Here is a 70,006-nt window from a genome sequence, read left to right as displayed (position 1 = left end):
ATCTAGAAACCTTTTAGGGCTCTCTTCACACGAGGAAACAGGAAATCGCATAGGGAGAGGTCAGGCGAGTATGGCGGATGAGGAAGTACAGTAATGTGCTTGGCGAGGAATTTTGTCACGCTGAGAACAGTGTGCGGCATTGCGTTATCGTGGAGAAGGCTCCATTGTCCAGATGCCCATAAGTCAGGGCGGCGGCGTTGCAGTGCATCACGCATGTGTTGGAGCACGTGGATATAAATCTCCCGATTCACTGTCTGCCCTTGTGGGACGAACTCGTGGTGTATGACACCTTTGGCATCGAAAAAACTATCAGCATCGTCTTTGTTTTGATCTTCTGTCACCGCACCTTTCTCAACGCCGGAGAGCTTGTGGATCGCCATTCGGCGCTCTGCCTCTTTGTTTGAGGATCGTATTGAAAACACCATGTTTCGTCTTCAGCAACGATGCTGTCGAAGAATGCAGCATCCTTCTCTGCCTCGGAGAGCAAATCAGCGCTTACTGATGCCTGCGTGTCCTTCTGGTCCTGTGTGAGTGAGTGCGGCACAAGCCTGGCATTCAGCTTTCGTTTCCCCAAGTTCTCATGCAAAATTTGGTGCCATGTTGTCTTACAAATGTCGACAGCATCTGATAGCATGCGGACTGTAATGGTGCGGTCTTGCTGTACGATTTCTCTGATCCGAGACACGTTGTTTTCATTCCATGAGGTTGAAGGGCGCCCCTGCCTTGTGTAGTCTTCCACCGATGTTCTCCCCAAAAACGGACCTCTTGTGCCACTGGAAAACTCGCTCCCACTACAATGTCTTGTTGCCGTAAGCGTCACGATACATCTATGTGGCTGTCTTAGCTTCACACAGAATTTTTTGTTTACACGCTGTTCGAGGTGGTCGTCCATCTCTTCACATTCACTCACAGCACAGACAAGTTTTGCAGCATGAATAAAACGCACTCAGAAAACAGGACTGCGCTGCACTTCCAACTGATTTTATTTGAAAAAGCTTCATGTTTAAATACATTCAGTTATGAGGTGAAACCTAATCACAATCATCCAAAACAGCCACTTCATCCTTCAGCAATGACAGTGAAGGCGTGCTCATGCAACTGTCACCAGCTTTAATAATAAAGAAAGGCTTCAAAAATAAAGAAAGAGAAGTAAAGGAGCAGATGATAAAGAAAAGAAACAGAAAAACACTCAGGTAATACCGTACCTACATAAGATATCTCACAATCTGAAGAAAATCGCCAGCTGATACAACGTTAACGTTGTATTTTCAGCACCATGCGAGATGTCAAAAATTTGCCCAATGATAACGAGAAAGAAGGCGCCGTGTAATATTAAGCACATCACAAAGTTCACTAAATATGTAACGAAAATCGTCTATAGCATTCTCCTTACGTGTAAAAAAGTGTACATTGGCCAAACAGGGCGTTGTTTTAATGAAAGAGCGCTAGAACACTTCAATCTAGTAAAGGATGGTATCAGCGGCCATCTTGCTGTACACTGCCGGTCTTGCAAATGCAAACCTATGTTTAAGAAGGCGCAGTTTCAGGGTCACGCCAAGGATAAGCTTCAGCATGAAATTATCGAAGCCCTTTTTTTAGGAACGCTGGTGACAATTGCATTAGCACGCCTTCACTGTCATTGCTGGAGAATGAAATGGCTTTTTTGGATGATTGTGATTAGGTTTCACCTCATAACTGAATGTATTTAAATGTCGAGCTTTTTCAAATAAAATCAGTTGGAGGTGCGGCAGAGTCCTGTCTTGTTTGTTCCTTGTCTTCTGTGCGCGTTTTATTCATGCTGCGAAACTTGTCTGCATTATGAATAGCAACCAACTAGCCCAATCCACTGTGCTACTCATAGTAGAATGCGCAGACTAGTGACAACGTATTTTTCTACATAAAGTGCCATCTAGCGGCCGCTACAGAAATGAACATAAATAGGTCATGTTAGCCCGAAAAGATGGCGCTACACATAAGCACCAACATTTCTTTTGGGGAATCATTTCTAGAGAAGAAAATACATCAGTCTCGAAACTTTACGGACAAAGGTTGTATATATCATCGGCGCTTCCTGCTAACAGCATGCGTGTACTGCGATGTAGAATTTCGTCGATTATAGGTCACCGCTGACAAAACTACACCAGTGGAGGATTACTTGGTCGCTTTCAAATAAAACATAAGGGTTCGGAAAATGTTTATTGCTAGCGATTAACGAAGTATGAAGACAAAGCGCAGATGCTTCTCGCGCGACACTCCTCAGCCCTGGTTTGGCATCGGTGGCCTGACCTGCCGTCACAGTGCAATGACATTTAGTCGTCGGTCGTGGCATCGTTGTTGGGAAGTCTGCCGACATTCCTGCCGATCGAAGATGCTGGTGTAGCGTCGGTGCATCGGGTTCTGGGTCGTGCTTTGCGTTAAAAATGTGACTGTGTTTCCAACAGAGATAAAAACCTTTATTTAGCCGACCAAAAGGATTGGTTGCATTTGGGTGAGGGAGTGCCTAGCCCCATCAGGTGGCCTTGAGCCCTTGGCGCTCGGTGACCTCCATGGCTTGGGTAAAGTGGAAGTTGGGCTAGTTGGTAACAATGGTTTGGGGTAGCGCTCGTCCTGTGTCGTGTCTCTCTCATGTCCTTGCTTCGCTGTGCTAAGCCTCCCTCCAGATCTCCCTGGCTCTTGTCACCGCCTGGAGATGGTCCTCAGGACGGAGCTGAGCAACGCGGCCTCCCACTGTTCAGGATTCGACAGCTGCAAGTCCTCAGGAGGTTCGTCCTTTAGACATTCACGCAGTATGTGTGCTAATGTGGCTTTAGGGTTCCCACATTTTTTACACTCGGGAGTATACTCTCCCTAGCAGACCAGGGAGTAGATGCACAGCCATAGGAAGTGTTAGTTTGGAGCTGTCGCCATGCGACTGGCTAGGGTCTGTGAGCACGTTGTCCAGTGTAGGGCAAATCGTTACGACAATGCATAGTAATGTCATGGAAAGAAACCATACGCTCCCAAGCCGACCGCAGGTACGGAAAGATCACAGCCCGGTCGACGAATCCTCGGGCGAATTGTGAGCTGCCCCGTTACCACAACTGGACGAATGCGCGGGAACCCAGATAATTTGAATCTGGTGGTTTGCAAGATATATACGTTGTAGAATAGAGAGGGTGGTGGTGTAGACCCTACCCTTCGCAAAATTCCAAACTGCTGTTTCAGAATCACTATAAGAATATACTGAGCCTTGGTTGAGGCTATTGCGAGGGCGACGGTGGCTTCCTCTAGCTCCCCAGAGGATCAGACTTTTGTGGTTGCATGCTTCAGACACAAGGGGTTCGCCTCAGTTGTTTACTACTGCCAGTGCATAAGCTACCAGGCTTAGGCGCTCGGCGACATCGATGTGAACTGTCCATGGACGTGTGGAATAGTCTTTATGTAAGGCTTGAGCTCGAGCTTTGCGCCTAATGGCGTGACACTCGGGACTCTGTTTTTCGGGACTGGAGTTATGGTGAGTTGTTTATTGATGTGGGGTGGGTGGTAGAGCCTCGTCGAGGCGGGATGAGATGCTGTAGATGGCGTATCCTGTCCAGGTGTGCGTGAGGTGCTCGTAGTGAGCAATACGGTGAGTTTCCGCCAGGTTGCGACCGCCTTGTAATGGGTTCCAAACTGCAGAAGTTTCGCTGTGGGGTGCATCAAGGAAGGTGCAAGGCCAATTTATAGGCCTGCCTTATGAGGCAGTCTACACTGTCTCTTTCCGACGAAAGTAAGTATACAAGTAAATGATACAGCTGAGGACAAACGCCTGAACCAGGCGTCTGAGGTCGGCCTCTTTCATACCATAGTGCTTGTTCGCTATATGTTGGATCATGCGAGTGGTTTGAGTGACATAACTCGTAGGCGAGCCGCGGCGACGCCACTGTTGCTGTTGTTTTGGATGCACATACCGAGGACTCGGAGAGTGGGTACCTCCGGTATTCGGATGCCATCTGCGTAGATGTTTATGGGCGCAGGGTCCTGAGTTTTGGGACGGCCTCTGATGATTAAGAGCCCTGATTTCTGGGGGGAACAGCTGAGGCAGAGTTCGTGAGCGTAATGCACCACCTCGCCTATTGCCTCCAGCAGTGTTCCCTCTATTTCAGCATCGCCGCCTGACGTGACCCAGAGGGCGATTACGTTGGTGTAGAGGGAGTGGGAGAGATTTGGTACGGCGGAGAAGGTCCAAAGAAGAGCACAGCGATTCGATCTGTCTTTCTGCAATACTATCACAGCTCAAGGAGGCACCCTCCCTCAACTCTCAGTTGGCGCACCAATTGTTTACAACACTACTCGATCACTTCATACCCACAATCTGTAGTTTTCTCTGATTATTTGTTCTTTCGGGCTATTCTAATCGTGTACTTGCACAAAACTTTTATTGTTAGCCTGTTCCCCTCTCGCCATCTTCCACTGCAGTTTGCGTCGAGCCTTTTCTTTCTACCGGTAACCCATAACGTGATGCACACCGAGTGTCGTCTGTGAGGCTGCTGTACGGTTTGCTCCCTTGCAGTTCCCGCGTGCCGGCGCCACATCCTTGCGCAATAGACGATCGGATCCTTTATTCTGCCCCCCTCGACGCGAGAGGCAGGGATCACAGTGGTAGTGGACAGCCAGGTAGAGCGCAAAACAGCAGCTACCAAGAAAACTACGCGCAATTCTCCCAAACTGGGAGATGGGGCCACAGCTCGCGCCATGAAGCTGGCAACAAAGGCGAGCAACGGCGACATGGCGCCGGAGGTGACGGCTTTCCTCACCGACCAATAGCATGCAGGAATTTCCTCCATAAAAGGCTAGAGCAGTACACGGCACACTTGAGACATCACTGCGACTCAACAGCCAACGCACTTTTTGCGTCATCTGGATACCTGGGCACGCTTCCTCCCTGGGTAACGAATGTGCTCATGCGCTGGCCTGAGAACTATTTCGCCGTGTCCCCAAGCCAGAGCGGTCCATCCCAGACGACACACACGAAAAAGAGAGGGCGGAGGAGGAGGGGGAAACTTTTCTCATTTCCGGCTACTTGCGTACAAGTAGGGAAACAAGAAACTAGGCGTCTCTACCTCCACCCCCCACCTCCTACACAGACACAACGGGACAGAAGCAGTTACCTCGCAACAATACAAACCAGCCTCCTTCCCTCTCCTCAAACACCATATGTATTCTGCACGATGCTTACGTAACATGACCATTATGTGGAGGCACGACACTCATCCCTTTTCCACGTCATGTGGCAATGCCAAAAAAGTCTGGGCAAAGACCCTATCTCAAACCCCACCATCGCGTGGTGGGCTTAACTGGAGGGTCAGCAGCGCCTGGCCCACCAGGCGTAGGCCGCCGCTGAATCCACTAGATCCTCGAATGAAGGCTACACCAGCACAGCGGCACACTATCACCTTTTCTAGAATAAAGTTTGATTATTCTCTCCCTCCCTCTTGTCAACCCCCGTTAGGGTGCCACCCTACCCTACTTTTACCTAGTGCTATGTGCGGGTACCAAGCCAATGAATGATGAAGTAAATACCAGTCCTCATGACAATGACGATGCTGATTGAGTGGGCGCGTGAGCTGCCTTCAAGCTTCATGTCGTTGGGTTTCGACCAGCTCAGTAAAATCCTATGTAGAGACCTCCCCGTAACAATAGCAGATGCTTTCTGGCAACCGGTGCCTAGGGCACGTCTCATGGCACCACTCCTCCAGGCTTCCCTAGCGCGAAGGCTGTCAGGCATCGCTTTGTATGGCTTGGTTTTATGGCCCAAGCAATGTCCCTAAGAATGAAAGATTGAAGGAGACACTTAAGCTCTGCCTTAAGGGTATGACACGATAGCATAATGGGTTAGTTCCAATATCCGCAGGTCATTCTCTACTGTATCTCTACTGTACATTCATAGATCCCTGGGAGTCCTCATATCCCTCCTGGCGCAGTGGTGCAGCAGTTAAGCGATGCGATACTTTCCTGCGATAGCAGATGCTCCCAGCGGTGGGCCTTGTGCTGCCCAGGTTGCTCTTCCCGAGCGACCAGTCATTAATTTAACTGCCACCTGCCACGGTGGGCAGTTTGCTAACTATCCAATGGGCAGGACGGGATGATGCCGCAAGGTCACATGACCTAGGTGGCCCACCTGCCTCCTAGGTTGCTCTCTGGGCACCACCTGCCACAGTCATGCTCGTGATTTTTCGCTACACTGACAACGCCGCCACCGAATTTTCTGCATAACGGGGAAGCTACCAAGTTAAAAGCAGAAAACATATCAGCAACTTGCAAGCAAGTGTACAGTGCTGCACCGTGACTTCTGGGTTGTAGTACGAACATTGCTTGCAGTTAGGTGGGCAGCTGGAAGCCGTAATTACAAACCCAGAAGCTGCACCACTCTTCCTGCAATCCGTGGGACGGGCAAAACTAGGCGCACCCAAGGCAACGAGGGGTCACGTTGGAAGCGCTGGGTGATGCAGGCATTGATGCGTGTGATATTGATGTTTCCAGTGCTCAAAAGGTGCATTCAAGAACTTAACTCCCACTAAGCGATGCGCTGTTCTCACGGTTTCCATGGATTAGTTTCGACCCCACACTGACATTGCACACCACACTGGCTGTCTTTTGCACACAAAAAACTGCTCTTCAGAGAGCCATACAAACACGTGACACCGATTATGAAGGTTCCATATTTCTTATAAGTGGCAATGCAAAGTGTGCACTATGGCTAGAAGTACCTTGTCTCAGTAGTGTTGCACAGTCAAGTTGCAGACTGTGCTGCTGGGCGTGAACTGTTGTAGGCAATGGTGCCTAATGTTGTTAAATGCGGCTTTCAATGTTGACGTAGTCAACTACGCCGAGGAACACAGTAATTGTGCAGCTGGGCGCAAGTACGATGCTGACGAGAACTGCATGCGCTGTTGGCGTTTTCAGAAAGATGACCTCACTGCGACCAACCAAACCGATAAGCTTTCTGCAGTGAGCAATATAAGTTCCAACACTTGAAGAGGCACTTCCACAAATTTGCAAATAGATATTGAACACGTTGCATAACCCGATAAGCTTTCTGCAGTGAGCAATGCAAGTTTCCAACACTTGAAGAGGCACTTCCACAAGTTTGCAAATAGATATTGAACACGTTGCGTTCGTCATCGGCCGACATGGTCTCAAAGAGCTTTAATGTGACCGACATTTCTAATGCCATCAGGGCTTAAAGTCTGGCTCCATCAGAGGGGGGTCCCTAGTGATTCAAACACAGGTGAAGAGGGTAATAGAGGGAGAGAAAGTGGCTGGCAGCCTATTTTAAGCATAGTTTTAAACAAAGGGGAGAAATAAATTTAAGGATGGTTTCTTTGCTCAGTTTATAACAGTATTATACAAAGTGCATGGAGAAAGAAAGAAGCTCCGTTCTAAAACGGTGAAGCTAACTGAGCAGTATACAGTGCACCGTGATATGTGCGTGCACGAATTTGGAGGGTGTGGGTGTACGTATGCGCGCTTGCAAAAAAAAAAAACGCAGTGTGCAGATTCCGGTCTCAGACACCTCGTCAATACTGGAGGGGGGCCAGAGACCCACCCCGAGAACCCCCCCCCCCCCCGACTTTAAGCCCTGAATGCCACGGACAGCACAGAAGATGACCATCTCTGGGAGTACGCTGAGGTGAGGTCATTGGACAAAAATGAGGGCAAAAGCAGCGAGGAACTAATAATTTTTAAGCACTATTCTGAGCAGAAGTCGCAGCAACGCAACATCATTTCGACAGACATTCTAAGGCTTAACCTATGTAAGGCCAGCACAAGGGCAAAATTAGAAAAAAAAATAAAGGGAAGTGGGGGTCTTACATGAGTAAATACAGTCAGTTAATTGAACACAGCTGCGGCGACGGGGGCCCAGCTGCTTTCACCTTCATTGTGGGAAGTGTTCATACCAACCGAGCAAAAGTCCCCCCCCCCCCCCCCCCCCCCCCCCCCCCCCCCCCCGGGGACGTTGGCATCACCACACTGACGCCCCAAGGCATTCTACCTCGACAGCTGTTAAGCGCCCGTTTTTGTGGTGCAATAGCAGCATGTAACCGATGGGTGGTTGCCATCAGAGCCACCCAAAGGGTGTTACTGTAGAACGCAGAGGAGAAGGGTGATGGGGCAGGAGGCTACCGGGCAGGAGGGCTACCGTGGAAAGAGGAAGGTATGGCGAGAGTGAGGAAATGTGTAACCGGAGAGTGGTTATAGAGGAAAGAGGAGAGTATGGCGTGAGCAGAGAAATCTACAACCAGAAGGTTGCTGCCATGGAACTACCAGGTGGACAGTTCCAGGAGTACGTGGGTAAAACTAAATAGAGTGTGCTGTACTATGCATGCATACATACATATCTGCCGTCAAATTCTTTACTTCATTCAATATATCGCAAAGTGAAAACACCTCAGCAGCTGTAGCTGAATCTTGCGTTGCACAGTGGTAACCATCCTGTGCGTTTTAGTGTGAAAGCACTACTTTATGAGGTCTAGCTGGCTCACAGAGTTTGTGTGAAGCTTGACCTTGAAGGTGACCTTGATGAAACCTAGCATAGCAACGGGCCACGCAGAAATAAAATAAATATTTCTGCGAATGGGTTTAGAGCCCGCAGCGGTGTGAACAGATCGGGCACTGTGTTATCGCTGCAGCCGATCACACCTTGTGTTGAACAGTAGCACACTCTCGTGCTGTACGCAGCACATTGTCGTCTTCATCACCTTCCATCTGCGGCGCGAACAGATCAGATCAGCTCAACCTCGATCACAGCTTAACCCGAGTCTAACATCGTAGCCAGACAGGCAGACAACCCAGCAAAGCAAAACTATGAGCCAACCAGGCAAAACAGATGCTTTCGCATGTATAATCAGTTTAGCTATGTTAAAACCCTACCACTTTTTTTTGTGACATGTGCACACTTACTACTGGAGAGAGAGATGGAATCCTTTTCTGAAGAGGGATGGCCAAAACCATGAGGTGGACACCGCCGAACACTATTAGCGCGGGATAAAAATGTCTACCAAGCGCTGTGCGCGGCATGGCCTACACGGCTCCTTTCGTGTACTGCCGACTTTTAATTTATCTAATTATTAAGCAGGGGAGTTTAGGAGGTGGGTGGGCCCACATGTTGCAGCTGCAGCAGTTGCTTTCAGTGCAAGAGGTCATAATTTCACCCCCGTAGCCCTCCTACCATCCCTTCATCCGGTCCGAGTGTTCAGAATAACGGCAGCTTTCTAGAATATCTGAAAAGCTACTTATTTATGACTAATTCCAATCGGCGATCTGGAGCACTCTCCAAATTTGTGAAGTATCAAGATGTCGGGAATCTAGGAACTGTACTGTCACGGTCCAACCAAACTTATGATCTGAATACAAATTGGCCACTGAAACAGCTCTGGTTTTGCAGAACAATAAACTTGCTCTTGACTTCTGATTGAAATTTGTAATCAGAAACTGCGATATCCGAATTTTCTAAACGCTTTCCAGTGCTGAACAGCTTCTCAAAGAACAGTCCTGGGCAAGAAAATGAAACACTAGTTGAAATTTCCAAACACACAATTGAAACGAAGTGGAACCTGACAGTAAATCAATAGGTTCCAATACAGAATCCAAGATGTCCAAATTCTTTGCATTTGCTTGAGGGGAGCTTTTAACTACAGTGTTAAGTTTACTTATTCCTGCAATACATATTCTTTAAATTTTGCTATAAGTTGCTCCAGCAAAAGTGGAGAGGCAAATGGCAAAAGCCAAAGCAGCAAGTATATAGTGACTTTATTTTGGCTCAGAAAAACAACCTGTGCCTTCAAGTGCCATAAATGGGCAGCATTGTGACAGGTAGAGCATGAAGCAGACACAGTGAACAACACGTGTTAACAAGTCAGCACTACCTGATGTTTCATACACCAGAAATGAGCGCTTGCTGCCATTTTCGAATTCAGCGATGTTCACATATTGCTCGGGCCAGCTCGCAACAGCAACCGTAACGGTCACGACAACCACTTACCCAGTTGTACTTCGAGGGTTAGATTTTTCCTTTTAAAAACAACTGCTTAAGTACGAGCAAAACACATTATATTACAGCTCGGGCACTCCTACATGTACACTTCTCGCTCTCCTTGCCTGCTCAAAAAAAAACCTTAGCATTTTTTGATGCAGACCTAACCAAAACCACTTTTTAATCTCTTCCTAAAATACCACACATCTCTTCAATGTGCATATCAAGACGAGTGCTCATTCAAATGTGTAGCCTTGCAATCTTCCCCCAGTGTTAAATTTATACAATAAGAAAGGAACTCTATTAAGTTCATTTCACTCATGGCTGTGGCATATGTACACCTGCTAATGACTTCAGCCACGACAAGTGCGGCTGCATAGATGCACAGACTTTCACACTTTTAACACTTCCTTGCTAACAAAAGCTTACCACATTTCCAAATCAACACTATGTAAGCATACAGCACCGCTTTTCAAGCCTGCTCTGCGCAGCTAGAACAGTTTCGGGGCACATCATGCAAGAGCGAAAAATAGACTAAAATACTTCTTTCCTACACAATGTGAGAACAGTCTTTGGAATCCTAAATAACTGTGAACACGAAACAGAAGCAAAAGGCTACTAATTAAAATATGAGAGAGAGAAGTGAGAGAGACAGAGAGAGAGTGGCCGCACTTTGACACATGCACCCTGCCTGAAGAACAGTCCGCGGGAGGCACCGCGGCTGGAAAGCGGCCTTGGCAGAGGCAGCGCCCTTCGAAGGATGTGGCCTCCCCTGACATCACTTGTGAAATGGGCGGAAACACGGGGACTAGCATTCGGACACCACAGCTCTGTTGCTCGTCGTCTCAGCACCACAACTCGGCTTTTCTCGCCTGGAAAGCAGCACACGAGCTTCACTTCAGCACACTACCCGTAGCATTGCAAAAATATAAAAATAAATATCATCGCAAAAATATAAAAAACTCCAGAGAACAAATAGTACTTGCAAGAGTAAGAGTAGTTTGAGGTGTATGGACACCTTTAGAGGTTTTGTCTTTCTCTTCCGAAGTTCCGAAGAAAGTTCACTTTCGATCCTCGCCTCCCCCTTGAATAATTCCTTACAGCCATTTTTCTTCTGGAGTTCTAGTTCCATGTGCTGCGACCTCAAGCAGCAGTTCAGTTCAATAATCAAGCGCGCTGACATAGCAGGGACGCCTTCACACTGATCAGTCATTTGCTGCAAATGCACATGACCTATGGCTGCTCTGTTACTGCGTTTTCACGCTACATCCTGCAGAAATCGAAAATCCAAGAGAAAAAGCAGTGCTACAGTAAACTAATTAAGAGGCAAAACAGGCAGTAATTCCCTCAGGCCTTGCATGCCATTATACTAAAAAAGAAAAAACCAAACTTGGAAATTTAGTGTCTATACTGCTTTCAATGAACAACAGCAACTAAAAAAGATTGAAATCAAGACAAATTGCAGCAAATAATTTTCTTGTGGGAGTGCGTTTGAGTGCAATCAGCATGCAATTGCGATTTCGAAATGTACAAGGCGCTAGTAACAGCACAGCCCACCGACTTATTTGTTCTGCTGAAGTGCAGCTCTCGTGGTCTAAGACTTACACAGAAAAGCTTCCAAACACAATAGTGACCCAAACAATTTGATTATTGATGAAAAGACTTAGAAGTTGTTTAGGCTCTAAAAATTTCATTTGTGCGGCATTCATTCCATCGAGTGTAAATGGTTATGCAGAGCTGAAGCTACTTACGAGGCAAAAGAACCCTGCACAGCGTGCAGGCATTTTAATCAAAAACCTGGTTTTTGTCTCGCACAAACCGGCAGAATTCACATTTCTTTTTTGCAGAGTGTCACTTTCATCACTGACCCTTTACTTTGGTTCTGAATCTGTGGCACTTTACAGTACGAGAGCACGGGTGCCACCATATTTGATCATATGACCTTTCTGCCATTGCCGGCCTTCTGGCTTACTGGTCTTCTGGTCCCGACAGCTGCTAGCACGCTGTTGTCCTGCTGCAAGGCACTGTTCCGAATCTCGCTGTAAGACGAGCTGGCGGACGGCACAACAACTGGACATTAAAGCGCACAGTATGCACTGGTAGTGCAAAATGTTTGATTCAATCACTTGATTTATTCTTCTGACCACCGGCATCGGCTCGCATGTGTCGCCAAATTGCACAGGCTCATAAGAATTCTCATTTTTGATTCAATTCTGAATCTAATGATCTTCGCTAACTGCATAATTCGTTGTCAAACTGCATACATTACAAACTCAGTGTTATCTGAGAACTTCCTTTCCAGGAAACGGTACTTTTGCCTAAAGAAGGAATGATTAAGCAATTGAAATATTCACTGCTTAGCACTGTGCAGTTACAAAACCGAATGCACACGCTCTTGTGGCTGTCTGAAGAATCATCCAGGTATTTAATATTCCATCTCTGAGCAATGTGCATAGACGCCCAAAGGAAGACTGTGCACACCGCTCAAAGGACGGTTCAGACACTAAGCGGCATTCGGCTGCACCCTGGAGAAAGTACGAAAGAAAGCTGTGTCGATTTGAATCAGGTCTCGCAAATGCAGTCAGCTGTAATCAACTGAAATAGGCAAAATTCTAAAATTAGAAATTTCGCCGCTGTCCCGTGCACATGCATAGTCCTAAACGTGCCGATTATTCGATGTATTGAATCAGAGATGTCGGAAATGACCAAGGTTACAACCTACCTTTTCGGTACAATGATTTCATTATGAACCTGTTACAGTAATACCCGCAAAAAGATTGAAAATAACGAAAATGCGAAAATAATGTGGCAACAACGCAACAATGCAACACATCATTGCTGTGAAGGTCATCAGCTTGTTCTCGCATTCCCACATATACTGCCAGCGCTGAAATTTTCTGGCACTTGGAATTGTGTCAACTGCCTTTTTTTTTTTTTGCTGCAGCAGCTTATAGATGCTCTGCACACAGAGAAGCATGAACTTGCAAGATAAGCTATCAGAAAACGGTGGCCTGTGTCAAGAAATGCTCCATATGTAAAGATTGTCACGATATTTTCCCCCAATCGACCACAGGAACATTAGTTCTACTTTCCTGCACATTGCTTAAAAAATACACTTAACGTCCACATCAAAGCAGTGGTGTTAAGAACTCACTTCACAGACCAACAAAGCTGTGGAGCAGCGGTTCACGCTGCACATGTATGCTGTTAATGGTGACTCTGAAAATCCAGAAATGACTGCCTTCCTTGTGGCTCCACCTGTTGTGCACATTGTGAACTGCTCTCTGTAAACGGTCTTTTCCAGTTTATGTAGAAAGAGCATAGAAACACGACACGAAAATTATGGAGCACACACTGCAGCTAGGCTGCAGTTCTGCATGCGTGCATCCTTTTGCAAGTCCACCACGTATGAACGTCGGAGTGTTTCAAATCTTCAGCTGTTTCTAACAGGTTCCATGTGATCTACCTACTGGCTCTCGAGGGTGACATCTTAGAAAACTTCTGTCCCCTTTATCTGCACAGCCAGAGGCAGCATAATGAGGCAGGTTAAGAATTTCTAGTTTCTTATACGTCTGGCAGCAATATCACCTACAAACCGTCTCACAGCAACAAGCCTGCACGAGCATGTATAGCGGGTGAAACCGAGTGAAAACATACCATGGCCGTGCGATAGATTCACTGAGAGCCGATCGGCTTTCTGCCAACAGCCTCATAGGAGCACCAGGTCAACGAGGTTTCCCTTTGGTTGTGTCATGGACTCTGGAAAGAACTCCACTATGGTGTCAAAGAGACTGGTTCGTAGCTGGAACTTGTAGTCTGGGTCATCTGCAAGAAGAGGAACGAATCAAACCACCAACACCTACCAAATGCCGAACTATGCACTGTACTGCGTTCAGTTAAATGCATGAAAATGAATAAGAAACAGAAGGCCTTCCTGCATATTCAATTCACGACCTTCTTCTGCTTTTAAGAATAAGTAAGTGATGGAAAAAAAAAACACAAACACACGCAATTCCCCAACTTTCCGGTTTGCCTGGGAGAAATGAAATGACACCGACAGCTGTGCTGCACGGTGCCATTTAACAAAAGAAAATTCTACCAATGTTTTGCACAACGACCGCATGTAGTCTGCAGTCACCTCACATCGATGGTTCAATCTCGAAGAGGACCGAAAATCTGTTTGTGTTAAACAGGCAGGGGTTCAAATAAAATGGAGCCTTTTGAATACGCTTCATACTGACAGCACCTCAGTTCAAGTTTGAACAGACTGGCTGTTCGAATTAAGGGAGTTCACACTAACGAGCGTTCACTGTATACGACATTTCTTCAGGCATGAGGAAACAACAATTATCAGTCATGAGAAGAACCGCAACCAGTCAGCAGACTAACTCTGCTAACACAGCAAAAAGTGAGATAGAGCCAGAGAACTAAGCGGTGACTAAAGAAAAGTGAAACATACTTTACATTTGAAAATGACGACAAAGAAAAAGAAAGTGCAAATTTGGATGAAATCAAAGTGGTTTTCCTTTAGTCAAAGTTAAGAACTATAAGTGTTAAAAAAAAAACCTTTCCGAGCACCACAGGCAAATCCAACTCTTAAACAAAAGAAAGCAAGTCATACCTCCTAAGGGTGCCGCTGTGATGGCATCATCACGGTCAGTGTCTGGGTGCTTGAAGAGACTAGATGCTTGCAGCTGGAACTGGAGGATGCAACACACACGGAACACACAGCTCAATAGATGAAGTATACCTAACAATTCCCTAAAGCGGGGATTCTCAAAGTGGTTTGCACAAAAATCCTCACACTCCTCAGGGTGCTACTTTGGCTCCCCAAACACCCAAATCCATGCTTGCCTCAGCCCCCATATTTCCTTTACCCACTTTATTATGGGATTGGCCATACATCAATTGCTTATGGCAGATTCTTTTGCTATATAGCCAGTCATTAATACAAAATTTGGTAATTTATCAGCTGCTAAGATGTGTCGAGGAACCTCATGTGTCTTACCTTCCAAACATGCATGCCAAATGTTCATGCGAAACACATGCGAAAAAAAAAAAAAAAGAGCGTGCAGATGCATTATGGACTGTATGGTGCACTGGCATGCGCAAAGACTGTGGTGCTGCATCAACCTGCATACAAAATGCAGTCCTGCTTCGTTCCCACTAGGGGAAGTGAGTGCTTTCAAACATGCACACCTGTCTCTCCTCTTCGACATTGGAGTGGTCGACCGTGTCTGCCAGCTCTGTCTGGAGGTACCGCAGAGCTGCCAGGGGGTCTTCAAAGGTGATCTCACGAAAGCAATGTTGGCGCACCAGCTGCCTGCATCGCCTGAGCAGCTGCTCTTTGGAAGGCCGACAGAGCTGTAAAGAAGGCAAGACACGACCTCTAAAAAAAAACTGCTGGTGGTTTAGCTCCAGTTAAACCTAGCGTGCATGCGATAGCGATCCACGGGTTAGACGGGTTCACTTTAGTTTGGTCAACCCCTTGTTTGAGGAGAAAAGTCGGCCTGGCAAGGCCACACCGTCCTCGCTTCTTGGGCTCGCTGCTGACCCGCCTTGTACCATGCTATAGCTTTTAAATCCGTCAATGTGGCTTCGCGTAGCCTGTACTGCTGTCGTACTGAGTACGTGCACTGAAATTCCGCTCCTTCACTCATCGCGCATCTGACTAGGGAGCGCTTTGCACCCCTTGTTTATATGCAGCCGAGCAACGGCGCGCGGCACGTGCTCTACTGCACATGCGTGGTGGCTCCGGCGCAGCGGAGAGGCTGGAGGCCGCGCACCTATGATGTCACGAGCAGCGCTTGCGCAGTAGAGGGCTGTGCCAGGCATGGCGAAATCGGCTTTACAGGGCGCAGTGAACTGATTGCTGCAAAAAATTTAGCAAAGCCGGCCTCACTGAGAGATGCAGATGTGCAGGACAAACAATATGTCTGAACTGCAAAAGGGTGACCTGTGGGGCTGGTATGGCACATTTGATAAACATCAGTGTTTTGATACACACATGAGCACAGAACTGACTAACAACTAAAATATAAATAAACAGAGATTTTATTTTCTGCTTTGGCATCATTTCACGAAACGCGCATGCACAATGCCTGATGCAGGTACAAAGCTAATCTTTTTCTCCAACACAGATGACTATTTACTACAGTTGAATCTCAATGATATGAATCTTGTGCTAGCATGTCACCGTTTTTGGCAAATAAAATTGCAGTTCTTGTACAGAGAGGTGCACTAGAGGTGCACCTTTCTGTAGAAACATGACTAGGATTTCAAGTTGATTCATACTATACCAATCTATACATGACAAGCTTTCACAGCTTGTCATTTAAAGCATCAAAAACCACCTTTTCCTCAAAAATGCATTTCCAGTGAAATCACATATATGTTAAAAATACCATAGCATCATTCCAAATAAGAACTGATAAACAAGCCAGCCTCACCGAAAAAAATCACAATGTTTATTAACAACAACTGCCTTCAGTTTCCTTATGGGGAGGTTGCCAAGCAAAAAAATCTAACCAACAAACAAATTCAAAGAAACCGGTGTTGAATATTGGTAATTATATACTACGGATAATAAAATTCGAATATCCAATGCTGAAAGCTATATTTGGATTGAAAGGATCGAATACAGAGAAACAAACAACAGGAACCCACTTAAACTCCTAATGACACCCACCGATTTCTTTACCAGCGGAATAAACACTAGATCAGTCCCTGCAATCATAAAGGCTGAGCCAGAAGCACTGAATCATTAAATCAATACATTATGTCTCAGATCAGACACAAAGCTCAAGAACTGCATGACATTTCAGTAACTGTGCTTAGATAGACCTCACAATGCATATTTTCTGCCCTGTCTGCTGAACAAGAAAGATGTTGGAACTTCAAGTTGCCATCCAATATCACCTGGCAATTTTTCTTCCCTAGGGCGATTCCGTAACAGTGCAACTGGAATGACAATTTACCAAAAGAAAATGCAACTGCGAAACTTAATGAGAGAACTTCTAAAAGCACTGTGCATTTTCCAAATACTTACACTTAGAGCAGCGTTACCTGAACATTAATATTGCTCCTGCCAAAAGTGATTTCTCTTCAGTATAGTTTTAATGCAATCCGTACCCTTGATCTTGCAATTCTATTGACCCTCGGGGTACGACGAACACCATAAATAAAATGTTCCTTCTATGCCAACACTTGCAAATTATACTGGGTGTCCCAGCTAAATGTAACCAAGGTTTTAAAAAAACACGAAGAGTCTTAGCCCCAGTGAACACAAACGAGGGCTGTTCAGAGCTACGTGGCCTAGTCTTTAGTACTTTTTTCGTTCTTCGAAGGTGAAAAATGAGTTAAACTTAATTAGCTAACTTTTTAATTAATCACTTGAGAAACAAAGCGTAAATGGAAAAGTTGTAGATCATCTTGAAAAGACCACCAGCAGCGCTATTTCTAGCAAGGTACGATTTATGCAGCTTTATTTATTGGCCTTCAAAGAAAGCTATCACGTGACCATCTGCTGGTTCATCTCTGGCCCAGTGTGCACGCAAAGGCTCACCGCGGAGAGCACTCAAGTAAAAACCATATTTTGTTCGCCGAGATGCGTCTCAGGTCGTTGAAAAGGCACTGTTGCCATGTGGTAGTTCTTTTTATTCTGCGATTTATGGTTTAAGGCCGGTAAAAAACTACTATACGCAAATGGTAGCTTGGAGCAAACGCTTCAGTAAGCTGCTTTTCACAGTGATAAACAAACTCTGTATTGAAACTTTGTTCCTGAAGCCAACAGTTAAAATATGAAGAACGAAAAAAATGCTGCAGACTAGGTCACGCAACTCCAAACAACCATCAGTCGGTTTCACGGGGCTAGAACATTCCATGTTTTTTAAAAACTTGGTTGCATTCAGATGGGACACCTGGCAGATATCACGCTATCTATTGATATTGGCACACTGATGGAGGACTGTGCGCTTCTTGTACGTCACTCAGCAGTTGATCTAGTGCTTAGACAAGCCTTGACATTCACCTGGAGTGACCAGAAGTCGTCTAGCCTGACTTTTGGAGAGTTCGGCCGACCCGGATTTCCACCAAAGAGGTAGTGGACCTGCACCAGCAAGCAGAGAAGAGAACACAATGTTTTGAAAACTGCAATAAAAAAAGAAAAGACACATGAAACAGTCCCTTCCAAAACTCTTTTCTGCAAAATAAAAGAACAAGAATACATTGAACCTAGTTACATATGCGTCGCAAAACATTTACCTATGACTTCAAGATCAAGTGTAAAGTAGAATCTCGATAAACGGAAGTCGGTTAATCGGAACCAACGCTTAAATGGAACAAACGCCTCGCAGTTGGTCAGTTTTGTATTAAGGCAATGTAAAAAAATCTCGTTAATCGGAACAAAAATTTTCCGACCACCGTATAAATGAAACCGAAAATAGGCTCGAAACCGCAACTTGACGTGAACGCACAACCCCATCGCGGTACGCATCACTGCCCTCTCCCCACCCCTCTTTCCGATTTCCGTTTTTGGACGTTTCCGGTTTTCTCGCACACTGCAACCGCATCGCTTGCTTTCTGTCACGGAGTGCTTGCAGTTGTGCTCAGCTAGGCTTAAGCCTTACATCCGCTGTTGAGCGCCGCCTGGGACATTTCGTCGCGAAGTCAGCATCCAATGGCAGCGCAGAAGCAACCTCACAATGCCCTCAGGTTAGGAAGGAAGGTGGAGATAATCAACGACTTCGAGAGTGGTCGCTTCACATAAACAGTGCTTGCGACAAACTACGCTGTCCCCAAGAGCAGCCTCACGAGGATACTTCAGGACAAGGATAAGCTGCAGCAGGCTTTCGGGACGTCACGCTTTGGCCCTCAAATAAAACGACTGCGGGTGGCCAACCACGAAGATCTGGAGAATGCCTGGTGGTTTGGCTGTGGAGAGCCCGCAGTGAAAACATTCCGATCAGCGGGCCACTCATTGACGCGCAAGCAGAAGAATTTGTTCTGCAGCTTGGCATCGAAGGTTTCCCGTGCAGCGAAGGGTGGTTGACGAGATTTAAAGATTGGAATGGCATAGTGTGTTGTGCCGTTTCAGGGGAGGCTGCCACTGCAGACACGACAGCATGCGGGGACTGGCGAGCAAGACGGCTCCCCAAAATTCTGCAGAAGTGAGCAGCCTGTCTAGTATGGGTGGCGCCATCCAAAGAAAACGATTGCGAGAGCTAAAACAAGCAAACTTAGTGCTTTTTCACAAGCCAATAAATTGCACTGATTTCCACGGAATAAGTGGACTACTGACATTTTTTTTTTAATTTCAGTAGTGCTTTGAAAAAAAAGTTCACTGCTTACTGCTTTTGTGCAATAAAGTTTGTGCCCATAGTGTACCGTTCTCTTTATTATCTAGATTTTGCATTTGAGATCCGCTTCCGCGGAGACTGCCAACTGCGCGCTCACTTGCCTCGTCGGGACCAAGCAGCGCGGAACGGATTGCGAAATCCTGAACCTCCTCTCTCTAAACGAAACTCCTGATAAACGGAACATATTTTCCCGGTCCCTTGAAGTTCCGTTTAACGAGAGTCCACTGTATAACGGAAGAAAATATGTGACAGGAAAGGTTTGGTATGGCTTATCAAGTTCAACGTCCCAAAGCAACTCAGGCTATGAAGGACACCGCAGTGGAGGGCTCCGGTTAATTTCAACCACCTGAGATGCATAACAATGCATAAAGTTAAAAGTAGCAAGTCCGACAGTCAAAGAGTATTTCAGCACATTCCAGAAAAAAATAAAGTTGTACAACAATAAATGCAGGAAAAACATAAGCCAACCGTTTTTTCAAGCTTTTATAATCTAAATCTGTACAATATTTCAGACTTCATATTTGAGGAGCTGTCACGCACCTCATAGGAATGCGCACTAACTTACTACTATCCTAGACAATGTCAAGTCCAAAAATTACTATTAGTTTTTCTGGACTAAAATAGATGCCAGCAAGACTCTGCGAAGTCCAAAAGTGTCATTTCTTTACCAAACAGAGACACAAGTCAATATCGCTGCCACATCCAATGCTCTTCACTGCTGTGGCAAGGCACCATCTTGTGTTCAAATAGATTGAGATAGATTAGCTCAGTTAGGGTTGGAAATTTGTCCCCCATTATTGCCACTCAAGTTAATGGCATGCTCTCCGGTCCTATTAAATCGGCCTACAAAAAAAGACCTTGAGACTGCATTAATACTAATAGGACAGCGGCAGTACCTGCCGTGGCACTGGCGATGCCATTACCCGTGGGGTGGGAAAGATGGAAGGAGGTGTTCAGGAGCGTCAGTAGGAGGTGCAGCTTCTACTTGCTGCGAGTTCCCTCTCTGTCTTAGCGACTACCGCTGCCCTAGGAAGCAGACTCTATTTTCAACTTGCGCAGCATGCAACGGGCGGCGAGAGTGCGCACAACCAGAATGACGTCAGGTAGTGGAGTCACTAACTGTACACAAGTCTAGAGGGAAGCATGCCCCCTAGCATCTACAGTTCCGGTAATCCTTACCAATCTCCCCACGGAAAAAATAAAGGAGCAAGGGAAAAACAAGGTGGGCAGGTGGATACTGCTTTGTGCTTCCACCCCAAACAACACTCGACAACCGGCCAACACGATGCTAGTGTCCCAAAGCAATGCAATGAACATCCTGAACTCTAAGGACCACTGGTGTGGGAACACTAATTTTAGACGGCGAGTACCTGCCAGCAGCACAACAGGCCTTACACCGATTATTTGGACCATTTTTTGGGTTCCACAGTGTCCAAAAATTCAACCAGCAACTGTGATGTGTACCATGTTTTTGAGGAAAAAAGGAAGTGATGAGCGGGAGAACACATATATGAGCAGGCGAAATGGTAAATCAGGTTCAGTTCTAGTTTGCGTCTCTTTTCTGCTCATATGGGAGGAAAAGAGAAGGGACGTATGCGAAACGTAGCACTACATGCAATACCTTTCTGATGGTCAAGATGAAAGCGGTAAGAAATAAACATGCATGGAACAACAGCAAACACTTTGTTTCCAAAGAAAAAAATTTTATCCAGTGACAAGCACAGGAAAGTATGTTTACTAACAATAACAAAAAAGAAAGACAGAAAGAAAGAAAAAAAAAACGCGAACCTTTTTGACGTGATCGTAGACAAGCTGATGGGCAAATCTAGGACAGGGCTCCTGCACACTCTGTTTCGAGGTTGCCTGCTGCCCATAGTCACTGTGGTAGATACACGACCTGCAATGTCAAGGGTTCGTCATTACACACAAAATATGCTTGACCATTGGTGGTCCAGTTGTTGTACCATTTGTTCTGGTTGATGTCGTAGATCCAGAAGGAATTTTTGACATTGTCCTCCCGCTTCTCCTTATCCTTGTTTGAACCCGACAGAACGTGGATTTCATTCAGCTCTGGGTCGATGGTTGCCCGCTGCGTGAACCCAGCTGCTGGCACTGTGGAGCGGAAGAAGCAAGAAGCATGAGCACAACTCACAGCTGCTAAGTCGAAATTAGCCTAACTAGCCCTCCAGATGACTGTTCCTTGAACCAGCAACCTGTTTGGAGCACTACTGCCGATATAAAGAAATCTTCAGTACGTTCTTTCCTCAAAAGATCAAAAGCTTAATTTCTTTCCAAACACCCTTCATATTCAAGCCCCAGAAGTCAAAGCAACTGCACAAGAAATGGTTCACGACATCCAGTAATATTTTACTGAATCGCAGCTTCAAACCTCAAACTACATCCAACAGTACACTTTGCAGGCAGCCTTGCTTTTCCCCCCCTCCACAAATTGCAGCGTACTTCTGCAGCTATCCAGCACTATGCCTAACATTTGAAGAACCCCTTCACCACAACGGTTCACGTGCACACAAAACCGAATTTTATGCTTTGTATAGCAGCCATCCTGAAATTGCAGTGACAAGAGTGAAAACATTACCTTCGACCTTCTGGCCATCGCAAAGAATGTTCATCTGGTCCGTGTCCACATTGTACGTGAAGAAGTCTGTCAGGTATTCCTTGGAGCGCTGGCCGGCAAAGATGTACAGCAGGCGTGATTTCTGAACACATTGCAGATGAAGAAACTCATTCAAAGAAGAAAAAAAAAATGTTGCAAGACTCATCATGCTGCTAGGAAAGATATTAATGCCAACCTGCAACATCTTTTAAGGTCCCCTGACCAGGTATGGTGATTTGAAGTAAACCAAGCACATAGCAAAGCAGGAAAAATTCAAACCGAAGCCTTCCTACAGTCCCCTGACATTACCAGCCTGGTCACCTATTTCAAACCTAGCTTCAAGCTGCCCTAACTTCAAAGCCTGATAACTGACATTCTATGATAGGCAGGATAATTTATGCTTAGTGCATTCCTTGATATAAAAAAATCCAGTGGCATGTATATGGGCAAGTTCTCTGCAGCTGAATTTTTAAAAGTGCTTGACAAAAAAATTACTACATAAGTTACATAAAAAAAATTACATACGTGGAAAAAGATTAATTTTACATGAAATTATAGATGGCATAGCATCTGTAATCAGCACACAAAAATACATGCAACCTGAAGTTTTCATCACAGTGACTTTTAGGTACAGATGCAGGAAGTATGCCATTTGAAGTTATAGAAAAACCTTGGTACTGTTTTTTTTTTTAAATCTTTCACCACTCACTCTATATAGCTCCTCTACAACAAAACTGCAGATAATATTCACTGAAAGAAAGATTTTGCGCCTAACACACACCACACACAGAAAGAAGACGACACCACGGGCGCACATGCGCCCGTGGTGTTGTCTTCTTTCTGTGTGTGGTGTGTGTTAGGCGCAAAATCTTTCTTTCAGTATGCAACACCAACTAGCCCAGCAGTTAACTCTCCTAAAATATTCAATGTCTCAGAGAGACAGCCATCTAGTCCTGAATCCCTAAGACTGAAGTAGACTAATGGTGGTGTGGGGAGTTTTAGATTCCAAAGGTTTGTGCACTTATGTCCATGGAAAAAATGCACCTGGTAAATTTTTATGCTGCTTCAAACTCAATAACACAGCACCTCTATTAATTTTGTACACTTCCAACTCATCAAGGAGATGAGCCATGGGAGGCCAAGCAAACGCTGCACACATCAACCAGTACCCATCAACGAGAACAAACTTTTTGTGACCTCTAACATTTTCATCCAGTTTTATCATCAGTGAGATGCTTTAAAAAGCTTAAAGGGTCCCTGAAACGGGTGATTGAGGTTGGCTATAAAATGCTCGCATTATGCAGAGTACCGGCCAATGAGTGTTCATGCCACATACGAGACCTCAGAAGCAAGACGATTATTTACAATACAATTTTTAGAACTCCTGCTTCTGTGCCTAGCGGTGACCTGCGGTGTTGCGCTTTCGCCCGAATCCCAATCGTTACATCAGCATCGGCGCTCGTTACGTCAGCATCGGACTGCTAGCACTGGCTCGTACACGTCGGCAGGTGGTGGAGGGGGCTGCGCCGACATTTCAGCGTGCAAAAACTGATGAGAGGAGAGGAAAAGGCGCGAAGACGCGGAAATTCAAATTTTGACTACAGATAACGCGGCTTCTACGAAGCACATCTAAAAAAATCTTGCTGGAGGATATTTGTGAAGCGGCGTCCTTTAGCATCCTAGGCACATCGCATATTTTTTGAGACCCCCCTTTCACAGCCCCTTTAATGCCCATGTTGAACAGCAACTACCGTCTCCGAGAACTGTTGAAATCAGATTTGCTCAAATTGAGACTGGACACATCAGCACCTGTTATAATCACTGTGAAGAGTGCTCCAGGACATCAACCTCAGCTGAAACTGTTGATAACTTCAAAAGGTTATCAAGCTTTCACCTCAAATCTGCCTGAAATTCCTAGAAGGCACAAAATATTCAAAAGACGGAACTATGGCGAATCTCCACTCAACAATTAGGGAACATAAAGATATATATATACAGTCAAACCTGGATATAACGAAATTGAAAAAAGTTCGCAATTTTTCGTTATATCCAGGTTTTCGTTACATGCAGTTTTGGGTTAAGACTGGTAAGGATTATGCCAAAACGAAATAAAAATTCGACAGATATCAATTCAAGTGAACTCGCCATTCAAAGAATTTATTCAATAGAGAAAAACTGCGTAATTTTCGCTTGCTGTTTTTGCCCGATCGAAGCCACTACTCGGCGCTCCAAGGAAACTAAGGCATCCATGGCTGCTTCATCGTCCTGCGAGCCGACGAAATGGCGCAGAACGTCCACCGCGTCCATCAGTTCCCTCGCGGTGGGAACAGCACAAAACGTATCAGGCTCTGACGAACCGTCACCTTCAAGGCTATCTTTAACGGTTTCGACAAGTGCCGCATCAGTCATCTCTTCCGTAGCCACGGCGCCGTTGTCCACGAACAAAAAGTTGCACAGCTCGACACCGTCGGGCACCCCACCGTTCATGCGTAGTTCATCCCACGCTTCTGCGACCTCGGGTGGGCTTGAAGGTTCGTCTTCAGTGACTGTAGCTTGAATGGCCTTATTTACCTGAGCCTTGGCGAAGCAATTGGTGATCACTTGTGATCCGACCTCTTGCCACGACGCAGCAAGCATTTCGATTGCTTGGTAGATATCCACTTTTGTTGGCCATTCAAGGCGGATGTCCAGGAGCATCTTCTGTATCAATCGACGCCGGTAACAGCATTTAAAGCTGTTAATAACCCATTTGTCTAAGGGCTGTACCAGAGAAGTGCAGTTAGGTGGCAAATGCTGCAGCTCGACCTTAGAAAGCTGTAGGCCTTCCACATGGTGCGCGGAGGAGTTGTCAAGCAGCAAACAAATGCTGCGAACTTGACGCTTGACATCTTGGTTGAGCTCCTTCAGCCAGTCGTAAAAAATTGCCCGCGACATCCAAGCTTTGGAGTTTGCCACATATTTTACTGGCATCCGCCCTGTTCCTTTAAAACATCCGGATCGGGCATTGCGGAAAATAACAAACAGGATTCGCTTGTCGCTGGCATCAGTGTTGGCGCAAAGCAAAACCGTCACGCGGAGTTTAATTTGCTTTCCACCGCGGCAGTCTTCTCCTTTCAGTGAGAACGTGCGGCTCGGTAACATTTAAAAAAACAGGGCCGTCTCATCAGCATTATAAATGTCGGCAGCTTCATAGTGGCTGAAAATGCCGGGAAGCTTCTTGGCCACCCACGAGGCAGCAGCATCGCTGTCTGCGGAGGCAGACTCGCCAGATACCACTTTTCCGACGACACCGTGCCGGCTTTTAAATCCTTGTAGCCAGCTGTTACTCGCTTTGAAGTCGTCGTGGCCCAGGATACAAGCAAAATCTATGGCTTTCTGCTGCAAAATCGCGCCACTTATGGGCACGTTTTGTGCTCGTCTGTCCAAAAACCATGCAAACACGGCGTTGTCCACATCAGCATACGTCGACGTCTTCAGTCTTTTCTTCTGGGCGCTTGTGCCCGACTCCATCGCACTGCGGATGCTTTGTTCTGCAGCAAGAATGGTTGACAGGGAGCTGGCTGGTATATTGAAGCGGGCAGCGACATCCTTCTTTTTTTCGCCGGCGGTAACCGCATTCAAAATCGAGAGCTTATCTTCAAGCAACAAAACTTTGCGTTTCCTCACAGCAGAACTCATCGTAACGAACCGACACCGTAAACACACACCAACACACACACGTCAACACGCTGACGAAGGAGGCTTACCATAACTGCGCCGCAACACCACGAAAAATTTGTCATAGTAGTGCCACCTAGTGTCAAGCTACAAAATGAAAGCTTAAAAGTTGCTACGCTTGCCACGGAGCGGCGATAGCGGCGCTCAACATCATCATCATCACTGAGGTCTGCTTGTTTGCTGCGATTGCAAGCGTTCTGCTCGCGGTCTACTTTACCTTTTAATATAAAAACTTACTTAAACAATATTCATTAAAGTTGCGCACTGCCCGGTCAAATTTCGGGCAAAACATTACAAGATACAGCTCGATGATCAGAGCCACGGATTCGTTACATCAAGGTCAACTGCCGCAACGAGTTCGTTACATGGAGGTCGCCTATACATGGGCTTCAATGGGGGATGTGCTGGGGAATTGAAAAATTTCGTAAAATCCAGGAATTCGTTACATAGAGGTTCGTTACATAGAGGTTCAACTGTATATTGTCACGGAGTTCTCACGGAGAGACGCTTCAACAACTGGAGTCGGCAAGAGGAGACGGTAATGGCGGCCGATCCGCGATAGCACGATCGCAACCTCAGTACGGCTAGCATAGGCTATAACTCTCTCAATGCCCTCTTGGTGTTGGACAGCTCCAAGACCGATATTGCTGGCGTCGGTGTGGATCTCGGTGTCGGCCTCTTCGTCTTCGCGGACAGCTTGCGCCACCTGGCAACACTAGGTGGCATTATTCCCCCCTCCGAAAAAGAAGGGCATCGCAGTGGAGCCGCCAGCAGCGTAGGCGCGCTAAGGTTCAGAAGGGAAACAGAGAAGAACGCGAGGAAAACGGAGCACACACAGAGTCACAACGGAGGTCCGCTAAGCCGTTATCGGGCATAGTACGGCTTAAGCCGCACAACGTGCACAATGTCAGAGCTGTTGGGCTGTCGACGTCTCGGTTGCGCGGCACCGTCGGGAACCACTTCATAGGTAACATCACTGATACGCCGTAGCACTTTATAGGGGCCAAAGTACCGGCAGAGTAGTTTCTCGGACAAGCCCTGGCGGCGGACAGGTGTCCACACCCAAACTTGTTCACCGGGATTGTAGTCGACCTGTCGGTGTCGAAGGTTGTAACGGCGCGCATCAGTGCCCTGCTGCTGGCCGATGTGTACGCGGGCAAGCTGACGGGCTTCTTCAGCGCGTTGGGCAATTTCATGAACATCGGGTGCGAGTTGGTCGTCATCGAGGCATGGTAGCATCGCGTCAAGCATGCTCTGGACTTCACGTCCATATACAAGACGAAAGGGAGTAAAGCGTGTAGTCTCCTGGAGGGCCGTGTTGTACGCAAATGTGACGTACGGTAGCACCTCATCCCAAGTTTTGTGCTGAACGTCTACGTACATTGACAGCATGTCCGCAATGGTCTTGTTTAAGCGTTCGGTTAGCCCATTGCTCTGCGGATGATAAGCTGTGGTCTTGCGATGGCTAGTGCAGCTCAACGTAAATATATGGTCGATTAGCTGCGCTGTAAACGCTGTGCCTCTGTCGGTAATAACGCACGAAGGGGCTCCGTGCCGCAAGACGATGTTTTGCATGAAAAAGTTGGCGACCTCTGAAGCTGTGGCACAGGGTATCGCCTTGGTCTCGGCGTAGCGAGTCAAATAGTCAGTAGCGACTATGATCCACTTGTTTCCTGAGAGTGACAACGGAAAAGGACCGAGAAGGTCCATTCCTATTTGATCGAACGGAGAGCGGGGTGTAGTAACGGACTTGAGAAAACCCGCCGGCTTAAGCGGTGGCGTCTTCCGGCGCTGGCATTCACGGCAGCTTTTTACGTACCTTTGGACATCGTCCGAGAGTCCGGGCCAGTAGTACATGTTGCGTATCCTGGCGAGCGTCCGGGAAAAACCCAGATGGCCTGAAGTGGGCTCGTCGTGGCATGCCAATAAAATGTCGGCGCGAAGATCGGCCGGAAGTACCAGAAGGTAAGCTCTTTCTTGGCCTCTCGAGTTCTTCTTGTATAAGATACCTTCGCGCAAACAGAAAGAGCCGAGACGTCGAGCGAAGTGTCGTGGTAGAGGCATGGCGTGACCTTCAAGGTTGTCAATCAGCGGTCGGAGGTCCGTGTCAGCCCGCTGCCGGGCTATTATGTCCGATGCATTAAGTATACCGAGGAAACCGCTGTCGTCGTCGATTTCGGGACCGGAAGAGTCGAGTGGTGCACGCGACAGCGTGTCGGCGTCTTCGTGTTTACGGCCCGACTTATATACGATGGTAATGTCGAATTCTTGGAGCCGTAAACTCCAGCGGGCCAATCGTCCAGACGGGTCTCGCAAATTAGCCAGCCAGCATAGGCAGTGGTGGTCGGTTACGACTTTGAATGCGCGGCCGTAAAGGTAAGGGCGAAATTTCATGGTGGCCCATACGACAGCAAGGCATTCCTTCTCTGACGTAGAGTAATTGCGTTCGGCGCGGGAGAGAGTACGGCTAGCATAGGCTATAACTCTCTCAATGCCCTCTTGGTGTTGGACAAGGACAGCTCCAAGACCGATATTGCTGGCGTCGGTGTGGATCTCGGTGTCGGCCTCTTCGTCGAAGTGTGCAAGAACGGGAGATGTCTGAAGGCGTTGGCGGAGCGAAGAGAAAGCCGTCTCTTGGTCTATTGTCCAAACGAAGGAGGTGTTGCTCCTGGTGAGGCGCGTCAACGGCTCTGCAATCTTTGCGAAGTCCGCAATAAACCGTCGGTAATATGCACAGAGACCCAGAAAACGCTGGACAGCTTTCTTGTCAGTCGGAGTAGGAAAATTGGCGACGGCGGCTGTCTTGTCGGGGTCGGGTCGAACTCCGTCGGCGCTCACAACGTGACCGAGGAACCTGAGCTCTGTGTAACCGAAGTGGCACTTCTGGGGCTTCAGCGTAAGGTCAGCGGAATGGAGGGCTCTGAGGACAGTTCGCAGGCGCACAAGATGCTGTTCAAAAGTTTCTGAAAAAACGACAACGTCGTCCAGGTATACAAGACAACTTTGCCACTTGAGGCCGGTGAGGACAGTGTCCATCATCCGTTGAAACGTCGCTGGCGCAGAGCACAAGCCAAAAGGCAGCACTTTGAATTCATAGAGGCCATCTGGTGTAACGAAGGCAGTTTTTTCGCGGTCCCGTTCGTCCACTTCAATTTGCCAATAACCGCTCTTCAGGTCAATGGATGAAAAGTACTTAGCACGCCGTAATCTGTCCAGGGAGTCATCAATGCGGGGCAACGGGTAGACGTCCTTTTTAGTCACATTGTTTAATTTACGGTAGTCCACGCAGAATCGAAGTGTTCCATCCTTCTTTTTAACAAGGACAACAGGCGAAGACCACGGGCTTCGGGAAGGTTGAACTACACCGTCGTCAATCATCTCCTGAACTTGCTTTTGGATTACTTCCCGTTCTTTGGCGGAAACACGATAAGGCTGCTGGCGGATAGGGCGAGCGTCGTCATACGTAATGATCCGGTGTTGCGTTAGGGGCGTTTGACGAACTTTCGACGAAGAAGCGAAACACTGTTTATACTCCAATAGCAAGTGCTCTAAGGCCAGGCGCTTTCCTTCGGGGAGGTTGCAGTTGATGTCGACATTCGGAACAGATTGGTCGTCAGTGGCGCGCGATGATTGGTCGTCAGGGGCCGCTGCCGCGAACGCAAAGCAGACCGGAACATCCACAACCGCTTCAGCGGTAGCGATCGCAGTTCCAGAGAAAAGGTGCCGGTGCTCTGGAGAAAAATTTGTAACAAGGATCGCAGACCGGCCAGCGCGAATTGTTAGTAAGCTTCGAGCGGCGCAGATGCCTTGAGTCAGGAGGAGCGAATGATTAGCCTCGGCGACTGCTTCAGCGTCGTGCAACTCAGCACAGGCGACTTCAATCAAAACACTGCTACGGGGCGGAAGTGTGACGCTGTCGGCGAAAACGCGAAGTGCGGCACTGCGTTGGCAGGAGTTGTCGAGTTCAGCGGCTTGCTCTGTGGAAAACATGACGATTCGGTTGCGCAGATCGATAATTGCTCCATACTCCCGCAGAAAGTCGATGCCGAGGATTAGGTCCCGAGAACACTCGCCCAGGACGATGCAGCTGACGACGAACGTGGACTTGCTGATCTGAACGCGAGCAGTGCACATACCCTTGGGCGTAACCAGATGACCGCCGGCAGTTCGAAGGTGCGCGCCAGGCCAAGGGGTAATCACTTTTTTCAGAATGGTCGCCAGTTGTCCACTTAAGATCGAATAATCGGCCCCGGTATCAACTAATGCGCTTACTCTGCGACCATCGATAAGAACGGGTATTTCTAAAGAAACGCGGTTTTTTAACTCTGGTGATGGCGTCGGCGGGTTTTTGTCGGATTGTAGCGGCGACGACGGGAGGCCTTCAGCACAGCGCCCCCCAGCGACCTCGCCCCCGAAGGTCGCGGGTTTCAGTTTTCCCGACGAGGACTTGGCGAGCGGCCCGGTGCCGCTCGCGAGAAGCCGGGAGGTGTCGGGGAAGAGCGCCTCGGTGAGGGTGAGCGCGACTGCCGCTGCGCTCGGGATGGATTGCGCTGGTCCGCAAGGAATTCTTCAATTTCAGGGGGTCGTTCACCTTGACGGGGTCTCGGTGAGTCGGTGCGGAAGCCTTGGATGCCGATGCGTCGGTAATAACAATTTCGATAAAGATGACCTGGCTCTCCGCAGTGAAAACAGAGCGGTCGTCGGTTAGGTGTACGCCAAACGTCGGCCTTTCGGAGGGGTGCTCGACGATCCTCGAAGTACTGCACCGGTTGCACAGAGGGCCGCGGGGCTTGAGGCGTGGCGTGAATTGGTGGCGGCGAAGCGGGAGCCGGACGCCTTGCAACTTCGGCGTACGTCGGACGGCGGTAGTCCCCAGGCAGAGGTGGTACGTCGACCACAGGAACAGGGCCCCGGAACGCCTGTTGCACCTCCTCTCGTACAAGAGCGGAGATGGAACCGAGCGCAGGCTGCGACGGGCTACAAAATTTGTGAAGCTCCTCACACACGATTGTGCGAATAAGTTCCCGCAAATCATCAGGATGCTGTCCGATGGTGGCAAACGATGATGTGACTGCAGCAGCATGCACGGGCCGGTCGTAACTGGCGCAACGCTGTTGCAGGACCTTCTCCAACGTTGTGGCTTCCGAAAGAAATGCAGCAACTGTAGATGGTGGGCTGCGCACGAGGCCTGCGAACAGCTGCTCTTTGACGCCTCTCATTAAGTGCCGAAGTTTCTTCTCTTCAGGCATGGCAGGATCAGCTCTCCTGAAGAGCCGCGTCATGTCCTCGACGTACATTTGTACGCTTTCGTTCGGTAGCTGGACGCGGGACTGGATTGCCCGCTCCGCTCTTTCGCGGCGATCCGCGCTGGTGTAGGCCTCCAGCAGGCGACGGCGAAACTCTCGCCAGGAAGTTAGAACTTCCTCACGGTTCTCAAACCACGTGCGGGCGCCATCCTCTAGGCTAAAGTAGACGTTTCTTAGTTTCGCGGCGTCGTCCCACTGGTTATAAGCAGCCACACGCTCGAAGTGAAGGAACCAGTCCTCCACGTCTTCGAAAAGGTCCCCGTGGAAGGCCTTGGGAACCCGCGGGGTCTCCAAGGTATAGTGGGCAGGTGTAGCACCGGCAGCTTGCGTGAGAATACCGGTGGCTGGCATCATGACTGTCGCGAGTGGTCCAAGCTCCGGTGAAAGTCCCTGCAGCCTCCGGCTGAAGCGGTGTACCGGGGTGTCAATCGGCGCAGGGCTGGCGGCACGGCTCCCTGGAGGGGTTTCTTGCATGGGATACTCGTACCCAGCACCTCCACCAAATTGTCACGGAGTTCTCACGGAGAGACGCTTCAACAACTGGAGTCGGCAAGAGGAGACGGTAATGGCGGCCGATCCGCGATAGCACGATCGCAACCTCATCGTCTTCGCGGACAGCTTGCGCCACCTGGCAACACTAGGTGGCAATATATATTTGCTGGCTAGGCTCCTTGTCTACTGAATGAAAAGAGGACTGTGTGAGGATTTCGCAGTGATCTCCTTCAGCAAATCCAGGAAATAAAGATCCCCCAATTTTGAAAACACTGTCATGGCATTGAAACTTTATGTCCTAAACAGGACGGCGTGATTTAGACGAAAGAGCAGCATCACAATTGGGAAAAGCCGGACAAATGAACCTCACCCTCAAAGTAATGACTGTGACATTTCTTTTTTCTTCACTCTCAACAGAACTGTGGCTGCCATTTCATTTGGAGAAGAGCAGATTATGGCAGCTGAGATGTGCTCTATGAAATGTCACAATTAAGTTTTCAAGCAACTCAGAGCACACCATTCCCAGTCAAATTTGTGAGCCTGGTTCCTTCATATCAACAACATGCAGCCCATCCCGGCATGGCGATCACCCTCACCGTCCAGCTTGCTCAGTGGACCTCGACCTCCAACTTAACTCATGACTGTTCTAACACGAAGGCTGGCATGTGTGGGAAAAGCCACATGGATTGAACGAAAACTGTCCACGCATTGATGAATGCGCTTTCAATATCAACAAAGGAAGAATTTCAGGAATAGTACTTTCAAAAGTACTATCCAGTGCCTTCAAAATTGTACGCGTGGAGTTTAATGCCCGTAAGCAGCATATTGGCTATAAAGGACACAATAGTGGAGGGCTCAGGATTAATTTACACTGCCATGTGGGCCTTTAATGCACACTGGCATTGCATAACACAAGGGTGTTTTTTTTTTCTTTTCAATTCGCCTTCATTAAAATGTGGCTGCTGTGGCTGGGTTCGATCTCGTGACCTTGGGATCGGCAGCTGATAGCCAAAGGCACTGAGCAACCGGAGCGGGCGACTGAGCGTCTTCAAAAGCCCATTTGAAATGGATGAAGATAATATAAAGATGTGAAAAATATTCATGCTTTTCCAGAAGAAATTTTCAGTAAATAACATTTTTTTTGTTCAATAAAAGTCAACAAACTTGTGGAACTCCCCTTGTACAAATGTTCTATAAAGCATGGCTGGCATGTCCCAGGCTACTAGGGTTATTCGAGTTCCGCAGCTTTCACTGTATGGCATTCTATAAGAAGTAAGGATTTGGCAACATCTCCAAAACGATTTCGTGGCACTCTAAAGTTTACCTCGTGGAACAGCATCGAGTGACCGATCCTCGCCCGAACATCTTGTGGACCGTTCCCTGAGGAATCGTCCCGCAGCTTATGCCATGTGTTTGTTGGCACGTGATATGTGAACAATCCGCTGAATGCAGTCTCCATTGCTCTCTCTTCCACCGGGAGGGAACTGGAAGAGGGATACAAGGACTAAATTAAATATATGGCCCAGCAGTACTAAAACTGCAATGCCAATGCATTGTCAGGACCAAAAATACGTGCAGCCCTTTTTCTGCACCCGACATTCATAAGATGTACTGTGTGAGAAATAATTTACAACGAACATAATGTGGTTACGGTCAAACCCCATTACAACGAACACTGAAATGAAGAAATTTCCGCCACAATGAAGTATTTTCGATTCCCCATCAGCGTACCATACAAGGCAATGCAATTATTTCCCCCCACAACAAACAATTTCTGGAGCGAGGTTACGCTTCAACAAAATTTTTTTGGAGTAAGCGGCAGATCTTTTAAAATTTTGCCGTCCACACTTGCCCGTATCTCGTTAGGCTTCACCAAAAACGGCTGCCAAAGACAGGTTGCACTTTCAATAGCGCAGCTGACATTCCCTGGAGAATCGAAATAAATGTGTGGTCATGTGCACATAAAGGTGCGATGTGGCGGGCGCACGACTGCCTGCAACGGTTTTGCCGACGGCCCAGACTCCGCGCTTGCGAACCGCGGTCGTTGGTGCAAGACAGCCTATCAACTTTTTCGCTCGCTTCGCTGACGAAGTCATAACGGAAATGAGTTTTCAGCGTTTATTTCAGTTGAAATCGGTGAAATGTTGAACGTTATACAATAGCCGGTGGCTAGTTCCAGAGTGCTTTTACAGAGGCTTCTTTGAGGAGCACATTAGGCCTACCAACATCGAGCAAGCGGCGCACAACAATCCGCTGACGCCCGGCGTGCCGTTGGGCGGCATGTTGTTGTGAGAAGACTGACGCCATGTTGGCGCCGGCTAGGGTGCACTCTAGTCTTGCTTTTGCGCCAAAAGCGAGCATCACGCTTTACTCTATTTTCGGTACTGCTAGTGAGAGAAGGTACATTTAGGAACAAAGTACTGATCAGACTGCATCACACTGCCACATTAAGGCTTCACATGGTGTTCAGACACCCGAGAAGGAGACAGTTTTTATCTCTGTCATGTCATTTTCCTCGTTTCGAGATGTGCCGCAGTGCAAAGATACAGGGTGCACTTGTCCTTGAAGAGCAGGTCTAAATGGTATTACTCGGAGGTGGATCTGTTCGTCTAAACACGGTAACATGTCGAGCATGCAAAAGACCACCGACTTCTTCCAGCAGCTTATTTTCATCAATCCTCGAGCTTCGAAATACTTCGAAAATAATCGTGGTTTCCCAATATTTATATTTGCTTTGAAGCCCGAATCTAATACCACATTATTTTCTTCAATATTTGAAAGTTCGAATATTTGCACAACTCCACCAAGACACCACTGACACTCTGATGCAGTTTAGCTGAAGCTCATGTGATATACATGAAGTCTGATCTCAGCAGTGCTCTAGCAGGCCTCCTGTGGAACATGCATTGCTCCCAGGGCATGCTTAACCACATACAATGATATTGAGGCCTCTTGCCTCAGATTCTGACAATCTGCTCAGACATGCTCCCACCAGTGATGTGACCAGAGCCACCTTGGCAAAGTGGATGATATGATATGCGGCGATGGACGGGAAGAAACACAGGAAAGGCCAACACAGCTATTCCAGTGGCTTGATAACAATTCTGTTAGCCCACCTTGTGAGGATCTTGCCACCAAAGACGTAGATGGTGTTCCGCTCAACGTCCATGCACATCTGGTGGTCGAAGATCAGCTTGGGGCCCCCCATTGCCGCAGTGTCGTCCGTGATGAGAGTCCACTTGTTCCTTTCAATGTCGTACACATAGAAGTCACTCTGCGAGGGATGCATCCTCGATGTGAAACCACATTCTTGGCTCACATCAGGGCTCCTCAAATGCGCACGGGAGACAAACGGAAGACGACATGTGCTATGAATGGTCACATTTACAGACTTAAGATGCCCAGGTGTGTCAGTGCTTAACTTTTGGACCCTCACAGCTAAATGTGCACAGTTTTGACTGAAAATAAAAACAAGTTAATTTGAGTGAAACATTGGTGACCAATAAAGGCCGCTAGGCAAGGGGAGAGGAGGGAGAAAAGCTCATAATGAGTTGAAATCCCGTCTTTAGCTGCCTACGATGCATTGATAAAGAAAAAAAAAAAGAAGCCTTGCACCAGGAATTTCATAAAGAGTTTAAAAAGGTTCCAGGCCCAACTTTGTCAATGCAACATCAATACCTTTGCCACCACAAATGGCATACGTCTTGTTGGCGTCGTAACAGGTGGCAGTTTGAAAGACTTGTGCAACTAATGGATATGTTAGAACACCAGAACCAATAGGAAGCCTTCTGAAGTTTGCTTGAACATGGATTCTAACAAGTGAAAAATCCTCGAGTGATTATAGAAGTGGACGGCAGAACTGGCAATGGGCTGCTGCTTATAGTTTTGTTTTGTAGGGGCTTCGGCTTTATCGAATGAGCTGCTGTCCAATTCAGCCATCCCCAGGACTTCCCCTTACCTTGAGGCATTCTGTGCTCCTGGCAGAGGAGTCGAGGTAGCGTCCCAAGGTGAAAATCTTCTTGCGCTCTCCATCCAGACACATCTTGTGGCAGGAACGTGCGCTGGGGCCACCCTAAACACGAACAGCATAGCAGAGTCTTGAGAAACTAAGCTTCAGATCAAAACAAACTCTCGCAAAATTTACACGGAATAAGTACAAAACCATAAATTGATTAGGATAGCTCTGTGCTTACTGCACCCAAAAAGCCTCATCTCACTTTTTTTTGTTGTTGTGATATTCTTCATGCCCATCATTCAGTATAAGCTGACAGCTGAGACAGATCACGTCAAGGTAGAGCGTTCAGTGAAGAAATGACTGGACAAATATACTGCGCCGGATGGCAGGAGCCTCGTGCAAGTCCAAAGCGGCCTTTTCTCACCGTGCATCATTTCTTGTTTAACAATGCTGCATCTATGTGCAGCAAGTTTTCCCCACTTCTCCCTGGTTGTCCTTCCCTACAACTTCAGCAAAAGTGTGAACAATGCTCACCTCAGCTTCAGTGTCCCTAGACAAACACGTCCACACACCCGTTGATGTCTGGTATGACCAGAGGTCTGCGAGATCCTGCACGCCATCCCACCCGCCAAACAGGTAGAGCGTCTCTGCGGGGTGAGAGCACAAAGAAGACAGAAACAACCAACAGCCTTGTCACAACATATCCCAGCTTTTTTCAGCTTTTAACACCTGCAAACCTGCCAGATGTTTACTGCTTACAAAGAGAGAGTGGCACTGACAGCCGGGATCCACAATATCCAATCCTAAACATGCAGCAGAGAGCTTTGCAAGTGCTCTTGGTAGCTGTGTGTTTCAAAGTTTATGCACGACTGACTCATTCAAATTAAGAGCCTTCTTTATTTTTCCTTGTGGGCGAATGTTTCGAAAAATACTTCTCAGGTGAGGGAAGTAACAGCAGCACTTGCTCTTTTTTTTTTAATCAGCCAGCGTTACAATCATTAAAGCTTTGACATGACATATCTACAAATAGAATGCCTCAAACCAAAGGAATCAAAAGACATCAGGCCAGTTCGAATGTGTCAAAAGAAATAAACAGTTTTTTCCACTGAGCAAGGGTCAAGGACCTTTTGTAAATGTTAGGGTGTGGTAAGGTTAGAATAAGATTAAAGATGCCGACATGAAAAAATTTTCTTCAGATGAAATTTTGTCCCTGCCTTGCTGGCAACAAACTTTACCAATACCCTACCTAGCGAAGCATAACAAAGAAGTGTCGAGTCAAGTTATGACCTGCTTGGCAAACGATCGTTAAAATATTTGTCCTTGGGCCTAACCCACATATTACACAGTTACCTGCACCCCTCTGATGTGTGTGAAACAGCAGGTGTGTTGACGATCAACAGGCCCCTCCAACCCCCGTCGATGGTGTGTGAGAGTGTCTGGCCAAGTGGTTTCGGTTCAGAGTTTCGAAAGGCACCTTCCCTCTCCGGAACCAATGAGCACCTCCTTCATTTCCGTCCGTGTGGTATTTCCGTTCTCCCAGTGCACTGACACTACACGCTCATCAAATGCTGTTCACTGCTTGTGCATTAGCCTAACGACATGCAACATCCCAAGAAGAAGCTGAAGAAACCTATACCTTTATGAAGCAGGTCTGCTTGCGACACTCCAGAAAGAGTGCAGGAAGCAAGGCTTTGACGAAAGTACGGAAATTGTTGTCATCACGCGGTTTTCATTTTATAACGGGATGACTGTTGCCCAGGTCTTCACCAAATAAATTTTATTTTCACGCCAATGGTTTATGGAAGTTTTTAGAGGGCCATTCAACAGTCAGTTAATTTGGATGTTTTCTCCACTTCCTTGAAGTCTGAATTAAGGTTTTGTCGTATACTGACGTGAAGAAAACAAAGAAGAGACTCACCTGTCTGCACATCAATGCACATCTGGTGGCCACCCCGCATTCCAGGACGATTCTTGCCTTCCGCTGGGGCCGCAAATGGAGGAACAGCGCACATCATGAGGTGACAAAGAAGGAGAAAAACTCCCTCCGTGCAAATTGCACTGCTCACATTGCAATGCCATGCTCGACCATGCCAACTATCTAGGCCTCAGTTTACATACTCAAAGCACACTCCAAAACTTTTGCAGAGCTCATGCAAAACCCTGCATCAGGATGTTGGCAACAAATTGGCTCTCAGCAACAGTCCCACTTTTAGCCTACAGCCAAATTAATGCAAGTGAAACTTTTTGCTCAGCCCCAATATGCTGAGCCTAAATACTTGGGTTCTCATTCTTAGACATCAAATTAACTTTCCATTGCAAAAACAAAAGGCCCTATGCCTTCTGGGAGGCACCTCCAGTTGACAGAACATCTTCATGTAAATGCAGACCACACAACAATTTGTGGACTGGATTGGTAGTGAGAGGGCAAACACTAGTGCATGCACCAATATGGCACAACACGCCCCACAAAGGGCACAAGAAGGGGGTCAAAACATGCAAGTTATGCTAATTAGTCAGCAAACGTACAGCCCCTCCTAGGGCAAGCCCATCATGTACTACCATACTGCTCTAGAATGTATCCCTTACATTCCTGCCACACATTTCCAAGCTGTTCCTGTACATGAGCTAACACCATCAGAGGAAAAGAGTTAATGCAAACATACGCTTGTCAGAACAAAGGATGGGCGTCCATTTGGGCCTGTACTCCTCGTTCTTCAGGTACTCATTGAAGACACCCTCTGAAAAAAAAAAAAAAAAATTGTTCAGCATGTGAGACGTGTAAAGCATCTAGTGGCCTGTTTAAAAACTGCTTTCTTAATGCAGCATACCGGATGTTTTTTATTTATTTTATTTATTTGAACATACTGCTGGCCTCACATTTGAGGCCGTCGCAGGAGTGGGACATCACATACACTAAAATAACACAGGTCAAGTAAGTGCCAACACAAAGGCGATCGTAGTCCAACAAGGCAATATGCATTATACAAAAGGTAAAACAAAGTAGCAAAACAGGAGCAAGTAGCATATTTGAGGACTTCGGCACGAAAAAAAAAACACAGTAACAAAAATGCAGACAAGTTTTTAAGGAGCAAGAAATGAAACAATAGCTGCTGAAGAATGATACTGTCATGAGAAACGAGCAACATGGTTAAAAAAATATAATAAGCGAGAGTCAGATAAGAAAGTCGGGATGTCATCGTCAGCAAGGAAAAAAGAGTGCAAGAGTTAGCGCACCAGCATCGTAGTCTTTATTGCAAAATAAAGCGTGATATGTTGGCGATGAAATCTTTGAGTGATGCGCAGTTGACAGCATCGCAAGGCAGACTATTCCACTCACGGATTGCTTGTGGGAAGAAAGAGTACCTGAATATATCGTTGTGAAATCTGTACTCGGTTAAGTGCTGTTGGTGTTTTGTTCTGGTAGTGCGCGTGTTTGACTTTATTAAGTACTTACTCGTATCGATTTTCATACCGCCATTAAGCAGAAGGAAAAGAAACTACACAAACACAATAAGACTGCTGGCAATGAGAGTGCTTGGTACAGTGCCACAGTATGCAAAAGATAGCTGGCTCACAAAGGACCCTATAAGTAGCAGTGATTTTTAAATTTAAACATGAGACCAAAAGGTTCGATAATAAAGTGCACACATGCAGATTACCGAACACTATCTGGCAGCAATATTCCAACATCACTGCCAAACTGACGCTTCAGCACCCATCCCTTTCCCTCTTCTATCAATCCTGCTTGCAGCAAAGTACAATCAGAGACCTTACATGCGAAACATTGACAACTCAAGGGAGTGACTGCTACATAGACAAACTGGGCTGTTCAGGACAAGAACAAATGGTAGGAAATCTGTTCTCTCTGTCTGCAAGTTCCTGCGCTCTTCAAAAAGCAACCAATGCAATAATGAGGTTGATTAAGCTTGTGTGAAAGAAGCGTACATGAATGACAGTACAGTGCAAAGCACAAACCAAGTGACGCCAATGCACTCACCATTGGCTGCTTTTTCCAGCAGCTGTTCGCAGCCAACGAAGTCGCCCTTCTGCACCTGGAACAAGAAACACAAGCATGCTGCTCCTCAATGCTGCAGCGGATGAAGCAACAGATCCTCCGTACCAGCAGCTGGTGCAGCTTGGTGAGCAGCGCGTCTTCTAGCTGTACCTTGGTCCTCTTCTGCAGGGACTCGAAGGCCTCAGAGTAGTTTTTCTGCCGGAAGTGCTTCAGGCAGAGGCGGATCGCTTCCTTTTCCCTGTACTGCAAAGGTTACCCGTTCCACTTACGTGAGCTATGGACTGTGCAGTGCTGCAAGTGTGTATGCTATTCTTTCCCTGCACCTTATGGGCAAGTTTCTGCCTTGTCATCACAATTATTTGTTACCACAATAACTGAAAATCCAAATGGTGCTATCTGTCAAGTGCATGCAAAGCATTGGTTCTAGCTGCTATGCCACACAATGCAATGTGTCCATGAAACAAAACAATCAAATCAGTCTTGAGCGAGAATAAAGTGGCACATGGCCGTTACGACTGGCTCAATGGCTTGTGACACGCTCAGGCATTGGCAATTTTCACAACCAAAAGGAGGGCTTCAATTGATGCAACATGACAGCACTATGGAGGACTACTTGTAAGGTCAGCCTGGGTAAAAACCATGCTTGTTTTAAAATTTCATGATAAACTCAAGCTGGTTCATCGATAGTGGCGGCCTAGTGCAGCCAAACAGTCTTGTTTGTTTATCAAGTGTGCAAAGTAATAAATGAGAGATAAGGAAGAAATCAGCACTTGGCATTCGAAACCATCCGGTGTGAAGGTGGAGTGCAAGACTGATCACTCACTGTGACTGTAATGCAGTCACTGTTGCTTGAGGTTTGCCTGATAAAAGCTTCACTCTTTTTCCCCCTTTTTTTTGCTCGTCAACTTTATAAACCACTTGCTACTTCCAATATGAACATGAATTTCTAATCTTGTGTGCAAGTGGAAAGTGAGACCAATGAGTCCGCCTTTTCCGGCCAAAGCAGTTAAGCAGCAAATGGAAGGCATGTAATGAATGTAAAGTCATTACACTACAATTCTATTCTTCTAGTTCTATTAGATTCTTAGCATCCGCTGGCGTGACTTACTGATTCAAGGTACAGCTAGCAAAGATACGAGACAAAAACGAAGTACAAAAAAAAATCAGACTGAAATCGTATCACCTCTCACTCTTCGCGGATAACAAAGCACCATATCACCACACACACATGCCATACTAATAAGGCCTTGCATTTGCTAATAGTGCAAGGAGCTAAAGGCTCATTACTTCGAAGAACTTCAGACAGATTGCACCAGCTGCAGTTTCAAAGATCGTGCCATGTTCTGGTCACTGGCCTGCACGCACACAAATAGATGCTTGTATGCGCTATGTACAGACATAACATTTTGTTTCTATGTCCCTTGGATTCACACAAATAGATGCTTGTATGCACTATGTACAGACATAACATTTTGTTTCTATGTCCCTTGGATTGTGCCTGTTACTTCGAAAGAGTGAAAAAAACAACTCACTGTGCTGAACCATCTCAAGGAAGACATAACCAGGTCTCTGTCCTCATTCCCTTGAAGCTCGACATGCCAGATGCTGAAGTTGAAACTGGGGCCCCAAGACTGGATAGGCACTGCAAAGACAATTAAGTTTTTTTTTCTGTTCATCATCATCATCACCATTAGCCTGACTATGCCCATTGCAGGGCAAAGACCTTTCCCATGTCTCCTTTGCCAGCTGCGGTCACCGTATCCCCGCAAACTTCTTAATCTCATCCGCCTACCTAACTTTCTGCCGCCCCCTGCTATGCTTGCTTTCTCTTGGATTCCACTCTGGACCAGCGCTTATCTTGCCTTCGCATTACAAGCTTTGCCCAAGCCAACTTCTTCCTCCCGATTTCGACTAGGATGTTATTAACCCGCGTTTGTTCCCTCACCCACTCTGCGCGCTTCCGGTCTCTTACCGTTACACCTATAATTTTTCTTTCCACAGCTCGCTGCATTGTCCTTAACTTCAGCTGAACCCTTTTTGTTAGCCTTCACGTTTCTGCCCCACAGGCGAGTACAGGTAAGATACACCTTTTGTATACTTTTCTCTTCAGCGATATTGGTAAACTGCCATTCATGATCTGGAAGAACCTGCCATATGTGCTCCATCCCATTCTTATTCTAGTTATTTCCCTCTTATGATGATACGGATAAGCAGCCAATACCTGCCCTAAGTAGACATATCCCTTTACCACTTCCAGCACCTCGCGGCCAATTGTGAACTGCTGTTCCCTTGATAGACTGTTGAACATTATTTGGTTTTCTGCATGCTAATTTTTAGACCAACCGTTCTCCTCTGCCTGTCTAACTCATTGATCATGCTTTGCAGTTCATCTCCTGAGTGACTTAGCAAGGCAATGTCATTAGCAAATAGCAGATTACTTAGGTATTCTCCATTAACTCTTATCCCTAACTGTTCCCAATCCAGGCCTCGGAATGCCTTCTGTAAACAGGCGGTCATTAGCTGTGCAAAACTGTTATCTGTGCAATATTTCAGATGTGAGCTGGAACATTTGAGATGATCAAAAAGGAACAAGAAAACAAAAATACTACGATTAGCCCCAAAAAAGGTGAGCCACCATAAAAATTCCTTCTAAACAAATTCAGGTACTAAAACACGAAAGCTGAAAACATGCACGACAAAAGCAATCAGCACATCAGCAAACAAACCATCCCAGGCAGCATTACGTGACATGTCACAATTACAACCCAAATAAAATTGTAACATCAGGTTTGCAATGTGTTATTCAAAGAGATTTTTCCAATTGGTATATCTTGAAGTAAGCTGATTCAAACATGTTACTCCTATGCAAACATGACAAGCTTTGCTCATTTGGTGCAAATGTCTGACTTTGGCCTTGTGCATTAAAAACTTTTTCAAAAGACTTCTATTCAGTCAGGGTATGCAAAACCATAATGCCTCAATAGGCATTTAAAAACCCGGCACGTATGTAGTAGAACCCTTTTAACTTTATCCTTTTACACATTTGCACAAATTTAAAAACTGCACTTCGTGCTAGTTTATCTATCTTGGGCTTTCTTATCTTGGGGAAAAAAAATAAAGAAGGGAGAAAGGGAAGACAAGAGAGAAAACAATCGCATTACCGATTTTGATGTAGCGTGAAGGAAACTGGTTGCCATTGATGGTGTGCTTAAGTGTGAACGTCTCTGTCAGGTGATCATTTTTCAAGCCACTGGCAAGTAAGAAAAAAGGAAATAATAAAAAGATGCAGCAGTCGCACATCACAGTTTTCAATGATGAAAACATGGGGAGTCAAAGAGCATTTCAAACCTATCTAGAATCTCCAGCATGTGTTCATCAGTCAACCCGCCATATATCTTGAACTTCTTCATGTTACACACATGCGTCTTCTCATACTTGCCAAAGGTTATCGTCTGCACTATAGCGGGCCTCTCGAGCTTGAGGACCAGAAACTGTGAACAGAAAGAAAGGGGGAACAAAAAAAAAAGAAAGAAAAACATTGTAATATGAGAAAACACTAAGGATAAAGCTGAAACTGCATCAAAGATAATAAGGCTAGCAGCTGGGCTCATAAGAATCCACAGGAATTGGAATGCTGCACAGCCCAGCTTGTTTTTCAAACTTACAATCAAGTTGCCATATTGCATTACATTTATTGGAGCAGTTCATGCATTGAAAACTGCCTTTAACGATGACACATAAGCTTTTGAAGCTGGTAGAGTTCCCGCTTCCAAGGTGTAAAAATTATACATTCACCTGCATTTCAGATGCCTTTCAAGACAAATGGTAGCCAGTGATGGTTTTTGCTTATTATGATTTATTTTATTCTGCTGTTAAAAGGAAATCACACACTATGTGCTTTGCAACTCGATGTGCACAATCGTACTGCCTTCAAATGAGTGTGTTCAGAATTGAGCTCTGCTGCACGGTCAGCGTGCAGTGGCACTAAAACTATGCGCATGCGCATCCGGCAGCAATGAGAAAGACTTGGCATTGCTGTACCAAAACCAAATTTCAAAATATGAATGACCCTGCATGCAATTAATGTTCAAACAAACATGCCCACTCATTTCATGAGCTGTTTTGTCTGCATCCCAAGTGCGACTCAGTCTGCAACTTTCACTCAACTGTAAGTCTCAAAATACGCCTCACTGCTCAACACACTAACCTTTACTTTGCTTCTGAACAAGGCAGCGTTACCATTCAGCTTTCGTAACGCAACAAAACTAGAATTAATGGTTCCTGATAACTTTTGCATAACGTTGCAAGGCACATAACGTTGTAAGCAGTGCGCAATTCACAGACTTATATCACCAGAGAGTACTAAAAAGTGCACAAATTCACAAACACTTAAACGAAGCGCGCAGTTTCGTTTGCCAGGCGATGAATTCAAAAACACAGATGTTCTAGTTTTCAGATAATCACGACTTTTCTCGCACGCTTGCGGTAATTACGGAACATGACAAGGCACAGCCTGACGCGCAGTCAAGTATCGATACAATAATGGCAATAATAAAGGGAACACGATCGCAACTTGCGCTGCACACTCAAGGCGCTCTGCCCAAAACTTCGAAAATAAAAAATAACTAGAAAAAACGAACGTTGAAATAAACAATTCACTAACCTGGGGTGGGTAATTAGAATCGGAAGACCATCTTGAATACTGGTCACCTGGTTTGTCCACGAGTATGTTTCTAAAAGAAACATCCACAGTGGCGAAAGTCACAAGGCAGTTGAACCCAGTATAAAAATAGAACGGACAACGGTTGCCACGGTGACGCAGCATTGGGAGCTTAAAGCACACTACTAACAGCGTAACGCTAACTAAAACTGCAAGCACATACTGTAGAAATAACATTGTTTGCTTCTAAAAACGACCCAGCTTTGATCTCTCAGTGAACCAACTTTGAATGGACTGCACTCAACTTGTCACCGCCGAAAATCAGGCGTCAACACCTGCATTTTGGCTGTGGAAGTTACTGAAGAGTTTAGAAGTGGGTACGTACTCTGGTATGTAAGATCCCGTGTAACTTGAGCATTTATGAATACTATACTTCAGCTTTTTGCAGCCCGCGGACGCCATTTTTGGAGGTGACAGTAAACAATGACTGCACCGCACCGACTGAGATATTTACATGTCTAAAAATAACTTAAAAAATAAAATAAAATATAATTCAAATGAAAATTAACTTTAGGTATTTATTTTATGAATGTCTAGTATAAATTGTGAGCACAATAAGATAAAAATGTTCACTGCGGTACTGCTAAAGGTGCATCGCGCGGTATTTGTACAGCTGAAATGTCCCCAACAGCGTAGATCCAAAATGAACATCCTGTCGCGTTCGATATAAGCTGCGACACATAAGATGCAATAGGCACTCAGTTCACAAAGCAGTGCGAGCCCAGTGCTGCTGGAAACTTAGTGTTTGACCATCGATGCAAAGTAATACACTAAATGAATGCGCAGCTTGGATGCTCCATGTGAAGGCGCATTGCTTTACTTTTAAACTGTTAAGCCTCCGTTGGTTCCCTGCGGACACATTGCAGGCTTTATTTAGCACTAGAGTACCGTTCACATCTTAGTCACAAATTAGTCTGCCTCTCTTACGAGGAGTTTTCACAGGTTACGCGAAATGTAGAGAGAATAGCTTCATTACGATGTTTAGACGACGCCAGCGAGACTGTAGGCTCTTTGAAAAGAAGGCTGATGTGGCATGCCCCCGAATAGCAATGGATCCAGTAGCCAGACAGGTTGAAGTTTTTGCGCGTTTGATTGTCCCTGTACGCACACTGCTACTCGAACATAATACAGTCGACACCAGTGACAGCATACGTTAGGTTTGAAAGTAATGGTCGTCGCTGTGGTCACCTCCGTACGCTACAAGCCTGCTTCCTCATTGCTATCACGCATTACAAAAGCAAGGTTTTCAAAAAACTCGTGTTGATGGATGTATGTATTTTTATATTTTTGCGCTTCATTTTATTCATTTGTTTCTAGTTTGACTGGATTGATGACGTTTGCTAAATTTGCTGATCTTTAAACTTCTTAGAATTGTGTTTGCTGTTTTTAGCTTTTATTTCCTTGTATATTATATGCCCACCCTGCTTATTCATGAATACGTGGCTCGAAATATATTTTTGGGAGGTCAGCTGACGTGCTGTGATGTTCCATTCGGGGGAATTTTCCGTTGTTTAGGAAATTTAAGGGGCAAAATTTGCAGAGGAGCAAATTTTTACAGGGTTTTGGGGGATTTTAAGAACCGAAGTTCTCTCACTTTTTCTAACCTGACGGAGTTTTCAAGCTTTCGCAGAGAAAAAAGAAGGACTGAAATAGAAATTTTTTGACCTAATTGAGGGAATTCCCGGTTAGAGTTTGCGACATTACATCTGTCATGTTGGTTCTTGGCGAAGGGCCAAAGGAAAAGTGCAGAAATTGCTCAGATTGCTCACTCAGGGTTCACATTTTTCGGCACACCCACCTCCCACCCCCTACCCCGAAACATCCTTTAATGCGAAGTCATTACTAGTCCCATTACGAGAAAAACCGGAGGCATGTGTGTGTGTGTCCTCCCAGATGGTAGTGAAAATCCCAGCGATGGCAAGAAAAATACGGTTGTTATCATCAAGCGGCCGTATCACGCACAGAGTAAGCCGAGCACCGTCACGTCAGATAATCGTATATATGTCGTTCATATATATATATATATATATATATATATATATATATATATATATATATATATATATATATATATATATATATATATATATATATATATATATGTAAAGTTGAAAACGCTTCATTTAGCCATAGATTTATTTTGAGTCGACGTTTCGGACAGAGCCTGTCCTTTCTCAAGAAGCGATATTCGGAGGTTGTGGGTTCGGTTCCCACCGGCGGCATGGTTGTTTTTTCTGCTGCTTGATAAGTAATTTTCTTTAAAAACTAATTGCTTGGCATGAGATATTAAAAATTAAATAAATAGAAACATTCCCCTATGCACCTTGGTTTCGGTGACTGTTGGCTTCCTTTATATATATATATATATATATATATATATATGCCCGCCATTGGCCGACTGCCATGTGGCGCCGGTTTTCCTGACATTTGTACGAAAACTGTGACGCAACCGTTTGTCGCAAAGCGTTCCTGATGGCGTCATATGACTTCTCGTTGCGTACAGCTTACACGTGCTAGTCAAATTGGAGACTAGCTTGCTACAGGGATTCGAACTAACGACATATGCACTTTCCATTGCATGGGATACCAGATGCAGCGCTGCAGTCGTAGTTTTTGTAGCGATAGCTACATTACGGTAGCATTTCGAGCCTTCAGCGTGCCGGCACCGATGGATGGATGATGGATGGATGGATGGATGGATGGATGGATGGATGGATGGATGGATGGATGGATGGATGGATGGATGGATACGGCTGAACCCTTTAAATCTGGCGGTGGCTCAAGGCACCTAGCCATGACTTATGAAATTTTACTCTTCTCTTGATTTTAGCCACCATTTAGATAACCTTCACTTGGTTACTTCTACCCGCTTAAAATCTACTTTCCCTTCACTGTCCTTAAACCCCAATGCCTTGGATAAATCAGCCCCGCTGCTTTATCCGTGGCGGTGGCTGCGCTGCCACCCTGTGGCGGCACTGCCACCCTGTAGCTGCGCTGCTACCCTGTGGCTGCGACGTCAAGCTGTCACGTGGTTGGTCACGTGGTTCGGAGCAGCTGCCGGTGGCGCGGCGTGACTGATCACGTGGTTGGTCACGTGACCAATTTCCACTCGGCCAACTGTAGCTATCGCGTCACTCCAGGTCTAACCAAAGCTAAACCACCGCCAATTTTTTCCCCAATTCTGGTGTACAAGCGGTACAAGTTCAAAAGGAGGGCTCCAATATCGATCGATGGCTAATGATTGATTGTTGTTCGACAAGTGGACGCGATGCTACGCTACTCGCCTTTCCTCGTGGATTAACGCTTCCTAGTTTCGCTCTCTCTGACATTAGTAAACAGCACGCACAGCGTTTAGGAGAGTGAAGAGGGCTCGATGCAGGCTGCTATTTCAACGCGTCGCTGGATGGTCGGGACGGACTTTAACAGAGCGTGGCGGACAACGTTCCCAGCTCTCCGCGGTTAACTGTCGTTTTCAAGTGCGCGCATTTCATCACGCTGCCAAATCGTGGCTCGTATGTATTTATTTAGCGAAGCGTTGTGCGTTAAATATGAGAATCGCGCAGAGTGTACATGCAGGAAGTGGAAACCTGTCTCGATGAAGGCATGCATGCTCGAGTTTCATTATTATTTGTTCATAAATCGTTCTGTTTCTCCGAAATATGTCTGTCGTGCGAGTCTGTTCCATTATCTAAATGCTCTCGTAGAAGTAAAAGAAGAAGAAAAAAGAGAAAGAAGAAGAAGAGTGAAGAAAGTGGGCCTGTCAGTGACGCACGTTTTCCTCCTTTACGGAATTCGCGCGCATCACGCGCAGAGGCGCGAATTCGCGAATGCGCGCGTCACCAGGCTGCGCCGTGACCGCGCGCGCTTTTCACGCGACGGTCGGGGTCGCGCTGTTTCCGCTCCCGTATGTGCACGCTCTCTCCCTCTAGCGCGTTTCCCGTCTTTTGCTCCGGGTGTGGCAGGCCTCGATGCATGCAGGAGTAAGCTCGCCCAGCGACCGACACCAGCGACTCGACCACCCAGATACATGCGACACACGGAGAGGGGACCGTAGTAGAGGGCTGCGCGAAAGGTTCGACGCATGCCTCTTGCGTGCGCTGTCTTCTATTTGAGGGGAGAAATAAATAAATGTACAACTGAATCTCGTTATAGCCAAGTTGAAGGTGCCCGGCGATTACTTCGTTGTAGCCGTAGCTTCGTTATAGCCCGTGTTGACAGAGATTCCAAACGGGAATCGTCATTCCTTCGTTATATCCATTATTTCGTTATAAACAGTTTCGTTATAAAGAAGCTCGACTGTACACTGCCTTCCGTGACAGCGGCGCGTTGAGACGCATTTCGCGTTTAAATTTGCCCCGAACTGTAGACAACACCAGGACAAGGACACGACACATAGCCTTGATTTGAAAGGGGCACGCTGAGGGTAAATTGAAGATTGCCTGGATAGATGTTCTTAGTGAAAAAGCGCAGCGGCATGAGGCCAAAGCAGAAGACGGGACGAGACCCAGCGGTCTGGCGTCGTTGCGCCGTCAAAGAATTATGCGCGACCAACTTGCCCACCAGCTCATGTTGTATAGCTGCATAGATGGATTACAGCATTCTAATGGCACCTACGGTATATTTACTCAAAACAGAGCTTTTCTAAATTAGAAAAGGCGACAAAAAAAAATCGAACACAGCTTTCGTCATCGTGGCCGATTTGGCAAGTAATCTGCGGTGCATCGACACAGTTTTTTGGGTGCGGATACCAGAGGGTAGGCTATACGCCATTCAGGAAGCTCAAGAAACATACACTCGCCAAAGAAAAAATATTTAACACAAGACGTTTCGAGACCCGTACGGGTCCCTTGTTCACAATGAGGGTGGGCGGAATGGGCCACTACTTATAAGCGGACTTGACTGCACAGTGAGTGGGCGTAGATATCGGGGAGATTCCCTCTCGTCCCGTTGATAGCATTCTTGGTCGTCTGTATGTAAAATGATTCGAGAAGTAATCGTGAAGATAAAGGTTTCTTCGTGTCCAAGATTGTGGCGTTCTCCCAGTCAATGGAGTGCTGCATCATTTGGGCATGCTCTGCAAGTGCGTTGGAGGAAGTGCGACCTTTCTTGACGTCATTCTTGTGTTCCCTTATTCTTCTTTTAAAATCGCCTGACTCGCCAATGTATGATGCATCGCAATCCTTGCAGGGGATCTTGTATGCAACGCCGGGGTAACATGTGCGCTCTAGGCGGTCCTTCACGTGACACAGCTGCTGTTTCAGCTTGCTGGACGGTACGTGCGCAATTCGAACGCCGTATTTGGCAAATATTCGCGCCAGAGCCTCACTTGTACCCCGGGAATACGGGACAGTCGCGCGTTTCTGTTGCCCAACAAACTGGGGCTGAGCAGGTTCCTTAAAGCGGCGTTCTTGATTGTTTAGCATCTGACAGGGGTAGCCATTATTTTCAAGCGAACTTTCTGCTGCTCGGAAGAGAGAAGGCCAGGACTAGAACATAGACGACCAGCTCGCTTGAACAGAGCGGACGCGACACAGACGCAGTAATCACAGAGTCCATTCTTCTGGCGACTGGGCATATGACTCTGCAACACCTACATTGCCTTCTCCTCTTTCTCATCACAGCAGCTGACCGAGCTTCGTCTAGCTCCTCCTCCTCACTCCTCCTCCCTTCTCACCCTCCTCCTCACTGTTCCCTAGGAGGAGCGGCCTCACGGCCAACGGCCAGCAATGATTGGTGGATCGCGCAGAGCGATGGCTACGACATACAGGGCCCCAGACTAGGGCGCACCACACAGGCGATGACTTAAATCTCAATAAAGTTTTTTGTTCACTCACTCCTATAAGTAAAATAGAGGACAAAGCCATGTCCTAACGGTCTCCAACTGTCTGTCTCTTGCATCAATCGTGGCCACAATATCTCGGGATTTTCTTAAGCTGTTCACTCCATATGGCGCTCTCTCTCTCATTTTTCATTATGCATCCGTTCATTCAGTGTCCACTCTGTCATCCTAACAGATTACCACTTTTCAGAACCTTTTCTGCGTGCAAGGATGATTTGTGCTGGGTAACGCTGTTCGCTCAGAATCATTTCTTGGGCATGTACAGTTTATCTAGAGTTTTCAAGGAGATACCTCGGCTGGCCTGAAGCCTATTTCACATGCAAGCGATAACGCTAGCGAATCCTGCCGCCGCGGCCCAAAGACTATTTTTGAGTCGTCGCGGCGGCTTGAGCGTCCAGGGCGGCGAGGTTCCAACAAGTTGGAAATTTTCGCTGCGACGCCGCTCAGTCGCTAAATTCACTCGGTGCAAATGGTGTAAATCACCGCAAACACCACATGGGGGACACAGCGCCCACACCACCTCCATCCACCTAGCAAAAGCATTCATTAGAATAAATGCAGCAAAGAAATAATCGACGGTAAATCCAACTACTATCGCGGCTTTCTGAAATCAGGCTTCATGATAATCCTGTCTATTAACTCGATTCCAAGAACGAATCAGTTTTATAACCTTCGAATAGAAACTTCAGTAAACAACTGTGAAGAGGTGTACTCGCACTGTTACACAATATTAGGGATATGAGTCGTTGAAACCAGATGGGAACATCTTTGCTATCGATGTAACTTGTTTCACTTAGAGGAACAAAACAATTGAAATACAGTACAACGCGGAAAGCACTGAGGCGATTAGCAGGAAAAAGAAGAAAAAAAGCACCGAGGAAGGATTCATAGACTATGAATTACTTTTTTACCTCGTGGGTTCGGAGTTCATCGCGCACAAAACTCCAAAGCAGCTGAACAAGCCGCAAAGTAACGAACAGTTCTGAGCACCACGGAAAGGCATATTATTTTGGATATGACGCCACGTATACTCAGTCTTATCAGATTGACAATATCCGTATAGAACAGTCCTAGCTGATAAGAAGAGATGCAAAGAAAGGGAATTATCACGACTATCAAAAGACACGCGACTGCCGACGCTTACATAAGTGCCAAGCGGAGCCGCCTATTGTCATTCGTCATACGCATTCGCCCCGCTGACAGTACACCGGAAGTGTTTGGCGGCGGCTCGCATATAACCACCTACTTCCTCTAGATCGAAAGCTGGCGTCAGCGTTACACTACTTCGAGTGTTACGCAAGCACTGAAATCAAGGGGGTCACACTGCATCAATCGATACTACGCGGGCGTCGCTTCCTCGACGCCGCATCATCATTTGGCGGTGGTGACGACACGGTCGCGCACGACGCGACGACGCTAATTTCTTCGCTCGCCTTTCCTTCTCACCGAACGCGTCCTGCCGTCGTAGTGTTCCGCCCTCCCCCTCGCCTGGGCGGCGCGGCGCGCGCCTCGAGTTGCCTTTGTCGACGCGACTTCCTCTCGTCGACCCAAAGCCAAAGGCACGCGTCGTCGTCGAGCTCTGGGCACGCTTCCGCGCCGCTTGCAGGGGCCTCGCCGCAGCGTCGTGGCACGGCGCGCCAGCCAGCGGAGGCAATCGCAGCGCCGACATCGTTTTCTGACCAAGAATGATTAGGGTTAACGGGCCTCCTCCTCCGCATGCAGCTTCCTTCGCCCGTACGACGTCGTCGGTCGCACATGGCACGCGCGCGTGCTCGCGGGCCGAAGTTTCTCACGGCGGAAGGCCTAGCCGAAGTCATCATCATCGAACGCTTTCTTTTTTTATTCGATTCACTCCTGTTGTGTGCGTGGTCTCTCCATCGGAGTCCCCGCGCTACGGTGACGCGTATGCTCGGGCAGAACGCGCGCGGCGGTAACGTGACGGCGGCGGTAGTTGCGTCGCTACGACGGAGCCGCTGGAAACTCCGTTGGCGCAACAGCGCGCGCTCAGGCGCTGTCTACAATGAGCGCGTCGTTTCTTTACCCCCCCCCCCCCCCCCCTTTTTTTTTTTTCTCTGGATCCTACGCTCCTCTCAAACTGCGACGCGAAACTACGAGCCGTCAGGCACACTATACCAAGGCGCTCAACACCATCGGCAGTATTCAGAAAACCATTAGAGTCAGCTCCTTCTTTCCCTCACGGGCGGAACGCGGGGAGGTAGGCGCTTTGTTTTTAGGAGAAAGACCGGCAGGGTAGGGAGCAAAGAAACAATGCGATGGAGCCGAAATGCAGGGGTGTTGCGAAGGGGGGAGGTTTAAAGGGCTCGCGCATTGCCTGCGATACCGATCTGGAAAACTGAAGGCCGTACGAAATGTTTCCTTCGAATGAAGCGTGTAATACGAAACCTTGGTGGAGAACAAATTGGCCTGAATGATGGAAACTCAGGAGTAAATCATCCTGAATCGCACGACGTTGGCGCGCTTTCGCCAAAAAAAGGGGGCGGGGGGCGGGGGAGACTGAGCAGGTTCTACTGTTTTTCTTGCTGCCAGTATAATGACGCTAAATACAAGGTCTGGTTCGGGCTACATTTGGTTGATTCGAGCTGTGTAGTGCTACTCCTTCATGCGTTTTGCCCACAAAATATTATTACTGGTTGTCAGTGAGGAAGGTATGAGGGCAAAGATAAATATAAATGCGATAATTTGCAGCAGTAGTCCGGATCGGTGGGCTCATGGCTTACTATAACGGCGAAACGTGAAGATGAGGGTTGACTGGGGGCCCGCAGTATCTAAATCTAGCTGCACTGTTGCAGGACAGAAACACAGAACCAACAGGACTGAGAGCGAACTTGGAGCTAGCTCGATCATTTACCACACATACAGAAAAAGAAAAAGATTACCTTTGTGCGAAAGGCAAACATCTTTGCAGTAAAACAAATGTCAGTTCACGCTTCGTCCAGTCAGTTTTGTGTTCGCGGCTCAACACAGTGCAGAGCGGAACAGAATATAATTTAAAATGACGAAAAAGGCCCTTAATCATACGCTGCATGCATTGGCACTATTGAGGATATATAAGGCAATACATTTAGACAAAAGCTCAATGTCTGTTTCCCGTTTAGTTCTCTGGTCCTGCAGGTCATCAGGCCAAAATCTTTACCTCGTCTTTTAGAGCTGCAGTGGTCCAGCTGCTGCTGTCGCCTCAAATCGGGTCAGGGAGGACAGTCTGGGCAATTCCACCAGCCCTCTTCATTTGACTTGAAGAAAAAAAAAACATCACGGACGACCACGACATGTTCCGGTGGTTGTTGGTCCTTCGACAACCCCCTCCCACATCCAGCACTTATCCAAGAGGGGCCCATGGTCAAAGAAAAAAAATCCCGGCTGTGGTCTTGTTCCACATCCAAGCATGAGATTGCTCCGTTAGTACAACAAATAGAGTTAGAGTGTGCTGTATTTTGACTAGGAAACCGCTTTTTATAGCTGTAAACTCTGTGCTGAAGAATAATGCGGTCTGACCAGGGTTACTATACGCAACGAAACAGAGAAGACGTCTTGTCGGACCAGCGGATATGAACAACGGGGGAAATAGCACCTATTAAAAAAATTCTCTGACATTCTATAGACTTCTTATAAACTTCCCCTTGCTCTAATAGAGTACCTTAAGCAGGTATATGTCGAATGTTAGCGCGCAAGGCCGTGATGAAACACACGCAGGGGGTACCAGGTGAGCAACGGAATCTATTCGCCTACAGTTCGTTCCAAGGCCCGCGCCCCACGCCGCCTTCCGATTTGCATAATCGCCGCGGCATCCTCGAGGCGGTCACGAAGGAAAACAGAGTTTGACATGTTCGTCGCAGAGCCGCCAACACGAGCTGCCACGCGCTGTCAACGTTGACAAGAGCGTTCAGGAATAGGATACTGCCGGTCCCTATATAGAACGAGGGCTGTGCTGTTTACGACAGAGAAATCACCAGCAGTTCTAGAACTGCCTCTTATAGGAGGCAGCCGAAATCATATACCCTACAGTTCTGGACAAAATCAATTTTTAAACAGGAACGAGTTTATGGGCGCAATTTTTTCATATACTGTAAGGTTTCACTATAACATTATATGTATTTCACTATATAGGCCAAATTGGTAAATGTGTAAACACACGGCTACGCCAACATAATTCGTCTTTAAAGGGGGCTCCTCCTACCTCTAATTTGGCCCTGCATTACAGAGACTGCGAACTTAACAATTCTAGCCCGTTGGACAAAAATGCATGTGTACCTCTGTTCAATAGAACAAACATTCTGTATAGGCATTCCAATCAGCTAACAAGGGAATTATCTGAGGCATATCATATTCACAAAAAACTCCGACATGTGCGTCAGCATACCATGTGTTGTAATCCATGATTGTGAAATTCGGTACCTTAGTTCAAAACAGTGATTCGTTTTGTCATTTTGGGGGTAGGCGCATGCGCTGCTGGCTGCCTTGTGTGAGCTATTTAACCTTGTGTGTTTTCCAATAAACTTCAGTTGATAGTAGCGCTTGTCCTTCGTGTCTTTCTCTTTGTGTTCCCTGTCGCAGCACTTTCGAAAGTTTTCACTATAACAACCAATATACCTGCGGATCTCCCGTCGGCAGGATTGAATTCTTTTGCTATTAACGTTTTTGCTATCCTCAAAACCTTTCCCATTGATTTTTATGGTAGTCTTATCTGCTCGATGCGAGAGATGGAAACACTATAAACGAAAAATTTTACTGCATATCAGAAGAATGGACCATTACCTTCAATATTTCTTTATCAGTACCTTAAAGTTTTACAATATTCAAAATTTTTGTCCAAGAATGTTTGACATGATACTGGAGCGGTCCCTCTTCTCTGAACGGTGTAGCTTGGGCGCCAAGCAAAGTCTCCTCTATCTTACATCGCACTACCTAAACCGTGTCACGGAAGATCTGGGAACCTTGACTGTAGACGCTTTGCGAATGTTACCTGCACAACTCGTACATTCTTTTGCAATGCCAACATATATTCGTTGTCATCTTTCACCGATCCCTGCCTCACGCCTTCTGCAGCTGCCTCACTACGCATGCGAGATCACTCAATTCCACCATGGCTTACACCAGCAGGATTATCAGTTCAACACCCCAGCAACCCTTGGCACTTCCAATACCGTTGCACACCGCCAGGCTTAGCGCCTGTTCAGTACTATTAATAATTGTCTGTCCCTTGAGCAACAAGCAGACGACAGGGGAACAGTTGATCATTCTCGGTCAGTTCTTGCACGCGGTGGTCATAACAGTATCCGAACTGAAAGCAGTTGTCAGGCCGCAGCGCATAGCGCAGACTTCGCATCTCGCGGAACAAGCAAAGCCCGACAGAAGAAGGGCCCGGGATGCAAAGTATCACCTTCAGCCCTTGAAAAAGCGGCACAGGTGTGCGGGCTTTTCGGCACCCTGTGTGCGGCGCAGTAACACGGGCAGGCGTGCATAGCTCTTGTCTTTGCACGAGGCAAACTTGCGGACGAATGCGAACGATGGCATCTACGTAAAAACCGTCGCACCTCCCACGCTCCCACTTCACTACGAGAAACACACACACACAAACACGAATGAATGCATACAGACAGACGCTATACGCCCGCACTGCTACCGTTCTTTTTTTGCTTGACGACTTCTGAAAGTCGCATCCCGAGTACACGCCCTATTTCGGTCGCGTATAAAAAGTTCGCCGCCCCGCGAAAGTGATGCCACCACTGTTCGAGAAGACGAGACGAGCGGCAGCATCTGTGTGGCGGTTTCGGTTTTCCTTCAGCCGTCCTCGTAGTCGCCGAGTAGCAGCAGCCTGTCATCTCCGTGCGGTGATCCCCAGCTCGCGCACAGTATGCTTGCAGTGAGTAAGAACCGAGTCCGAAGTCTTGCTGATGCAGCAAGCCGAGGCTTTCGCCTGCCCACTATTTTGTACAGGGAGGGCTAGTTTTTTTAAAGGGCATCAAAATCAAATTCATTAACTGCTCCACTCATCAAAGTTTCATGAAAGTGCCAGAAAAAGCCTGAGCTATCTTGTCTTCACCTTAGAAAGGACTCTGCGAAGAGAGGGTATTGTAGTGATTACAGCTACTGCGGTCAGTACACACTGACCACTGCGACGACTGTATCTACGACAGTAAGCCGCTCGGCATCGTTATGGCCCACACTTTTACGGTTCGGTCTAGTTCCGCGTTTAGTTTTCCGTGCTCGATTAAGTTCTCACAGCAGCAGACCAGTGCAGAAAGGGCCACTCATAACACGGGTAGCCGGGGTTCGAAGTTCGAATTATTAGGTACGGGTTGAGAGGTCAGTGAACTTTTGTTTGAGGGGAGTATTCTTGAAGGGTCCCTTAAACACCTATTACAATCCTTGCACGCCACCTCTCATAATGGATTACAAGACTCCTATCTTAAGGGGTTCCAATAAACTTCTCTGTAAAGAGTGTGGAGGGCAATAATTGTTTCTAATAGGCTCCAATAATAGGCCTAAGCATTTTATGCAACTGCATTCAAGTGAAGCACTTTTTCTTTGAGTGTTGGAGTTTCAGTGTTAGTTCGTCGCTCTCTTGCAAGCCTAGCTTCGTGCGAAGAAGCATAATTCTGTTTTAGATTGTCATTTTGTGGAAATTTTGAATCGCCGGGTTCATATGCGACACCTGTCGAAATACATTTTACCCAATGGCCTGTTCAGAATGGCTGCATATGTTTAGACGGCGTTTGGCGACCCCTCTACCACTCATCTTGCATTTAAGGCGGAAGGCTAGGCAATTTGGTGTGGCATTATCTGCTCTTCCTTCGTCCCTAAGGCTTAGCGCTAGTACTATGTCTTCTCTAACTCATTTTGCAACTGGCTGGGTCCAAATATCGTCCCGAGTAGAAAACTCCCGCTGTTTTTCTTCCTATCAGTTGACGCGTGGTACGCCGAAATGCGTCAGAGCCTGGCTTCGTGGCACGCATATTCCGCACAGAGGTGCCGGCAGCGGCATTACAGGGTGCTCAGCAGTTCGAATGGAAGTTGTTCGCTCGCGACCCGCTCAGTGGGGTGTACTGTGCAATTCGTCGTCGCTGGCTTTCACTCGTACAGATAATAGCAGCTGTTACTATCATATCTCAAGTAAACAACACCTTGCGATCTGCCCCACAGGTAAGCGCAGTGATCCTCTTCGCTATCGCGTACACGGCCAGCGCCGGAACCCTGGCTGCCCCGCCCCCTGGATTCGCGCTACCCGCCGCTCCAGTGTACGCCTACGCTCCCGCTCCATACGCGGCCGCGGCTTACGCGCCAGCTCCAGCCCCAGCTCCGGCTCCGGCGGCGTACGCGCCAGCTCCGGCCCCGGCTCCGGTGACGTACGGGCCGGCTCCGGCTCCCGCCCCAGCTCCGGCTCCGGCGGCGTACGCGCCAGCTCCGGCCCGCGCTCCTGCCCCGGCTCCGGCCCCCGTGTATGCTGCCTACGCTGCTCCGCCGCGCCCGTTCGCAAGACCCGGCTACGCGGCGCCGGCTTCGGCGGCGATCACCACCTCGTACTCGACTAAGACGGTCCACGACGCGCCGGTGTTCGCACCGGCACCCGTGGCCCGAGCGCCACTTCAAGCTGCTCCAGCACTGTATGCAGCAGCGCCGGCACCAGCCCCTGCTGCTCCAGCCCCAGCACCAGCTCCGGCCCCAGCACCAGTCGCTTATGCTGCACCCGCCGCGCCCAGGGTAAGCAGTATACGTGCCCCGCATGTGTGAATAAATTGGTTGAGGCCCGGTGCTTTGCAATAGCGCGGACGTTGTTCGTGTAGTCGCACTGACAGTGAGGCTACCCGCTACAAGCCCGATAAATTTAAGTGATATATCCCCCCTCTCAATGGAAGGTAAAAGCAATGGCGTTTGTGACAGTCACCCTCGGCTGTGGCACGTGACATCTATGTAGTACATGATGTGCAAATCATTCGAGTAGGCCAGCGTTCACTCTTTATTTGCATCCACTGTGCCGTCGTGGTTCGGCCAGCGCAAACAGCTGTGCAGCCAAATAATCTTTTACCTTTCAGACCTTCTCCCAATATAGCACATGGCTACTGCACTGCCCTCAGACATTCCTGCGCTTAGTAAGGTATGGTTTGGTTCTGAAGATTTTGAGGAGTGAAGGAGAAAGAGAGTGAGCGCGTGAATGGGAAGAATCTACGTCCAGTATGAGGCACAAAGTTGGTACACGGTATCCACTTTTGTTTCGACCGCGTACAATGCTTATGCGTCAAAAGAGCGTTCAACCTTTGGACTCGCTTCGAGCAGTCTCTTCGCTGCGCGTACGCCGTTAGAGTGTTTGAGTTTGAATTTTCGTCCCTTTGGGTTTCTCCTTGCTGCGAAAGGCATTCGCCAACCCGATCTTCGCCCCAGCCCCGGTGGCCTACGCTGCCCCAGCGGCCAAGGCGGTAGCAGCTCCGGCCGCGCCTGCCTACGCTGCTGTTCCCGCCGCCGGTTACGCCGTGGGACACTACGCAAAGTACTACGGATGTACGTTCTTTTCACATTCCCTTTGCCTTCATTTCACTTGCGAGCAATTTCATACTTTAGCTTGGGAGGAAGAAGGCGTAGGTGCTTTTAAGTGTGGTGACTGAAAAAGCAACCGTCCCTCCCATGGAAGCTAACTGTAGAGGAACGTCGGGCTCGCGTAGACTTACTAGATACTAAACCGTCTAGGTTGGATGAGAGTTAAATAACCTAAGAGGACTAAGTGAGACCTTTAGTGTATGCGTATATATAGACAACACGCACGCACTCAAGCTCCAAAAAGTCTACTGCTCAGTCAGAATGAGGTAGGAACTTGTGCCGTGATTGGTATAGCGTACAACGCAAAGAGCCTACCCATCTAGTCAACCATGCATTATGACGTTTTATGGCGTTTCCAGGATACTTGAGTTACTCGATCTTCACCACCTCCTGGCGTCTTCTGATTATTTTCAGAGTGTCCCCGTCGGGGAGCTGACCTGACCGCAACCAGATGCCCTTTGGTCCAACCCGCCCTCCCATCGCCTCCGGCACTCGACCACGCCAAGTGCGCCACTCAGTGCAACCTCGTCACAACCGCATTGAAGCTGTGATACAAAGCCATCCTCGAAGACCCACCGTTGGCGAATGCAATAAAGTTTTACTACGCCTTATGGTTTCCTCACCTTGCCTGTTTATCCTTTGCTTCTCATGGCCGCTATACCCATGTCATGAACGAGACACGCCACTGGATTTTTTTCTGAAGCACTACGTCTTCGAAGCTCAGATTAAAGCACACAAAAGGGTGCGTCCTTGCTATGCAGCAAGTGCTGCTGTAATGGTTTAAATGCTCGCGTGCTCAGGAATGCACCCAAGCAAGTCAAGTCGATTTTTCCATGCTTAGCCGGCGAGCTTGGTTTCATCGAAAGTTCATCGGCGAAGCTCAGCTTCAGCAGCAAATGTGTCAGACAATATTTCCTCATTGTAGCATGTAGCAAGGCAAATGCGGCATTATACCTTGCAAAGCACTCAGCAGTACGTATTAGAACCAGAGTCCTTCGTCCTGTTTGCTTCTCTCATGTGCCTTGTCCCCTGCTCAGTTTTATGTTTTGTAATCATGTCATACCAACTAGCCCCTCATCGCTTACTCTTAAAAGTACCTCTCGCATCACTGCCACAGAGCCATAGACACCCTCCTATTCGGGCAGATGCAAGTTAACCTTTCCTGTATGTTAATGTCAGCACCACCATCAAGCATCATCAGACATCAGTGGCGTAGCCATTAATTTTGTTTGGGAGGGGGGGGGGGGGGTCATGTTGCAGCGCGGCCTCGTCATATAATTTGTGGAGGATAAAACGCAACAATAATAACTGCATTGCCATTGCCATTGACAATGCTATGGTGTATCAGATAACGCTACGCACTCTCTAGACAAGTGAAATACGTATTTTTTAAAAATAAAATAATATATTCGTATGTCTTGAAAATCGTGGCAGACATGATTACAAGACATAAAACTGAGCAGGGGACAAGACACAGGAGAGATGGAAACAGGACGAGCTCGTCCTGTTTGGTTCTCTTATGTGTCTTGTCCCTCGTCCTGTTTCCATCTCTCCTGTGTCTTGTCCCCTGCTCAGTTTTATGTTTTGTAATGGTGGTATACCTGATATCAGATACCTGATTTAATATCTCCTGCGGGTCCTTGGACCCAAGATATTAAACTTATTTTTGGAATATGGCGGAGTGCTTGGCTTGAAGCACTCTGGCACGGGTCGGCCCGGTATTGCACTGCCTCCGGGATTGGCCCGGACCATATATTAGCGCGCGCCTTTTCTTTCTATCTTTGCTCTCCTATCCTTTAACTCTCCTACTTTCAGCACGCGGCAGCGAGCGTGGTTCGGCTTGAGCCAGTAGGAGGGCCCGTGCACTTTCCTTTCCTTTCTTCCTATCAGCAACAACAGCAACAGCAGCATGTTTTGTAATCATGTGATACCAATTGTCCCCTTATCGTTCACTCGTGGCAGACATAACTGATACCCATGCTTCCATGTTTTTGGGTATTAATTAAGTAAAGAAAATATCGCACGAAGTCTAGAACTATATCGGTCCAGAACCATCAAAGAAGTGCATGCCGCTGATGTGAAAAACGTAAAGGCCATGAAATTAGCAAGTATAGGACAAATATCTTAATGAATGTTTGTCGTTCGAGAACCTTTACATTTTTGTACATATGCAACTGCCAGGGAAAAATCTCATTGACGCTGTCCTTCGTTCCAGTGTACTGCGCAGCAGCAGCTGTCACCGGTCATGTATTGCGAGTAATTGCACCGAAATTTTAGTCGCACCAGCGAGCCATCGGTAGCCCCTTGAAAGTTTGTGCTAGGATGGGGCCCCTTGCGTTACATGAGTTACGTGGGAGTTGCTACGAAATTCAACCCGAGTTAGCAATGTTCGCGCAAAAAAGTCTTTTCTAGTCTGGAAAAGACAGTGGCAAAATCCAGAATGACTTCCGACGCCGGTGCTTGTTTTGGTCAGTGGTCTATACCTGTCCTTAGATAGCCAGGAGGCGGATCTGGCATTTTTCTTGGATGACACACTACGTCGCAGCCGACGACGGATGCCACTGATCCCGGAGAGAGAGCTAGTCCCTGAGGATACAGTTATCGATGCGAATCAAAACTTTCAATTCTCGCACACTTCCCCGCCAAATAAGTGCACTCAGCTGTCCACGCAAAATCGGGCAGCCACAAACAAGCCAAGCTACCTGTACAAACAAGAAACGACGTTACAAGTGCACTCGGAAGCCGGGTCAGCAAAAATGCCTGAGGCAAGCAGCCGGACAGCTATACGCTCGCGGCCAGTCGAGTGACCCTCGCTGCCTCGGCGGAGTGGACACTTCAATGCCACCCGGCGCAGACAGCGGGGGACACACCCCGTTGTGTCGGCGCGGCTGACCCCATCGCTCTGCGCGGTGACGCTGTCTTCTTTAACGCGCGCCGCGGCCTACGCACCACAGCAGCAGCAACAGCCACAGCAGTTCGGAGTGTGCAGAACCAAGTCGGACGCTTGTCCTCTCCCGCGGAGGAGTACGCGTCTCACTGCGTGGGTCAGCCCTACAGGGTGCGCCCATGCAAACGACGTAGAACGCTGTGCATTCGGAATGTCGATATGTGGCCAGGAGAAACGGATGGACGGCCAGGCGTGGTGTCCTTCCCGCCCTTGCATTACACTCAAGCAATGCAGCTCCTCTCTCCCGGTACTCCATCAATTCGAACGCACACGCGCACGCATATTTCATTCATCTTCGGCCCGCTTGGGGTGGGACTGCAGCCGCGATGGCTACAAATGTGGCGCGAAACCTGTTTCTATACAAGCTACCACTGTTCGGAGCGAAGTGCATGCGTTCGGCGTATCAAAGCTGCGCAGCTTTAAGAGAATCAGATCGGTTTGCAGCTTTGAGAGAGAAGAGATGCACTACGTGGCCTCTGATTCGCTGACGTCCTGCAGGCTTTCAGTTAAACTGAGACTTAGGCTAGACCTCAGCTGTTAGTGCGACAGCACTCATACGCTTATCACCACCGATAATGAATCTTGTCTCGATCTTTCTTGTGCTGTTGTCTAGCAACTGCGATGCCACGTCAAGTTAAAAAGAAATCAGATAAATATCCACGACTGGGAGTGGAATCCGCGGCGGCGCACGCCTGCAGACCAGCTTTGCAGACCTCTGCGCGAGAGCACTATGGACTATCGCCGCAGCCAATCACGCCCTGTGTTTAACTGATGATGATGATGATGATGGCCTCTGGCTGAACGGCACGTACCCACGGTGGGGGATTGGCTGCAACACACTCTCGCGCTGCGCATTGCGCGTCGTCCTCTTCACCAACTTTCATCTGCGGCGCGAACAGATAAGATGAGCTTAACCTCAATCAGACCTTAAACTGAGTCTAACATGAGGCATAAGCCATAGCAAAACCATTAGCCAACCAGGATAAACACGTCTTCGCGCGTCTACTCGGTTTAACTACGTTAAAACCCCGCAAATTTTTTTTATAGTCTCACCTTTCTTAGGCATAAGCTATGTCTGTAGGTTCCGGACGAAACATGGGCCTATAGCTATCACAAGTTTTGGCAACAGCACGCTGCGGAAATCGATTGATGTGTCACATGTTGACAATATACGGGCTATGCTTTAAGGCTGCTTGGTCTTCACTGCAGCGCATAAGTCGTAGCGTTTGACAAGCCTAAAGTCCTTCCAGACAGACTCACCAAATTCGACTGATACCCGACGCGTCCTGAGTGGCTGGTCAATGCAGGCACTTGGCTTCTCCAGGTCTTTTCTGTTCAACGGACTCAAAGGAACCGAATGGTCACTGCGACCATTGTTAAAACAGCGACCGCTATTGGGGCTGTTCGGTTCTTCCACTGGAGCCTTGAGAGCTGCTTAGCGTTTGTGGCGCGAGCTTTATGCGTGGTGGTCAGCTGAATTGGGCACGTGCGAATGTTGTGCGAATGTTGTGGGAATGTTTCGTGGGCAGCTTTTCCGTGACTGTGCTGCTGATTAAAAAAAAAGATTTTCCTCCAGGTTTGCCTCGGCAGGCACCAACGCGACCTCGGAACCCTAGCAGTGATTTTTGGATGGCAGGGTCCTTGTCCATAGGGGCGGGTCCGGCAATGCCCCCTGCTGACGTGCCGGGTAAACTACGTCCTTTGTGTCGCTCCTACAGTCATTGAAGGCTTAAAATCGGCTGGCAGGCTGCGTGATTGGTTGTGAAAGAGATGAGCGATTGTTCTTCAATTCTTGACTGACGGGTCGTTCAGCCGAATGGGAATACGTTTTCATCGTCCACGACTGAGTGGGACCAAGAATGTTGTTTAGTGGTTCCTTGAGCCGGCGGAAAAAAGCGGTGGGAAGGTCAGAGCAAAGTTAGCACTTGTTCGCTATCTAGCCGCTGTTGGGTTTTTTCGCTGCTTTGAAGCCAAGTCCCTGAATGGCACAGGCCGGAATATCCGAGGCTATAAACAAGGAGAGGTACTTAACCATTTTCTTGTATGTCATCGCAACTTTTTCACAAAAGAATTGCAACTATTGTTCAGCGCTTTGCGAAGCAACATATGATTTTTCTTCCTTCCTTTGTATAATGAGGATTCGACTTTACTGGCGTTAAAAGTGTCATCCTTCGACATAGTCTTTCAGGTACAGCTCTCCCAACGTTCAATTATTGTTTCAATAGTCATTTGTTATAGTGAATATGCATGTTTGAATATTTTCGCCCAACAAACGAGCTGTTTTTGTCCTAAGCGTGTGTAACCAGGGAAGCCAATGGACCTTTCTAAACCGACTGCCCGCTACTCCACATATCGCTCATAATTACTACTCTCTGCATTGCTTGCTGCACAAAATAATCCACAGGCAGTCACAAAGTACATTCCAAATTTCAGCCAATTCATAACTTTTCGCCTGCGGACTGTAACCGCTGCAGCATTAACAGGTACTTTTGTTGCACTAGCGCCTTCAATTTATTCATTTAACTCGTATCCACAGCACCATTATCCAGCCTTGCCGCTTTTTTATGAAGCTGTACCAAACACAATTACTAATATCTATTTCTGTGAAAAACGGGCAACCAGTGCATGATAATGGTAAGACACGCCAGTATCATTCTAGAAGAAGAAGATCTTTATTCGGTGATATAAACTGTACGTCAATGAACACACAGAAGGAGGTCCCAGAGCACGAAGGCTATATCAAAAACGAACTATTCCCGCGCCTTGTGAACTTGTGAAGGCAGTGCCTATTACGCGAAGACACCGAAACAAGCCGCCTCACGTAGCATGATCTGTGGCTGCAGAGCGAATAGTAGCAGAGAGCGTCACGCGATCCTGGGGTGTCACATGATGTCAGAGTGGAACATGTCCCATATGATCCGTGACAGTAGAGGAGATGTTATCGTGGGAGTGTCCTTGTGCGGCCCAGTCGTGTAGTAAAAGCCCACTTACGACCTCTTATTGGACTAACGGCATGCTCACGTTTTCTGTTGAAGAGTTAGGACACCGGTACGACCTCATTCCAGCCACCCATACTCGTTAAAACGAGGTGCTGAATAATTTGGCCTTGCTCGTTCCGACACAAACTAACACACACGGGTGCGTGTGGGCCTATAGGTCCACGTAGGCTACGATTGATTTAACACTGTCGCGCTGGTCAGTCTCAAAACGTCACTTCAACCGCCGTCGACGCGGTTAAACGCGGAGGCTGATATCTTTCTCCTTCCTCCGCGTTGACAGCACTGTCAGGCAACCCAAGCAACACCTCCGGGAAAGCAGGGTAAAGACTGACCCGGAGGAGACCACGCGGCGCAATGCCATCGACGCGAGAGTCGGCCTCGACACGCAATTATCGCGTGAGCTTCGATGCTCGCGAACGCTGCAGTCGTCGCTGTCGGCGTGCTGTCATGGCGGCCGTACTGTCGTGCTCATACTCGAGTGCCCATAGGCGCGCAGGTGACGACGGCCCTTGACACGTTCCAGTTCCTCGCTCATGCGGCGGCGGCGGCGTCTAATGAAAGAGCACTGCAGCTGCTTGGCATTGGGGAGAAAAAATCAAGACAACGGACGATGATCGCGCCGGCAATCTCTCGCTATTGTTTTGGCTGAGCTCTTTTCAAGAATAAAGGCAGAGAAGCGGCGAAGGGCTTAATGGTGATCGGATACATTAAAAACAAGAAACTTTGTTTTTCATGTTTGCAGCCTGTCGCGTGGATATTGATTATTATTAATTATCGCGGGCGCCTAGTAGTTTGCGTTGCTGTCACTTAATTCTTCGGTCTAGGGGCAAAAAGAAGTTGGAGAGCGTTCTTTTTTTAATGCGACAGTAGCATTAAAAACATCATCGGGTAAAAAAAAAATGTGCCGTCGGTCATAAAATTCGCCCATTGGCTGGGGAGGGGGGTAGGGGTGACGTCATAATATCGCAAGTTACGTCCCTTCGAGTAAGGCCTCGACATCTTCCAATGCTATAGCATTGCCAACACATGAGGTAATTAGGTAACACATAAGATAAGGTAATGAACAGCGACCACTTGTTAACTTTTTCAATGCCTTATTTCCTGTGTGATGACAGCGTAAGAACCAGTGAAACGGATTTTAATATTGTTCTCGAGTTCGCTGTACTTGCCCGAACCTGTGTGTCCTGCTTTCCCATCGCTGACATCTCTGATACTATCTTTGATGTCTTTTTTTTTAATTTCTTTTTGATTGGTTTTGGGGGAAAGGAAATGGCGCAGTATCTGTCTCATATATCGTTGGACACCTCAACCGCGCCGTAAGGGAAGGGATAAGGAAGGGAGTGAAAGAAGAAAAGAAGAAGGAGGTGCACGTAGTGGAGGGCTCCGGAATAATTTCGACCACCTGGGGATCTTTAACGTGCACTGACATCGCACAGCACACGGGCGCCTTGGCGTTTTTCCTCCATAAAGACGCAGCCGCCGCGGTCGGGTTCGAACCCGGGAACTCCGGATCAGTAGTCGAGCGCTACCGCGGCGGGTCTCTTTGACGTCTTCGTAGCAGTTTCAGTTCACTCAGTCGTCAGTAGTCGGTGCCCCCCACAGACACTGAAATCTGGTCTGTTTTGAAAAAAATACTGAAATAGAGGTAAGAGTACACACAAAATATTGCATAAACACTGGGCGTAACTGTCGCTAGACAATGATGATCCATTTCGGAGAATTTTCTCTTTTTCACCAAATCTGAGGAGTAAAATCTGGCGAAAAAGAGAATCTTTTATCGAGTTTGAGAGAACCTTAAGAACCGAAAAAAATTTTAAACTTTTTCCAGACTGGCAGGGTTCTCAAGCTGCTTCAGGGAAAAAAAAAAAAGAGTCTGAAATAGAGATTTTTTGGGTATAAACAATCCCCTTGCTTTATTCACAATGCTCAAGGCAAGGGTTCCACTTGTGATATAAAAGTATTGTTGTCGCTCCAAGACGCGTAGTTGGAGCCCTGCGGTGAAACTTTTTCTGCTTGTATTCTTTAATCACTGCTTTCATCCTGCTTTTCTTCCTGAGTGCAATTGTATAAACTTTGTTGCTTTTGTATATGGGCTCGCATTCAAACCATGCATTATTAGCTCCTGTACTTAGGTTCTGCTTCTTTTTGAGCTTGACTCTATGTTGCTTTACCGAGAGCTGTGTCAAATGGAGAGAGCAACCTCCTAGGAAACTGTACAACGTTCTCTAAATTTGCGGCTGCGACATGAAAAGCCACTGTTCGCTGCGTTACGACCAATCGTGCTTTCGACTCATGACGCAATATTGCCCGCTTCCTCAGGTCTTGTTCTCAAGGGAGCTTCGATAAAAATAATTTATTTTGGGAAAGGCTATGCCTTCTATCAAGGCTATATTCTTCATTTTTGCTACTTGTTCTTTTCCTTCCTTTTCTTTCTAGGCCCTCCTGGATAACTTCGATAACCTAAGCCTACACGTGATCATGAATACGGTGTACGCTTATAAAGTAATAGGTGCTCTTGCAGCTCTGCAAAAGTCTCTTCTGAGTAAATCTGGCGCGAAATTTGGCGCATAAAACTGACAACACAAATTCAAGCCACAGGAGCGGATGCCAAGGGGCGAGTGGAGAACCGCAGGCCAGGCAGGCAAGATAATCGCTAAAAGAAGGAGAGAGAGAGAGAGAGAGAATAAAAACATGCTGGTGCTAACAATGTATGAGGTTGACACGGCAGTGAAGTAGCTGGAAAGCGCGCTGTGAATGTGTTTAATTTCATGAGAGACATAAAGGAAAACGTGAAAGCTACCACGTCACCTCCACAGCAACAGAAAGTAGCCTGAGATGTGAACGTCGCTGAACTGTAAAAAAATCTGGATGTAATTTTTTCTTGTTTTCTTGTTTATATTAAGTCCTGACATAGATTCTGACATGTGCAGTTCTGATTCAGTTCTGACATGGGTTCCGCTTCAAGTTTCTGATCTTTTGGCCGCGCCCTATCTAGCTGCTACAACCACCTTGTATAGCTTATGTAGTTAGTGCAGCAACGGTTCGCGGTATGGCGGTGGTCCTGGCTTCGGATGCCATGGTAGAACTTTTTCTTTAACGCGAAGCTTTGAGGGAGGCATAGAGATTTCATTCCCAGCCACATAATTTTTGTCAAGTGAATGTAAATCAAATTTTACGTTTGGTTGAATTCCACTTCAGCTTGGAGTTTCTCCGAAAACCGCCTGGCCATCATTTTAGAGTGTGAGAGTTTCTAAAATGTGTGAGTTAACGCTGGTCAAAGTCTACCGGTTTGATTAAATCCTTGCGGAAACCCTTACAAAAATTTTTAGACAGTCTATAGACTGTCCATGTACTTCTGTCTAAAAACTCTTAAGACTGTCTATAGACATATCCTAGAGAACAGTCTATAGGTAATGCAAATGCCAGTAGACAGTCTAGAAAATCTATATATTTATAGCCGTATACTTTTAATGAACTTTTCTTTATAGACAGTCTATAGACTATGAATAGACAACAGGAAATATCAATAGGAAGGAAGCAGAGTCTATAAGAAGTCTATATAGTCTATAGGCCACTTTTATAAGGGAAGCCTCTTTCGCTTTGGCGCCCATGTTGGGAAATGTGGACTATTTTGCGAGATCAAGAATACGCCTGGACGCAGTCTCTAAAAAATGAGTTTCTGTTTATCTTTCGAGTGGGTAGAGCGGCTGCCCAATATACTCAGCTACCCCAAAAGCAGGGAAAACACGTATCTTCTTTGTTGGCAAAATCCGAAGAGGTTATTTTTCATAGGCGTGCTTCGGAAGACTAGGAAATGCCCATCTGACAGCTGCTTGGATGTTATAAGTTGTTATTTCATTATCCAGGGCAGACACTGCTAGTTTACCGTTACGCTTAGGATTTCCCTGAATACCTACTGTGACGAAACGCTAATTCCGATTATGGCTTCAACTCGGTCCTGCTATTGTTTTTGTTTCGTTAAAATAAGGTTCACCCTAAACCAGACGTGGGCAGGGGTGCGGAATATGCAAGCATCCATCTTTAAACCGCCGTGCTTACAGAAAGCTTGTAACACTTCACCTTGGTTCATACGAGGTGATCCATTCTACGGTGATAAAATGGGCTTGATGAACGAGCTCGTGCAAGATGCCGAAGCACGTGCGGTTCCATGGACATCGAATTGAAAGTTATTCCTCATTGAAAATAACCACGTAGACAAACACCTCCCCATACGCCTTCTCGCTTTTTTAGTGCGCTAAGCACTACGGCTTCCACTCAGCCGAAAAGTCATTTTCTGTCAGTTTGCTGTGCGGTCTCGGCCTTGTATATATATATATATATATATAATATATATATATATATATATATATATATATATATATATATATATATATATATTATATATATATATATATAGGCAGGTCATCAGCATCATCCTCATCATCAGCCTGACTGCACCCACTGCAGAGCAAAGGCCTCTCCCATGTCTCTCCAATTAGCCCTAGCTGTCCTTTGCCAGCTGAGCCCACCCTATGCCTGCGAACTTCTTAATCTCATCGGCCCACCTAACCTTCTGCCGCCCCCTGCTACGCTTGCCTTCTCTTTGAATGCGCTTATCTTGCCTTCGCATTACATGCCCTGCCCAATCCCATTCCTTCCTCTTGATTTCGACTAGGATGTCATTAACCCGCGTTTGTTCCCTCACCCATTCTTCCCGCTTCCGGTCTCTTGACGTTACACCTATCATTTTTCTTTCCATGGCTCGCTGCGTTGTCCTTAACTTAAGCTGAACCCTTTTCGTTAGCCTCCACGTTTCTGCCCTGTAGGTGAGTACCGGCAAGATACAGCTTTTGTACACTTTTCTCTCGAGGGATATTGGTCAACTGCCATACATGATCTGAGAGAACCTACCATATATGCGCTCCACCCCATTTTTATCCTTCTGGTTATTTCCCTCTCATGATCCGGATCAGCTGTCACTACCTGCCCTAGTATTCCTTTGCCACTTCCAATGAACTGCTGTTCCCTAGCTAGACTGTTGAACATTAGTTTGGTTCAGTTAATGACTAGTCGTGATAGGTAACTCGGGAAGAGTAACCTGTATCTGACAAGCTCCACCGATGGCTCCGAGCACCGGAACCGGAGTGAAAACCTAGGTGCTAGGCACCTAATTCGCTTGGCCTAACTACGCAGATCGACCTTCATTTTTTTTTTCGCGGAGTTCGCGACATGGTCACGAGCAAGGCTTCTCTTCTAAAAGCGATCCACCAAGAGTCTGCGCCACGTGCAACAAGGGGCAACTGTTTGACCCCGCCCGTGCACCTGTCACGGCCCTCCTGATCTGCCACCGGAAAGCGGTTGCCTTGGTTTCGAAAGTCTCGCGCTCAACCGTCGCGGGCACTTACTCTGATGTATGGGAGCGGTGAGGGTGCGATTGAATTTTCCTTTTTCTTTTTGTTTTCGCTCTCATCATCGCCAGCGTCGCCGCGCGTTCAGCCGCTC

The 70,006-nt window shown here is 47.2% G+C and overlaps 2 protein-coding genes and 1 pseudogene across 3 annotated transcripts; 2 read left to right on the top strand and 1 right to left on the bottom strand.

Moving 5' to 3' along the window:
• Positions 1-9,754: 9,754 nt before the first annotated feature.
• Positions 9,755-44,597, bottom strand: muskelin (muskelin 1). Of its 2 annotated transcripts, XM_077631513.1 has the most exons (21): positions 44,495-44,597; positions 44,113-44,182; positions 42,798-42,940; positions 42,611-42,699; positions 40,982-41,091; positions 39,555-39,692; positions 39,432-39,486; positions 38,098-38,172; positions 37,353-37,415; positions 35,969-36,081; positions 35,438-35,551; positions 34,596-34,753; positions 32,804-32,963; positions 21,947-22,067; positions 21,315-21,462; positions 21,139-21,247; positions 18,024-18,101; positions 15,194-15,358; positions 14,616-14,694; positions 13,652-13,819; positions 9,755-10,866 (listed from the first exon to the last, which is right to left on the bottom strand). In XM_077631513.1, the coding sequence occupies exons 1-20, from the start codon at positions 44,569-44,571 to the stop codon at positions 13,704-13,706; spliced, it is 2,181 nt and encodes a 726-aa protein (XP_077487639.1). In that variant the 5' UTR covers positions 44,572-44,597; the 3' UTR covers positions 9,755-10,866; positions 13,652-13,703. The 2 variants fall into 2 exon arrangements, with proteins under 2 accessions (XP_077487639.1, XP_077487640.1); XM_077631514.1 differs by lacking the exon at positions 39,555-39,692.
• A 9,107-nt stretch (positions 44,598-53,704) lies between these two features.
• On the top strand, positions 53,705-59,169 carry LOC144097622 (uncharacterized). Its single transcript, XM_077630278.1, has 4 exons — positions 53,705-53,729; positions 56,994-57,727; positions 58,378-58,522; positions 58,973-59,169. Coding segments are annotated over exons 1-4 (906 nt in total). The 3' UTR covers positions 58,975-59,169.
• A 968-nt stretch (positions 59,170-60,137) lies between these two features.
• On the top strand, positions 60,138-60,310 carry LOC144099588 (U2 spliceosomal RNA; annotated as a pseudogene).
• Positions 60,311-70,006: the final 9,696 nt, after the last annotated feature.

The sequence above is a fragment of the Amblyomma americanum genome, chromosome 7 (genome assembly GCF_052857255.1).
Source record: "Amblyomma americanum isolate KBUSLIRL-KWMA chromosome 7, ASM5285725v1, whole genome shotgun sequence".
In the NCBI taxonomy this organism is placed as follows: domain Eukaryota; kingdom Metazoa; phylum Arthropoda; class Arachnida; order Ixodida; family Ixodidae; genus Amblyomma; species Amblyomma americanum.
Note: the sequence above shows the minus strand (reverse complement) of the source record. Positions and strands in the feature narration are given on the sequence as shown.

What these genes read in the sequence shown, in the direction of transcription:
- muskelin (XM_077631513.1), bottom strand. Translation starts at nt 44,571, where the DNA reads ATGGCGTCCGCGGGCTGCAAAAAGCTGAAGTATAGTATTCATAAATGC. An exon ending in CGATGGCCAGAAGGTCGAAG is followed by an intron (nt 21,463 to 21,946) that starts GTAATGTTTTCA and finishes TCCGCTCCACAG; the next exon opens with TGCCAGCAGCTGGGTTCACG. An exon ending in CACAGCGGCACCCTTAGGAG is followed by an intron (nt 13,820 to 14,615) that starts GTATGACTTGCT and finishes CTCTTCTTGCAG; the next exon opens with ATGACCCAGACTACAAGTTC.
- LOC144097622 (XM_077630278.1), top strand. Translation starts at nt 53,705, where the DNA reads ATGAAACACACGCAGGGGGTACCAG. An exon ending in ACACACGCAGGGGGTACCAG is followed by an intron (nt 53,730 to 56,993) that starts GTGAGCAACGGA and finishes TATTCCGCACAG; the next exon opens with AGGTGCCGGCAGCGGCATTA. An exon ending in CTGCACCCGCCGCGCCCAGG is followed by an intron (nt 57,728 to 58,377) that starts GTAAGCAGTATA and finishes TTGCTGCGAAAG; the next exon opens with GCATTCGCCAACCCGATCTT.